Here is a 72,089-nt window from a genome sequence, read left to right as displayed (position 1 = left end):
ACTCTTAGCAAAGCTGGCATCATTACATCTTTCTAATTCTGTGCCTGGCTTCTGGCCCTGGTTTGAGCAACCAAGGGACCATCCACCAGCTGAACATAGGCCAAGCTCTATTACCATAACTCCATGCCTTCTGCAAGGGTGGTGTAAGATCTGATTATGCCCAGCTGGAAGGATGTAGCCAGTGGGCTCTGCCTGAGTGATGCAAAATGAGTAGAGATCCACCCCAATGTGGATTCTCCAATCCCATGCTGACATCACTCCCAGTGACATTACACACACTGTATATTATATGGTATATGTTTCCCTGCATAAAATGTAATTAATACATCATGCTATATATTTAACCTCCAAGACAAGAATAGAAATGACAACATGTGCGCGATATGTTAGAGTTAATTTTCCTGTGGAAGAGTGAAGTTAGCAGTTCTTGCATTTTTAAAATTGTAACTGTGCCACTTTAATGGTTTGGATATTTAATAGAACACACTTGGATAATACTAGCAATCAGTGGTATACTGTAAGAGAATCCATGCTAGACAATGTCATCCTCCTTGTTTCAGCATATCATGTGACATCACTGTTCTTTAACATGCTAAAAACATATATGCCACAATGAACATTTGTCTATGTACTATGTTAACCAGTGTTTAATCTTAACTCTGGAAGGAGCTCAAATACCATGGTGATGATAATATGAAGAGAATGATATTTTTAGTCAGCTGGTGTTTGTGAGTGTGTGTGTACGCATACACACAAACACACACTAGAAGTGTTGGCAGCTCCGTAGTTAAGGCCACGTCTCTGCTTGAAGCAGGATTAAAATCCCTCTACTGCACAGTTCATTGATTGAATTTAGCCTCCAGATTTACCACAATTACTGTCCAGGGGACAACTAAATTTTCTAGGAGACTTTTGGGATAAAACAGTAACTAACTTTTCAAGGGAAAACAATTAACAATCAGTCACTCCTGAAATTTGGCCATTCTCCCTTTGGCTTTCCTCCTTGTAGCTAAACTTTGCCACACACTCCACACACACACACAGACATAGCACTACCTGTCAGACACAAGACACTTCAGAAATGTTCTAATTAAATACATTTCTCCTTTTTAATCTTTTTATTTGTCCTAAGCGAAGTTGGTGAACATCAGTATCCATTGCACATTTCTATTTACTGCTGCCTAGCCTGCCTCTCCGACTGTCCTGAGATCCCAGCCAGTTCCTGACCAGAGAGCAAAACAGGCAGAGTCAGAAACCGGAAGTACATGGCACAAACCTGGTCCCCAGTTCTGCTCACTCTCCTGCCACTGCTCCATGGCTGACAGTCACTGAGATGCTTTGGCTGCCCAGGCAGTCAGCTTCCACACTGCTCAACTAGGAATCCATTCACTCTCAGTTTCCTCTATCCTCCCATGTACCACCAGTCTCCAGTGAACCCAATCAGGTGCATCAGGAGGATGCAGAGTCTGACCTGCAGAATACAGGAAGTTTGCCACAGGGAGGAAAAAAAACCTGACTCCTTTAGGAAGCTCCTAGCTCTGCATCTCAGGCAACTTGGCCTGCAAGATATGCCCCTATTCTCTCTGTCCCCTCCTACTATATTCCAACCCTAACAGTAATATGGGCATGGAGAAGGCAAGGGTTGCTGCTCAAGATGCCTCAGGAGCAAGGTTTGCAGTCCCATATGGATGCAGCTTCTCCCTCAAGTGAGCCTCCTATAGTTCTCAACATCAGAAGTTCCATTTGTGTAAATGAGACACTGTATAGATCATATGTGGGAACTGAATTCTCAGGACCTCACAATTTAAAACCATGAGCCTCTAAGCTCTTCATTAGCCTGAGTCCAAGAGCAAACCCATAGACCTCCAATCACTAGGGGAGCCATAAATCCACACTGGATGAATGTGGGTTACACTAGGAAAACATATTATGTCTATAGGAGCGAGGAGATAAAGAAACTTGGAGTGAAAGGTCTCTAATAAGTAGCATGAAGAGATGGGTGTAGAAGAATGAAAAGACAAGATGACAGGGAGCTATAGAGCAAGGCTCCCTAAACTGCTCTACACGCCTTCATGTCATGTCCCTCCAGCAGAGCCCCGATCCTCCCCACACAAAAAGCTCTGAGCTTCACCCCTTGATTCATTCCCTCTACTGCCTCAGTTTCCCGGCACTCAGCTCTAAATCCCTCCACTCCACATTGCAGATCAGATTCTACACAACCTCAGCACGATTACTATGTTACCAAAACAAATACTTCCACAAGAAAAGACCTAATTTCTACCTTTAAACACCTGGACAGTCTTAGATACTGTTCTTGTCAAAGCCACTGTGAGGGACTGCCTTTGTGCACTGTAGATGATGTTTGAGGGGTAAGAAGTATGAATTGTGGTTAGTCTGGGTGTGATGGTCACCTTAACTAGTGATTTCCCCAGGTTTTAGTAGTTGAGTTGAAAGGAAATACACCCATGCCACCTTGTCTATAGGTTAGGAGAATGCTGGTGGGGGATATGTAACATACACATAGCCAAATTCATATTGTAGTAGGGGCTCCAAACTCCCACCCCAGGCCTTGGGAGAGACAACCATCCTAGCAACCTTTGGGGAAGAAGGAATTCACCAAGATTGACACCAACGCCTTTATCTGTAAACGATCAGCTCATCAGCACGTCACCTGTATCAGCAAACCGTCTACATACCCTCCAGGTCAGTCCCTAGGTCACCAATCAGGGCACTTCCTTCCCTTTGGGCTGTGGCTGATGGCCATCTGCAGTAAAAATACAGGCTCATGGTGGCCACACAGGCTGGCTGTTCCCTTCACCCATCCCCTAGCTCAGACTCTGGTTCTGCAGCCTCCTTGCAGCAGCCCATCTCAGACAGCATTCCCCTCCTCCCAATTGGAGGGAAGTTGGCAGCATGAAGAATGGGCGGGATTTCCTGCCATCTTTTTAGCCAACCAGGCTCCTGGGGACAGGGTAGAAGGCTTGCCTTTTCATGCCATCCAAATGTGGAGATGTCTCTACTATATATATTTCTACTGTATGTTTAACATACAGTAATGAGCCCTATTGCCAAATATGACATAATTTACATATTAGGTCCTGTTTCCTAATACTTTCTAAATCAAAAAGCATATACTTATTGCCTAGGCAGCTATTAAAATCATTTACTATTTCAATTAAATGTATAACTTCCAAATCCAGGCTTCTAAAGAGAAACTTCCCACTCAGATTATGAGTTTGATGTTGAATGATAAGATTTTGAATGCTGAAGGAATGACTCCCTGAAAACTATTTCTGTTGCACTGCCCCAGGCAGTGTCTGAAGGTTGATTACTGTGTGTACCTAAACCTATCTATAAGTAGTATATCCGTCGGTCAGAATGTTAAACATATGACATTGTGTTGAGCTCTGCCCCTAGTACTGTAATGCCTGATCAAGGGAAATAAAACAATTTCTCCTCATCTGAATTCAAAATGAGGATCCTGTAAGACTGTGAGCAACTAACATGGAAAAACAGCATCTTAAGCGATACTCTACTGTTGATACAGTTACAGATTAACTCACCTCCTCAATGTACTAGGAAGCAAAAATGAAACAAAGTTTATAAAATCTGCAGTTATAAGAAGACTCAAACACTAGTACATGAACATTAGCAATGTGTGGGTCCACTGGGATTTCATGGAGTGGTTTCTGAAGCAATCTGTGCATTGGTAAATACCACATTTTTCAATGAGCACAGGAAGTCTGCAAAGCTTTTTGTGCAAAAAAAGCAGGTTAAAACTCATTAGCGCTCACATCAGGCATTTGATGGGCTTTTCAAGATGCCTTACTGTCATAAAGTGAAAAATCACAGGTAGAAATTGGTTTATATTTTTAAACATCCTGGATTTTCTTTCTAGCCAGAGAGCAAAACTGCCCCCATGCCAGACATATTCCCCTGATTATTCTCCTATTGTTTCGAAAATATGAGATTTGACAAGGGTTGTAAACATTGCCATTAAACTCTTCTCCTAAGGGCTGGAACAGAGTGTGTGTGTGTGTGTGTGCGGGGGGAAAGCAAAAATACAGATGACTTGAGTGTTAGTTACCTCCATCTTGAGGGTTAATAAGTATAACCATGCCTTTGCCACCTCAAGACTGGAGTGCTGCAAAACCCAATGCATGAGGTTTTATCTTAGGGCCATTCAGAACTTCACATGCCAAACTATGAAGTGACAAAGAGTCCTGTGGCATCTTATAGACTAACAGATGTTTTGGAGCATAAGCTTTCGTGGGTGAATATTCATTTCATCAGACATGTACATGCATCTGACGAAGTGAGTATTCACCCACGAAAGCTTATGCTCCAAAACGTCTGTTAGTCTATAAGGTACCACAGGACTCTTTGTCATTTTTTACAGATCCAGACTAACATGGCTACCCCTCTGATACTTGAAACTATGAAGTGGTATTTCTCACAGGGACATGTTGGTTCTGTTCCACCCAACCCTAAATAATTGAGTTATTTTCAGGCTGCCTTTCTCCTTGTGCAATTCCATGGCATTAGTAGTAGCTGAGGTGTTCAAGTTTACTCTTTCTGGTTTAAAATGGGGGAGGGTGGCGGTCAGCTGTTTTCTGTAAAGGCCCCTCATCTCTCAACCTCTCACCTCATCTTGGTATGACAAAGCACAGATCTGTTGACCTTCAAGATGTGCTGCAAAGGTTACATGACTTCTCAAGCTTTCCACGAGCATCAGTTGGGGTCCAAATGAGGTGAGAGGAAAGATTTTATGTGCAGTAGGTGAGCATTTTCTTTTTCCAGATTGATCTTTTGAGTTTTTATTATAACAAAGGTACCTAATGAAGCAGATAGGCACCTTCTGATAAACAAACAAAAATAATATTGTATGTAGATGTGACCAGCAGCAATTTATAAATAATAAACTATCAGGTATAAGAGTTTTCTTACAGAGATGAACAAATTAAAATGGAATGTGATTTTTTTTTAATCTTGGATTACTACTATTACTATTTCCCATTAACTAAGGCTGATTTTATAGCTCAGATTGCAAACTGTAACTAGCAGAGACTAAAGGAGCATTGTAATTGGCCGTATTGTGTTTTAAAGTCTGGAACTCACATCCAAAACATTCCAATACCAGTGACAGTTTGTAGAGATCAAAGTAGCTGACTGGAGGCATCCTGGCCTTCTACAGGTTATGCACCACAAAAATAAAATAAAGTGAAAAAACATGAGGGGAATTCAACTTTTGCAGGTACAGTAGTATGGCTTGCCTTGAGGGCAAAGGCGCGCTGTTGGAATTGTAAGCAAAGATTAGCATGCTGGAAAGAAAAGAGGTGTTTTTTTTTTATTTTTATTCTGACCTCCTTGGTGCGGTAGGCTACTCTGCATCATGGGTCTGGATCAAATGATATCTGCAAATTTAAAATAACTAAATCAGACAAAGGCTAGACACCTCAGTGTTCTTGCAGTGCTCAAAAGTTAGGGGAATAGAAGTTTGCTATCTTATTTCTGTAAATGATTTACCATAAACAAAACAAAAAACAAAAAAGCCAGACATCTCCAAGGTGTGTTTTAGGGCAGCATGATTTTATTTTCTTATTTTTTATTTAAATTCAAGGAACTCCTCTATATGATGAATAATGTAGCACCACAGGGTCTCATTACCACATGATAACCCTATTCCTTATGGTATATAATTGAATAAATAAGGAAGGCCAATGAATCCCTGTTTATTTATGTAATTAATGCAAAGCTCACCGTGTTCGCAACAGATTTTAGGTGGATTTTATTACCCAAGGGAAAAGTAAAAATAACAACCCCTATGAACTGTTAGTGATTAGTGGAGGTTTGCAGAAAACACATACCTGTAGAATCCTTTTGGCAATAAACCTCCTGTTTGTTGTCTAACATGCAAGGTGGCACCAGCACAAAAAAGTATAGACCCTGAGTAATTAATCAAATGATCCTAAATGCTCCCCTCCTCTGTTGAACTGGAGAAGAGTAAAAGAGTGCAAACACTGGACAAATGTGGATGCTGTACACAGAAGGTGGAACAAACCCACGGCATCTTCACCCTCCCACTGAGCCTATGGAAGTTTCTCAAAGCCCGCTGTAAGGGAAATATGTGTTTGGAATGGTCACATGGAGGGAAAAGAGGGTTTTGAGCAAGGGCCAGCCACTCCATGTGCTCCCCATTGAACTTGGTTTTTGGACATAAATTTAATGCTGCACTGTACAGCATAAACTTCCAAACTATGGGCCTGACTTTGCTCCCAAGATTCACACACAGGAGAGGTTAGGTGCCTTTGCAAAAGTGTCCCCGTGCCCGACAGAGGACTCTCCTTCCATCTGGAGATCGATGTGGAGACGGGGAGGGAAGGCTGGAGATCCAGAGCCAGTGTGGAGGAAAAGGGCCATCTCGAGGTCTCTAGTCTCCTTCAGACTCTCCACAATCATCCATGTGAATCCCCCCCAGATCTGGGAGCAGGCCCCACAATCTGTTCCATGGGATCACTGAGTCAAACACACTCTCGTAACGGAATGATTGGGGAGACAGCTCCATCAGGAGAACCTCATTGATTTCCTCCCCTTAGATTCCTCCCAGGAGGTTCATGGTGAGGATGGCCCCACTTGAGGCAGTCACAGAGTGCAGGAGTGGAAAAGAAGCAATATGGGCCAATACACTGAGCCAGAACAGAAACAGGCACCTCAGGGAATCAAGATGAGGGGCTTCCATCAGATCTGATATTCTTCAATTATTACTGGTGTCTATGAGAGATTGAGGCCTTGCTGTCCATCACCTTCAAGTAGTCCCAAACAACTCCTGCGTCAATGAAAAAATGAATCCAAAATATGCCCATTTCATTATCTAGATAGTTTACTTAACTGTTCTCGTTCCACGTCTTTGTGTGGGAGAGATTGACTTGGCTCCCGTTGATTACATAATTATGAATGGTTTACTGTAGGCTCTGTTACATAAAACATACTGGGAATAAAATCTGTGACCAAAGATTCTATTCCCCCTACAAATCAATGGAACCAGATTATATTTTGTGTCTTAATTACGTCTGCAGCTGACAAAACAGCATCAAAAGACAATAATGTTTGATGAAATTAAAAATAAAGTAAAGCTAAGCCATATAATTAATAAAACATTTCAGGTTTCTCTTTGTAGATTCCAGTATCTTTGTCTATTTCAGCAGATGAAAACAAAAACACCCCTTGAGTTTTAATTTTGAAGTCTGGTTGTAATTTTTGTTACGTTCACCAATGTCAGAATACAAACATATTTGTAATATTTAGTTCATATTGTACTCTGTATAATATCCATGTAAAACTAAAAATATTTTGAGGGAACTCTGGATGTTATATAAATAATTGAGCAAGAGAATCTTGTTAAATATTTAGAAAATACATCTTGATATTTTGATACTTTGCTATTACTTTGATACTACCCTATTAAAATTTATCATATGCAAGTTTCTATCAAGAATTGAAGAATTTCATTATAACTGGGATTTTGTATTGGTTTTCAAGTGAACACCACCACAATATGTGCATGAACTCAAAAGGTTTGATACTGTTTGGTGCAGATAAGAATCCAAAAGTTCAGATCACTATCCAGATCTTATCCAAACTACGCAGACCTCTTGGGTCTGTGAGACTGAGTTGCATATCTCATAGAAATAAGCAACTCTTTGAAAATGTACAGTACTCAGCATTATTATTGCCATCACTTTTGTTTCCAGTCTCACCTGGGACTATAGCCTGCTGTTCTTCTTCAGAATATTTTACATACTTTGTCCTTCTTGTTCAAGGGCCTGAAGTCAGTGGATTAATTTTAATGGCTTTTAGTGCTGCTGAGAAGTCAGAAGAGTGAAAAGACATTTATCTGAACATTTCAGAACCCCAACAAAATTCAGTTTGAGTTTGATTTTTAAAATATGGACAAAGATTATGGCCATTTGTATCTGATTCAAAATTGTTTGCCTTGCCTTACTTACATAGCATCGTCCTTCTCTATAATATTACAGAGCACTCCATAAGTACATCAATTAAAGCATCGTATAAACACAACACAGAAATTACATTCTATGTTGACTTACACTAGTGTAAATCCCTAGTGAGTCAATGAAGTTAATGGATATGACACCATTATGGTGGAGTTTTACACTGGGGTAACTGGTAACAGAATATGGCTCTCTTGCTATCAATTATTCACAATAAAGCAGCATGTAGTCTAGCAAAATAACAATGTTTGTACCATTTTCATCTGTGGAATGACCTTGTTCCAAAATGTTGCATATTCATAGATGTTTACCACGACTAGTGGATATGGTCAAATAATGGGGGAAGAAAGGGGAACCTCTGGAATAGTGAATAGCTGTAGTGAACAGTTTGCAAACATTTTTTTTAACCACAGACAGTCTGACAATTATTTGTCCAAATGTTTTGGTGGAGATAACAAATATATTCCCTGAAATCTAGAATGGTTTGAAAACTAAAAAAGAGTTTAAATTTGTCCTATTTTTGTTTGCTGTCCAGCTGTTTGACCAGCAATAGTGATTAGTACTCCTGTTAACTGTTCCAGTACTGTATTTGCCAACATTTACTTATTAGCTATGATTAATTTTGAAAGAAAGATAAGTCAGTTCCCACAACAACCTGCATCAATGGGTTGGGGAAATTGATGGGGCTGGTGGTGAAAAGGGGACAGTCCCAGCAGCAAGGGAGAGACACTTGCCAAAGAACAATAGGTAGGTTCTCAACTAGGAGTATCTGGCATCCATTGGCCAGCTGGGGAGAAGGGTGCTGGTTGGTCAGCATTCCCCAGCTCCCAGGATTTAGCCCAGGGCCAGGGTCATGTGGAGCCTCTTTTGGCTCCATTACAGCAGCCCACCCGAACTAGGAATGGGAACCTGGCCTGGCAGATGCTGTGGGCCTAGATGATCACCTGTTTTGGGGTTCAGGAAGGACTTCCCCCCCTCATGGGCCAACTGGTGGAGGACTGAAGAGTTTTTTGTCTTCCTCGCAGCACCTGCAAGCCCCAGTGGTTAAGTAGGAACGTGCATGGTACCTAACTGAGGTACTGGGGCGGTGTTGTTTACTCGTCACAGCTTGCGGCCGGTTTCTAGTGAGGCTAAGAGAATAAAATGAATGGTTCCCAGAGGTTTTGGTTTCAGGTCTTGGGTTCATGTGATAAGGTGAGAGCTTGTGGTCTTCATGGGCTGAGGTCAGACCTGGTGGCTCTCACTGGCCAAGGTCCCCACTCTGCTGCACCCTCTTGTCCCTCTCCTTGGAGGGAAGATGCCAGGACTCAGAGAGAGACGAGTCCTGGGGGGTAGTCTGAGGAGAACCTACCCCGTGTTATATGTTACATGACAAGGAGCCCTGTATCCCCCGCAATGGAACCAATTAAACGCCTGGTATCGGAGAGTATGAGTGATGGACAGGTAGTGCTCCTCTCTTGTATTAAAGTTTAATAAAAGTTGCAGCTTGCTGCTTAATTCCATACATGTGTCTGTCCTCATTTTGCTGCTCTGTCCACATCAATGTATTTTGCAACTTTGACAAGTGAGAACAAAAAAATCACTTGTGTCAAATAAAGCATTAAATCAGATTGGGAGTCACTCTTTGCCTGTTCAGTTTCTGACATATCGTCTAAAATTCCTCATTTTCTTCCTTGTTTGCACTCTGCTGTCAACTGAATATTATGCAGTGCTCCTTTCTCTATAGGGCCTCCCCTTCATCAGCATGCTTCCATAGTAGCTCCTTGAACTTGTTTGAAAATTGATAAATTTTGTTTCTGATTTTTGAAACTTTATGAAGAGATCACAGGTGTTAACTATTTGATCTGAACTACTTCTAATATCTTTTGTAGGTCACAGTAATGTTTACGTTCCCTAACTGGATGAATGCACAATCACTACCAGTATAATTTTATTATTTATATTACAGTTATGCCCACCGGTCCCATCAGAATCAGTGCCCCATTGTTCTAGGTGCTACAGAGTAGTCAATATTCCCTTCACAAAGAGCTTACAATCTAATTTAAGACAAGGCACAAATATAAGAACAAACAATAAGAGAATTCAGGAATAAGGATGAGGGTCACATACACCAGCCACATGTAGGGTGAGCAGGATTCAAGACTATCATTCTGTGTGTGCCATGCATGAACGCATGCACCTACCCACACACCCACCTAGCAGGAAAAAACATTCTCACATATGTTTCCACAAATGCTCACTCATGTGACTTTGAAATTACTTTTCTGGGAATATTAGTGTCAATAAAACTGTCACATGACTGTTGGTGGAAAGTGAACACAAAAGGGGAACAAGGCTGGCTGAAGAAATCCATGTAGGATTTCAGAATGAACTTGCAGCGTTTTCCCAGTGGTAGTTATAAGCAAACATCTAGAAGGTTTGAAAGCTCAGTCCGGTTACTGTAATGTATAGGAATACAGGAGTATCCCGATAAACAGCGTGTGAGCTTTCTAATGGAACTCACCATGTTATATGATTTAGAAGCTGCCCAAAACTAATCAGAGTAGCAGAACAGATGTAGCTAAGTTTGTGTATATTTAGTAAACATGGTTATGGGACCCAACCCTGTGTGGTTTCTTACATTATTATTGTTGGGTAAAGAGCAATAGACACAACAGTTACACCCCCCCAAAAATGCAGTTTCTTAATGTTGATTCAGACCACTTAAATTAAAAATTAAAAAGCAGAAATTTTGCAAGGTTCCTATGACTGGTCAAGACAGCCTGGAAATATTACAAGAACAGCTTGTCTTATGGTTTTTTTGGCTCATTTTCTGGACCTGACTAGAACCTGGGAGTAAAGAGATCATTAAAAAATTATGGGGAAAATGTTAACCAGCACTTGACAATTCACAGCAGGGTTGGTTTAGGTTCAGACTGAGTTTTGGGTGAAGATTCATGGGGAGGCAGAGTCTTCTTATTTTTTAAAAAAACTGGTTAGTTCATCACCAGATCAACAACCTTTACAATTTTTGAGATAATTTTTACTTTAGAGGACATAATTTTTCCTTCTAAGTCAGAAAGATGGCAGAGGAAAGCAACTATACTCCTCTAGGCAATCATCATTTCCTTGAGAATTACCTTTTTATTGAATTTTGTTTTCAATATTTTCTTTAAAAGCCTTATGCTAGGGATTTACCAACTGAAAATATAGATTGTGATATTTGTAGCTGGTCATCACTTCAGTCTTAAACCCTGGTTGTTAGATTTAAACATTAGCAATGAGCCACTTTAATATAATTTTGGTACCCCTAACTTAATATTGCATGTAAAACATTATAATTCACTACAAGTGCTTAGTGGGTGGCAGCAAATTTATATTGATTAATGTTTTCTCTGCTGCACTCATAATGTTCTTCTCCTTAGAAACAGGAAAAGGACACAAATAGCAATATAAAATATAATATGACACACATATAAAAGAGGGGGAGTGAAGAAATGCCATTTGAACAGAACTATGAGAAGTACTTGTTATTCCATTGAGGTATTGATTCTTTTTAAAAAATACCAGAAAACTAAGCATATTCCATAATGTAATCACTAGCACTCCCCAGATTAAATATATGACTCATTTATCTAAAATTAAATATAGTCATTCTTTTAAATTGAAATTAAAAAAAAATCCAGTGTATTGGACCAGTCGTGTTATGTTTGTCATGGAGTGAAAAATAGGATGTTTTAACCTTTTTCATAAAAATCATTCAACTTGAAGGTTTCCTCTAGTCCTAGCTCAAAATAAGTTGGGTACCCCCAACTTGTTCATCCAACCTGAGTTTTCCATATGTCCCGGGAGCAAGCTGTTTCTTCTAGCTAAACTATGAAAGTCACCCTCATGTGTTCACTTGAATATTTCTTCAAACTTAAAAGCTCAATTAAGGAGAAGGAATCAACTACCCAGCTTCTTAAATCACATTTAGATAGCACATTTTAAAAGATACACTGCCTAGTGATTTGTTCAGTCACTTATGTCTCAATGCTCACATAAATGTTTCAGAATATTTGAGCTGAAGAAACGACGCATACACCACAATGGCCATAATCACTACCTTAGATGTCATACCGAAAATGTATTTAGTAGTTAATGAATAGGCTAAGTCCTTATCCTGTTCTCAACATAGTAGACAGGGCCTGGGTTAGTGTCCAAACTCAACCCTTTCCTGGGTTTGGCTTTCTTAGGAACTGCACGAAGAACAGCATAGATCTCAGGCTAACCTGCCTCCCTAGTACTCTTCTGGACACTAATGTTCCCAATAGACACAGTCAATCTGAGGCCCAATTTCCCACATGAAACACACTAGAACGGGCTCCTCACTATATTCTGGGGAAGGATCTTTTTGGCTCCCCCTTGGCTCCTTTCATTTTTCCATATGATAGTTTCTGTGTCTAACTGTCCCTCAGGTGAAAGTCAAGCCATTTTTCAGTTCAGTCTTAACCTATAGACTTACTAACTTTTCGGGCACCTAGAGTTGAAAAATGTAGAGCAGCATCACCCAATTCACTGCACAGTTAGAAAAAAATTAATCTGAAGAAATTAAGCTAATAAAAGATGCAGTGGGATGAAACATAGTTTTCATCTGAGCCAGGAGGCATCAAAATTGCATCCATGGACGTTTGTACTAGGGATATCTCCACATAGTTGCTTCATTAATACATGCTATCATACTTACAAGATTTACCATTTACCCAGCACATATGGGACAAAGTGGTGGATGCACTAAGTACAATAGGCTTCTCGTGGGCTTGTGATAATTCCCGTGCAATTTCTAAACATCACCACTCATATGTCTGAATTAGAAAGAATGTAGCTATCTACTCCATTAATGAGACTCCAGCTTTGCCTCTGATAAAAGTTTCAAAAAAGCTAGTCATTCGTGCAGGTTTATTCAATGCCAGCTAATTAAGTAACTCAGTGTAATTAATCTTAAAATTAGAAACTAGTTGAGTTTTCATTTTTGTTTAATCAGATTATTAATAATGCAAATAGTCTTTTAATTATTCTTCCAGTGTACGCCTCCCTCAGTACAAACACACATTTTGACTTTCAAAACACATTCATTAGTGTTCAAGTTCTTTTCTCAAAAACTAGAAATTGGATGCCCTTGTCAGGAAATCATCTTGGATTTCAGCTGGCAGAGAATTCCTCACAGATTCCTGAGGTATTAAGCCCTCTTTCCCATCACACTTTTCTCCCTTTTATAAATACTACTACATGATCGCTTCATTGTATTTTGTCAAAGCCTAGAGCCTGCGTCCTTCAGAATTCCCCAAGGAAAACCCAGGCAATTCTTTGTTGGGAAAGGGTACATTGAGGATGTGGTATTTATGCCTTACTAGCTTTTCACTTACACTCTTAGCATTCCTTTTCATCAGCCCAAAGCTGAGGGACCCCTCCCTACATGAACCTTTACTGATATAAATTAGCACTGCAGCTATGTGCATTCTGTCCCGGAAAGGACTGGATATATACTTGTTACCAAAACCCCTCAAAGTCAATCCAATTGTGGGGTTGTAAATTGCTCGATATTTTATATAGACATAGGAAATTCAAAGCAAACCCAAAAACTCTGATTAGGAAGGTGGAACTCTTCCTCCTGAGTCACTAGTAGCTAAATTTCCCTGATAATGTGATGGGGTGATGTGCAGATGCGGGCCACTTGCAGTAAGTATAGGGGTATACACCCCACATCCTGGCCAAATCCCACTTCTAATTACCTTCTGCCTATCTAAAATGATCCTGTGGTTTCAATTGGATGTTATAGTTCTACACTTCCTGCCCTAAGCTGGTGTTGTATGACCTCATGATGTTGAATTCATCCCAAAGTGGATGTTTTCAGTGGCGGATAAAGTGATTGCTGTGTTAGGTTTGTAAAGCACTTTAGAATACAAACTGCCATATAAATTTAAGATAAAAATATTGGGCAGGATTGATCCCAGGCAAAAGCAGTGTACTCCTTTGTGTTTCCTGGGATCTATGGATTTTGGAGGAGGCTGTGATGCTGGAAGACAAGGTGCCAGCTCATGGCAAGTCCACTGGGCCTCATTAAACACTGACAAATACATAGTTGGAAACCAGTCTGGCTTGCCTATGTTTTAGTATGGTTAAAATAGATATTAGTGTTCTAAGAATGTATTTAGTGTTTAGACGTTATGGAATGCTTGTAAGATACTGCATGTATTAATCCTGTTTATAATATCTGTATCCCACGTTATAAGATAATGTTTAAATGTTTTCTCTGTAACTATAAAAATGTTTGCTAAGACTATAAAGCCCCCATAGTCAGGGGAGAAACATTACTAAGTGTGAAATACTAGTTTACCACAAGAGGTGTTCTCTCCTCCCCCAACAAAAGAAGGTCTACAGAAATCAGACAAGCCATTTGGACAAAAGACTTTGTTGGTTTTTCCCCTGGACACCCATGAAGAGGAGACATGCACAACCACGCATTTAATCAGTTTGAACACTGGGGAAAGGGTATAAAAATCCCCGTTAAAGAGAAATTGTGTCTCTATGATGTTTGAACTCGGAGGGACGACTATTTCTAAGCATAAACAAGGGGTCCCCAGCAGTTTTGCTTGGGTTAGCCCTTAAGGGCATAGAAAGCTTGCATATTATAGCAATTGCTATATTGTTTTGGAACTTAAGACCCTCTCATTTGTGTGTGTATGTTTACCGGCTTTAACCTTGTAAATATCTCTCGTTTCTTTTGCCTAGATAATAAATCTTTAGATAGTTTATTATAGGATCGGTTACAAGCATTGTCTTTGGTTTGAGATCTGAAGTTGACCAGGGCACAGTTAACCAGCGGATAAGGGAGTAACCTGAATATTGATGTGATTTTTGGTGTAAGGGACCATCTATCACAAAGACAAGCTTACCTGGGTGGCAAGATAGACTGGAGTGCCCCAGGAGACTGTCCTTGACTCCATATCAAGGCTGTTACAGTGTTTGAGGAGTTCACGCTTGGTACTTGGTTGGTGAAATCTTATTACAGAACAAACAACAAATTTGGGGGTTGTGCCCTGGTTTGTGGCAGTCTGCCCAGAGGTTGGCACCCACATCGTGAGTTACTCCAGACAATTTGACAGAGGCATATCCTCATATCCTGGGAGGGAACAAACTCACCCCCCATCCTAAAAAAAAATTGGTAAAACTCAGAGAAGGTGAATCTTACAGATTATTCCATACTCTGATGTAAAGCTTTTACACTGGAAAGAATAAATAGGGCCCCAAATGATCAAATAAAGGCAGAATTTGGCTGCCCATGGATTATGTAGATTACAAGTGACAGAAACATTAAACTTATCAGCAAAAATAAACTTCACTGAATAAAAAACAAACTTAAGTGAAAAGAATCCTGTATACATCCCCAGAGGAGTAAGAGTAATACACTCTACCCCGATATAACGCAACCCGATATAACACGAATTCGGATATAACGTGGTAAAGCAGTGCTCCGGGGGGCAGGGCTGCACGCTCGAGCGGATCAAAGCAAGTTCGATATAACGTGATTTCATCTATAATGCAGTAAGATTTTTTGGCTCAAGAGGACATCGTTAAATCGAGGTAGAGGTGTATTTTGCACTTGTGTCTTCACACGAAGTACTTTTCATTAAGCCCCATTACAATCTCATGAGGTAGGTGAGTACTATTACATTAATTTTGCAGATGGGTGTACTGGCTTGGAGAGTGAGGGACATGCCCAAAGTCACAGTGAATCAAAGGCAGAAATACACACAACTTGAATCCAGTTCCCTGCTTTACCCCAAGATCACCCTTCCTCCCTGTTCTTGTATCATCCGATACAGGGTATCTTGAGACAGGCAGCATGAATATTATAGTTACCTTGACTACTGTGGACATAAACACGCTGGCAATTTAACAACTGTATAGGGTGACCAGACAGCAAGTGTGAAAAATCGGGACGGGGGTGGGGGGTAATAGGCGCCTATATAAGAAAAAGCCCCAAATATCGGGACTGTCCCTATAAAATCAGGACATCTGGTCACTAACTGTAAATCCAAGTATAACTGAATAAACTGGTGGTGTGTTGAACTATGGAGATAATACACAGGCTCCATTTTGAGTGTTAAACAAAATAAAGCAACTGAAGTTGTGATATGGCCATAAGAGACAACGCTTAAAATCTGCAACTTGACTCCAATGCTCTCAGTAGATTCTCTTTTCAATACTGTTTAAATATAGATGAGTGGCTTATAAAAATGGTGGAATTATTCAGTTCTTTGTTATTGATAAAATACTCACAAAGGTCGCAGATGCAGTGCTTTACAGATGATAAAAATTCCCAACAGGAGTATCTACTGACAAAAAAACACCCTGACCTTTTATCCATTGAAAAATGATTTCCTGGGCAGTAACAGCCTCATTTGGTTGTTTTGGTCTTCCATGTACTTCAAGGATGGCTTTTATTAATCACTGCGGAAAAAATCCAGCAGCATTACTAGGAAAATGTAACAGGAAGAGGTGTAGGATAGTTCTGTTAAGAAAGAAAGCAAAATAATTTCACTGATGCAAGCATTGAAACTGTGACGGCTTTCTTGTTATTATTTTCTTTATTAGCTCCATACAGTATGTGTTCTAATAGTCATTGCTATAAAGTGAAGATGACCTCCTATTTAAACTATTTTCTTTTAGTGGAATGTCTGTGGACCTTAAATACACACACACACACACACACACACACACACACACACACACACACACTTATTTATATATATGCTTATACACACCCAGAAACACACACACACACATATATATATATATATTCATAACTTGTTTTAGTGCATCATTTCAACACTATAAAACATCTTAACATTTGATTTGTTATCAATAGCACAACAGGAGAGATTCGAAGCTCAAAAATCAGAGCATGGAGAGACTCTTAAGACATCTTAAAAGCAATAAAGAATTAACCATTTATTAAAACACCTATTGAAAATGTCTTGATCCTTTAAACACAAATTATAAATGGCAACTTAATATAAAGTGTGACCTATAAAATAAAGCAAGACAAAATATAGACCAACTGTATCTTCTTACAAACATTCTCAGACAATTTAAAAAAATCAGAACAAGCAGAGAATGTTCATTTCAGGGTTTTATGCATCTTCCTTCCTTTCCTATTTTATCAATACATATATCTAAACTCACGATGAAGAGCTATGAGGTTTATCAACAAGTGATTGGGATAGCCACAGTGTTCACATCTTGTGACGGCAGAGCGTGAGATATGTAAGTCAGAGTATTGCCAACTTTTGTGATTTTTATCACAAGTCTCATGATATTTATTTTTCTTAAAGCTCCCAGCTCCGAGAGTCAACTCTTTATGTGAGACTCTCAGCTCTCACTTACAAAAGAAAAAATTTCTAGCCTTCATGATTATGGAGCAAAACTTGAAAACATGAACTAAATCTGCACTAAACTCTCTAAAACCAGGAGGCAAAAGAAAAAATATTAATGTTAAGAAATCTCATTTTGAGCCAATCACATGCTTTTGGGGGTGGGGGGGGAGGGGGTTTGTCCTGAAATACAAGTTTGAATGCTTGGGTTTGACAATAGTGCAGCCATCCCAAATAAAAGCTAATACAACGTGTTTATTATACCCTGTCATCATCTGTCCTACATATGCTAGATTTTTTTTCTTCAAAATATGTTAGAAATGCTCAGGAGTATTTAAAAATTAATACTACTTTTTATATCGGACCCAGGTGCCTTTAGTAATCCTAAATCCAGGCCTTGGAAGGAGGGGAAAAATATAGCTAATGCTATTTAAAACCTCTAAAATTATTTATATGTGTTTGTCTATATAGAGTAATATCATAGTATTACGGTCCAATATTTCAGGACCTACCTGGAAAACTGAAAATTTCATTAATAAGGACCTAATCCAAATCTCATTGAAGTCAGTGGGCATCTTTCTGTTGATTTCAATGGGTTTTGAATCAGGCCTGAAAATGGTAAAAAGTTCATTCCAAAATGTCCCCATGCTTGGGTAGGGAATACAGTTATCTCTTGAGCCAGTGTAATTTTAAGGGTGAGGAATATTCTGGGAGAGTAAGATGAAAAAATTTTGTGGCAGGATAATCATTTAAAGAGTTAGCTGTTTGAAGTTAGGATGGCAGGATTTTGGAATATTAGAATAAATCCCAAGGACATGGGCTAGCTGGCAGAATGCAGGTAAGGCAGTGACAGATACAGGAAAAAAAGCAAAGCTTATGTATTATTTTGATGTCAAAAGTATTGGTGGCTCAGCATCCCAAGGTGTTTGCTTTTGGTATTTGCTTGAGTTTAATCATTAGAATTTTCCACTAGAGAAATAAAATATAACTCATTGGACTGAAGGACTCATAGCAATACAGAACCTCACATGTTCACCTGAATGAATTTATAAGACACCACTGTGAGAGGAGTGAGATAGATTATAATACATAAATTCATGTTAATACCGATGCCTGACTCATGTACTGTCACTGAACTTTATTCATCAGAATTTTTTTCTTAGCACACTGTAGTCTGAAAACTTATTTCTGAAGACTTACATCAACAAAAACGGTCAGACGACTATTTCTTACGCTTCCACTTTAAAAACCCTGGGTCCGATCCCCAGCGGATGTACATTGATGTAGTACCATTGAACTGCTTGGAGCTATACTCACTTACTCCAGTTGAGGAGCTGGTGCACCAAGCATACCACCTATTTCTCTTCCTTGCACACTGCTCTTATCTACATGGTAGACCTATTACTTATTGAATTTAGGGGGATTCCACAAACATGCTTAGATGATTCCCTTGCCACATTACAAAAGGCCGGGCTGATAGATTGCAAGGATTGTAGACAGATCTGAAGGACCTTCTTGAGAAGGTTAGTGGCATGGAAGATCCAGCAGAGTCTTCAGCTTTCTCTGGCAGTGAACTAGAATTAGGTTCTGCCTTTGTTGCTTGCATCCTGCAAAGCTGATTATTCATTAATTAATTGCTGATTTCAGCCCTGGAAGAATATAGCATCACAACTTATAAACACCAAGGTGAAAAGGATTTCCCCAGAGCATAAGATTCTGCTCCTACTGGAGTGATTTTTGCTTACTCCATTAGAGTGGAAACATCTTTTAACACGTCATCTCAGTGTCCTCTATTCCTGTAATAGGTTTATCATTTTAAGAGATTTCAGCCTGCCATCTTACACTTTTGTAAGGCCAAATAATCATTACTTTTAAATGACTGGCAGGAGGTTATTTGAATAAGATATGGGCTACACAGGCCTTCATTATAAATGCTGGATCAACAGGGTTCATTGTGAAATAAATAGGTCTTTAACCAGGCTGAAAAGCTCATCCCAAAACCTTTACTCAGAAGTCACTCACCTGCCGTTTTTACTTGACTTCAACAGGACAGCTTGCTTGAATAAAGGCTGCACATATGATTAGGGATTAGAGGGTCAGGCCCATTTTCTTGTATTAGCATTTCATTTATGTGGAGTTGTGACTCTTTGATGTTAAATTCATTGTTGGATTGGAGAATTACTTTATAGCTATTCGATTTATAAACTATTCTTTTGTCTGAAGGAATGGGCAAAAACTCCCGCTATAACATAACTCCAGTAACAGACTGCCCAGTTTTGCAGCTGCCATCATTCACTCAATCTAATGCATTATTTGAGTACACTATGCATGAAATACCTTGCTGTGAATTTGTAGGTTCACTTGGAAGACAGTTTTGGGTTTTTCAAGGTTTCCTTTTATCTCCTTTGCAAAGATTCCTAATGGTCTGTTTGAAGAACAGCAGCACAAAACATCCACAGAAAACCTAGAAAGAAATTTATAAATTGCACCTCAGGGAAATCTCATTCCCCAGGGAGCAGTACATATCTGTTGGATTGAAGAATAGAAACAAGCAAAGCAGATGGGTAAGGCATCTCTATTTATCGCTAATCTCTCCTCAGCATTCATCCCTGATGGTTATAATAAGATTTGCTACAAAGACTGTGGGCCAAAGTCATCCTTGTGTAACCCCAAGGAAGCCAAAGGAGTCCCATCAGGGATGAAACTTGGCCCTGTGTATCAGTAGGTAGGAATAACTCAAATAATAACAGACACAGGGCAAGATTATCCTTGGAAAATCCAGTGAAAACAGAGATGGGGGAGTGCCCCAAAGTGCCTTGTCCTGGTTCAAGTTACAGCTGCAAGGGGGCAGATCTAACTTGCACAACTAGTGAAAGATTACTTAGAAACCTCACCAGTGGAAGACTGGGAATACTGTAGCTCCATTCTGTCATGCCCTACCCTGCCCCTTTCCTTGACCTACAATAAGAGTAGAAGCTCAGGAGGTGGCTATGCTGACAGAGAGTTCCCCTACACCAGGGCAATTCTCCTCTGGCCTTCTCCAGCTGCTTTAATACCACTCTGCATTACCTTGTACCAGTAGTCTTAATATACCAGAAACTCTGGTCTATGGAATTTACTTTAGGTTATGTTCCCATCTAGCTGTTTGTCATACAGTGATGTGATAAAATAATCAAACAGCAGCAAGTTTGGAATTATTCAGACCCCCAACCCATTGAGGAATGGTGTATTACATATAGATTCATAGATTCTAGGACTGGAAGGGACCTCGAGAGGTCATCGAGTCCAGTCCCCTGCCCACGTGGCAGGACCAAATACTGTCTAGACCATCCCTGATAGACATTTATCTAACCTACTGTTAAATATCTCCAGAGACGGAGATTCCACAACCTCCCTAGGCAATTTATTCCAGTGTTTAACCACCCTGACAGTTAGGAACTTTTTCCTAATGTCCAACCTAGACCTCCCTTGCTGCAGTTTAAACCCATTGCTTCTTGTTCTATCCTTAGAGGCTATGGGTTTAAACTGCAGCAAGGGAGGTCTAGGTTGGACATTAGGAAAAAGTTCCTAACTGTCAGGGTGGTTAAACACATACACATAAACACAGGGTGCTTATATACACACAGCAACTTGCCGACTTATTCTACCAGTTACTGGGTAGAAACCTGATAAAGAAAATCCTGAAAGGTCACAGAGAAGAGGCAGCATATACATAATTAATTCATTTTTATAATGAAAAGACTACAATGGGTTTATTTTAAACTCAGCTAGAAATTTGAAAAATAACAGCTGCTGAGCTAGATTCCCCCTTGACTTATAATGCTGGTTACCCAGGAAGCGGGGCCCCAAGAAGCATAAAATCAGCCTGGGTGTGGCTTGCACAAACCCATTGACTATCTAGCCTTGGCAAGGGGCCACATAGGTGGCCAAATGTATGGGTTACTGGCAGGTGAGAGTGCATCCAGGAGACCCAAGGGCTGTGCTAATTCAATTAGTTCGCAGGAGGGTTTTTGCTGACAAACCTATGGAACAGAGGCTCAATATTTAAAGTTGAGCTCCCCTGCCGACTCCCTTAGGTACCCAACTGCCTTCCTCTCCCAAGCAGGGACTGCTATGTACAATGTGTATGAGGGAAGGACAGTGCAGGGTAGAGGGAGAATCAAACTAACTGAAAGAAGGTTGATGGTTTCAGTGTTAGAGTAGGGCTGCAACTAAAGGAAGGGATAATGGGAAAAATGACTTAGGAAATAAATCTGAAGCTGTTTGCACATCTACACTCAGGCAAACTCCATGTTTACTTCTCTGCACACAATGGAATCCTGTACCCCACCCCACAAGCCCAGAGATCAACCCTCTCCAGAATGCTAGAAAGTGAAGTTTTTTGCTCAGAAGTCAGGAATTTTGGATACAACTTCCCCATTGTTCTAACTCAAAACAAAGATGGGGTAGAAGGGGGCATCTTCATTCTGCTGGATTTGGTGAAAAAAATCAGAGTCCTGCAGCAGGACTGATCCCACAGGAACCACTGCCATAATAGCAGGAGCGGGTAAAATGTACTTTGTTGCAGGTGGGATTGGACCAAAAAAAAAAAAAAAAAAAGACAGACCGTGGTAATTTATGGGAAAACACTTTAAAAATATTAACACCTAAATTTAAGTGAGGGATAGAAAGAGATTTGAAGTCTATTATAACAGGAGTTAAAATATTTTTACGTGGTTTAAGCAAGACTATTTTTATTCGTTTAGTGGTAAAACTTGTGTCTGAATTCCATTTGTATATATCATACATTAACTGACTTTTTTTTTTTTGAAGTAGCGTGGGGAATCTGTCTCTCTTGCGGGATTTGTGGGATCTAAGGTTTTCGCGGGAATGAGTGGGATAAAAATGCAAGAAATAAGGTGTGAGCAGGTGGGAGTAGGAGTGGGTATTGTGGGGCACAACAAAATTCAAAAAAATAGTCCCGCGCAAGGCTCTGGTGTAAATTATGCCTAGGCTCATTATTAGTGTTATCTGTAAGAGAATCTTATTGCCAAGAGCTACCACCCTGTATTCAAACACACTCCACCCTCATACAGCAACTCCATCCTTGGAAACCAGACATTAGGCACATTTATCAAGGGAGGCTATCATAACAGGCATGATTTTAATAAGTTGAAATATAATTAAGAGCTAAGGCACACTAACCTTAGATGGGAGATCAGTGCTTTCTAAAATGGCCAGGGAAAGGAACTGCGTCTATCTCCATACACTTTATTGAAGTCAGATTCAAAGAGAAATGTTGGTGATTTAACATAAATGAAACACATTTTTATAATCCTTATCAAATGTTCAGTCACTAGATCAGCATAAAGCACAGTTTATTAAAATGGATAAGAAGGGGGATTATGTGATTCGCATTGTCAAGAAAAGAAATGTATTTAAAATACAGAGATTCTTTAATCTGTCACTCAGAAAGTGCCAATGGAACAATGTATGTGCATCTAACTTTTAATCAGACAGGTTGAAACAAAGAGAACAGAGTAAGGATTCTTTCTAGCACATAAAATAAGCTTTTAATAACATAATCCTGACTGCATGTCAAACTTTGATGATTTTGGTTTTTGATGACAGTGACATAACTATTTAACTGCTCTTTGCAAGTTATAATATCAGGCCTAAGATTTCAAAGAACCCAAATGCAAGTTCTAAAATTTCCCCCACAATTTTGCATATTTGCATTTTTGCACATATATAACTTTTATACCCAAGACTTGAACGTGCAGATTCAGGATTTGTGCATGAAAGTTGATTAGATGTCATGTTTGGGTACACACAAGTAAAGATATTTTTTTAACATTTTAGCCAATCCACATCCTGAATAAAAGATCTCAAAGACAAGAAAGAAAACTTCAATATCTAAATTAAGATCATGATGAAAGGTCCTATATAGATTAAAGATGTTTTCCATTAATGGTTTAATAATGCTCATCAGGTTTTATTAAAAACAAACATTGGAGACACTCTATTAAAATAACACAATATTATAGTACAGTATTAAAAATCTTACTCAAGGATTTGATTTATTCCCCTGTGGAATCTGTAGGAATTGAAGCAAGCCAAGTTGCTTCGCTATAGAATATCCTCCTACTTAGCAGCATGAAAATTATAGTCCTGTGCCAGACACTCATGTGGCTTTAACATCTAACATCACTGCCATATGTTCAGTGTGGGCAGCAAACATACTGTGATTACCACACATGCACATTAGTGGAATTCAGCACAGTACCTGCCTTTTCATTGGAAATATTTCAAAGCATTAAAAAAAGGTTTGTTCCTGGGGCAAGATCATTATAACATATATCACCAGAGTTTTCATCTGATGAGCTAGTGATGAATTTTAATGACAGTTGCATGTAGATGCATGATTAAAACCTGCACTTCAAAGAGGCTCAGATAAACTACATGTGGTCAAGCGTCTCACATTAGGCTTTCAAAGGCTTTGTTCAAAATAATAGTCTCTTTTTAACTTTGTCCCCGATCAACTTGTAATCTGTGACATGCATGTCAATCATGAAATGTCAAGAACAGTGTCCTTTAAAGAGGCCTTTACAATTATTTCTTTATAACTGTAAAGCATACATCATAGAGAACAGATTTAACCTTTTAAAACTCTTTACCATTTGTAACTTGTGTGACAGGCATGGGACCAATATGTAATAATATTATGAATACAAATACATCACAATTTTATGTAAATTGTGTGTGACCCGGTCAATGAGGTTACTGGATGACCAGGTTGATCTATTTATATTTGGGTTAATGGAATGTTTATTATACATCTATAATGCTTGAATTCAATGGGGACTGTATCATACAATATCAGGGTTGAAAGGGACCTCAGGAGGTCATCTAGTCCAACCCCCAGCTCAAAGCAGGACCAATCCCCGACTAAATCATCCCTGCCAGGGCTTTGTCAAGCCTGACCTTAAAAACCTCCAAGGAAAGAGATTCCGCCACCTCCCTCGGTAACCCATTCCAGTGCTTCACCATCCTCCTAGTGAAAACGTTTTTCCTAATATCCAACCTAAAACTCCCCCACTGCAACTTGAGACCATTACTCCTTGTCATCTGCTACCACTGAGAACAGTCTAGATCCATCCTCTTTGGAACCCCCTTTCAGGTAGTTGAAAGCAGCTATCAAATCCCCCCTCATTCTTCTCTTCTGCAGATTAAACAATCCCAGTTCCCTCAGCCTCTCCTCATAAGTCATGTGCTCCAGCCCCCTAATCATTTTTGTTACCCTCCACTGGACTCTTTTCCACATCCTTCTTGTAGTGTGGGGCCCAAAACTGGACACAGTACCGAATAGATGGGAATGATCACGTCCCTCGATCCGCTGGCAATGCTCCTACTTATACAGCCCAAAATGATGTTAGCTTTCTTGGCAACAAGGGCACACTGTTGACTCATATCCAGCTTCTTGTCCACTGTAACCCCTAGGCCTTTTTCTGCAGAACTTCTGCCTAGCCACTCAGTTCCTAGTCTGTAGCAGTGAATGGGATTCTTCTGTCCTAAGTGCAGGACTCTGCACCTGTCCTTGTTGAACCTCATCAGATTTCTTTTGGCCCATCCTCTAATTTGTCTAGGTCCCTCTGTATCCTATCCCTACCCTCCAGCATATCTACCACTCCTCCCAGTTTAGTGTCATCTGCAAACTTGCTGAGATGCAATCCACGCGATCCTCCAGATCATTAATGAAGATATTGAACAAAACCAGCCCCAGGACCGACCCTTGGGGCACTCTGCTTGATGCCGGCTTCCAACTAAACATGGAGCCATTGATCACTACCCGTTGAGCCCAATGATCTAGACAGCTTTCATTCCACCTTATAGTCCATTCATCCAGCTCATGCTTCTTCTTTCTGGATACTGTGGGAGACCATATCAAAAGCTTTGCTAAAGTCAAGAAATAACACGTCCACTGCTTTCCCCTCATCCACATCATCATAGAAGGCAATTAGGTTAGTCAGGCATGACTTGCCCTTGGTGAATCCATGTTGACTGTTCCTGATCACTTTCCTCTCCTCAAATATCAGAGGGGTAGCCGTGTTAGTCTGAATCTGTAAAAAAGCAACAGAGGGTCCTGTGGCACCTTTAAGACTAACAGAAGTATTGGAGCATAAGCTTTCGTGGGTGAATGCCCACTTGCGTCTGATGAAGTGGGCATTCACCCACGAAAGCTTATGCTCCAATACTTCTGTTAGTCTTAAAGGTGCCACAGGACCCTCTGTTGCTCTTCTCAAAGCGCTTCAAAATTGATTCCTTGAGGATCTGCTCCATGATTTTTCCAGGGACTGAGGTGAGGCTGACTGGCCTGTAGTTCCCCGGATCCTCCTCCTTTCCTTTTTTAAAGATGGGCACTACATTAGCCCTTTTCCAGTCATCGTGGACCTCCCCCGATCGCCATGAGTTTTCAAAGATAGGAAGGCAACACAAAGGTTCCAGAGAAAAGAACATCCAGAAACCACTGCCGGGCAATTACTACACAGTGGTACACTAATACTTCCAGGCTGTGGGCCAAAGTGACATAGTTGTTTTGCCAGACTGGGAGACAGTAGACCAAAAGGGCACTAAGGAGTTAAAAGTTAACCTTATTTCAGTGGGAGGGGGGAGCGGCTTTATTGAAAAGGGGGAGGAAAAAAAACGCTACCAAAAACAAAACCTATGACACTGCAAACATTTATTCATGTAAGTAGTGTTACTACTTGTGTTATTGATGTCTGTAAGTGTTTGTCTGCTGGGGCCTAAAATGCGATTGTATCTTCATAGGTTACTATTAAATATAAATATTCCTTAATCCCCTCGGGCTTGTGCATGTGAATTTTATTGTCAGTGGGGAACACATTTAAAAGACAAGGTTTGCAATTTCCAGCATTTAGGCTGGAACTAGAAATTAAATAAAGTAACAATGAAGCCAAATAATATTACACCTATTCTAAAATTATATTATGCCAATGACATTATGTGATTTTGACTTTTTATTAAATCCTGAAAAACTGTACAAATAATGAACTTACCAACAAGAGATGATTAAGTCAGTAGAATTGCATGGGGTGTTAACTATGTGAATAGAATACTGGATTTTCATGAACGATCAAGGCAGAGTTTGGAGGAAACATGGTCTCTGTTCACAGATAGGGTTGTGGAGCAACGATGCACCCAACATGCAGCTACTACTGCTGCCCCTTAGCTACAACCAGCTCACAATAAGGCTATATGTACATAAAGAGGCCTTTCCATGGTGTGGGCCACCACAGAGTTTGGCTTATGGCATAGAAGGAGTTACAGAGTCTTAGGGCAGGTCTATACTACGGGGCTAAGTCAACCTAAGTTATGCAACTCCAGCTACGTGAATAACATAGCTGGAGTCGATGTACCTTAGGTCAACTTATTGCAGTGTCTACACCGCGCTAGGTCGATGGGAGAAACTTTCCTATCCATTTACCTTATGCATCTCATTCCGGTGGATTACCGGAGTCAACGGGAGAGCGATTGGCGGTCAATTTAGCGAGACTTCACTAGACCTGCTAAATTGACCCCCGGTGGATCGATCGCCGCACGTCAATCCCCCAGTAAGTGGAGACAAGCCCTTAGTATGTGGTCTTTCTGCTTCTTGAAGAAAGGAGCAGAACTACAATGGCTCCAATGTATTTTGGCCCTTTCACAACTAGAGGCCTGGGGGAAACAGATGGTCATTCTACAAGTTCAATCCTAACTCTCTTCTATTTCTTACTTGGTGCTCCCCTCATATTGACATTAGTGGGAATTTTTTCTATTTTCTTTGTTGGTTAATGCCAAATTTTGTTGTTGTTCAATGCATTTCTGTAAGAACAGGATATAGTTCTATGGCTAAGAACACTTTGTGGGTAGGAGAACCAAATGAAACAATTAATACCTATGCTACTTACTGTAACTCACCATACTATAACTTTTTAGAAAGTATAGAAAACTATGTAACTTGGGTACATTAGTCACCTGAAGTTAATTGCCTTGCCATCTTATTATTTCTTGGGGGAAGAAGTCTCACCCAAATGTAAAGAATACTGAGCCAGCATAGCCTACTGTTAACTTATGATGGTTTTAAAAATTATATAACATGCTAATTCCTCAGCTGAATTTTTAGCCAGCATTTTTACTAACATTGACAAAATTGCTCTAGTGTTACTTTATTCTAAAGTATTGATTTTAAAAATGGAATTTAAGTGTTCCTAGATAAACAGACTAGAGCATCAATCACGCAATTTATTCTGACATTGAGTGGAATAAGAATTCTGGCATGATGAAAGAAGTGTAGATATTTTTGAAGGCGATGACTTATTTTTTGAAGCGCTATCATGAAATATCACAGTGCAAGTACGGTACACTGTGCAACACACTTAGGGTGACCAGATGTCCCAATATTATAGGTACAGTCCCAATGTTGGGGTCTTTTTCTATACAGGCTTCTATTATCCCCCACACCCTGTTCCGATTTTTCACACTTGCTGTCTAGTCATCCTAAACACACTTAAAACCACTATTGTTTCCCATATCAGCTATAAGTTAGGCTCAATGGTGTCAACAAAATATGCTATACAAGATCTTGAACTGGATTCTGTTAGTGAATCACGGTTGTGGAGTATTGTCAAGGAAACAAAGATTGACCTTTAAAACCAGTGCTTCATTGGGGGGGAAATCATTTAAAGAAATGACAAAAGCTGAAGAATGTAGTGCCAGATTCTGCTGTGACTTATCTTCCACCTTTCATACATTTGCAGTAAATATTTGTGTTTAGACCACAGTGTAGCCTTTCCATAATTGGAACAAAAATAGTATCTAGCCATCTGATCAGTTTTGTACATTTCCAGTTTCACCCAAGTTTTACCATAGCTCATATCCTGGTAATAATTTAATCTCTAGTGAAAAATGAAGGTTATGAAAGATTCTATTCACCATAGAAACATGCTGGTTCCTTCAGAGGCATTCCACAATCAAAGATAAATAAATGTTCTACAGGCAGTGTAAAGCAGCACAATTCCACTGTTGGCAATGGAGTTATGCTAATTTCCACCTTCTGAGGATCTGTCCTGCAGTAATTAAAAGGGAAAATGAAAAAGGGTTGATATTTAGTTCAGAGACCATAATGGTTCTAGTCAAGCTGTTTAAGTATCTGTTGCCAATAAATATGTATTTAGGTTAAAAAGAAGAATATGCATCATTTATTTGAGAGATCAGAAAGTCTCCTGGGTAAATACAGCATTTAATTAGATAGCAATATTTCCATATAACAAAAGTTTAACAACAAACTCCAACATGTTGGCATTTTATGGTCTGTTACATATTATTATATCAGATTCAAAGCTGATTTAAATTCTAAAAATTCAAACATGTATCCCAGATCAGGAAGTATCTCGTTTAATTTTTTTTAAATGACCACTTATTGTAAAATTTATTGAGAAAACATTTTAATTCATGATCTTTATTGATAAATTCAAGGTTCTGAAAACAATTGATTTTTTTTCGTAAATAACATACTTGTTGCTAGGAGGAGTAAATAATCTCTAGCCATGCTATAATTTTGGTTTTGCCTTCTTTTTTTCAGTTCAAGGACTGTATTATCCATATAAATATTGTTGTAATTCATTCCTTACGCAGCTACAATTTAAATGGTAACTTGTCTGTAGTAATTATGCAATAGGCTGCAACTAACTGAAATATGAATATTGCCAGTTTCTCCCACTGTATCTCAGATCTGCTACAATTGTTAATGTTCATAACAGTGCAGTAATTAAATTACAGAACATTAGCCACATTATTATGATAACCATAAACTGCTATCAAACGAGAGTCTGTGAAATAAACCCCCAAACTCCAAGGTTATAAAAAAGCACTCTTTGCAGTCACTTGTTTATTGCATCTTCAGTCACCAAAATTCTCATTTGTCTGCAAAATTTCAGCACCAGGAAGTAGTAACCTCCAGTGGAAATACACATTTAATAATACGTTATTATTTATTTACATTCTCATAGTGCCGAGAAGCCCTCACCATGTACCAGGACCTCATTGTGGTAGATGCTGTACATACATCAGAACAAAGAGATAGCCCCTGCCCCAAAGAGATTACAATCCATGTATAAAACAAGAGACAACAGATGGATACAGACAGATGAGGGAGTACAAGGCAACAATGAGCCGATATTGGTGATAGATAACGGTCACAACAGCAGCATAACTGTTGTCAAGTTGTTTGCAGGCATCACAGCAAAGGAGAATTTTAAGAAGGGATTTGAAGGTGGATACTGTGGGCTTTCAAAATGTTTTTATGAAGAATAATTTGTATAAAATAAACATGGATCCAGTCCTGCAGAAACATAGACTGTTGACTTCAGTGGAGCTACCCGCATGCATAAAGTTGAGCATGTGCCTAACTGATCTTAGGAGTGGGGCATTCATGAATGTACCAAAATAAATTAGTTCTGATAGTCTGGTAGCAAAAATACTAAGTGCATAATTCTCCTTTCAGATCTGCCTGGTAGACTTGGTGTGAAATCCCAATACCACTGAAGTCAATGGCAAAACTCCCATTGCCTTCCATGAGGCTAGGATTTCATCCTTGGGGTCTGATATTTGGATCTCCCTACACAGAGTATACAGAAATCCAAAACATAAACATTATCATTCACCATTAATTTTGCAGTATCAGTATGCTCTGTAGTGAACAAGAAAAACAATAAATCAGGGAAACCTATTGCACCTGCACAGTCACTGTAATTCAGAGGTGAAATTCTAGCCCCTCTGAAGACAATAGGAATTTTTCCTTTGACTTCAAAGGTGCCAAGATTCCATCATAGATATTTATTTTTTAAGATCACTGCTTCTAGTTAGGGAAAACCCATCACACTGGTAAATGTTCAAACTATTAAATGTCTGGATAACTCACTGGTTGATCATTCTTCTGTATGATATTTGTTGTCTGTGGCATTACAGCCTCTGCACCTCACACAATGGTGAAGTCAAAGCCGGAGAACAAAACTGACCTGAAATAATCTGTTTCTGAAATATTATCACAATGGTTTACCCAGAATTCTCACACTAGTTATTCCAGATCATTAAACAGATTAACTTTAAAAACATCAAGAACAGAAAATCTAACCCTGTACATGCAAAGGCCATATGGGAGTATGTTGAATCAGGACAGAAATGATCATTAAAATGAACTCTTCACCTATTGTGGCTTTGTAGCAGGAACCCACTGAATATAAGCTGCTCCTTCACTGCTTTTCAGCTTTCATGGGCTCTTTTAATATGAAAGGCTGCAGATCATTTGTGGTGAATAAAGCCTTAACGGATTACTCATTGTTAATTAAATAACCCAATTCTGTCCACTAAAGCTAATGCATTACAGTATTTAATGTTTGTTTGGTAAACTGCTTTACTAAATGCTCCTTTGACTTTTATTGGTAATAAACATTAAGCATTTATGGCCTGTGAAAGCAGATTCACATCTAGCTTATGCTGTTACTATTTACAGTTTGTTAATGAAATACCATTAACTTGCTCCAAACTGCAAGTTGGTTTTGTTCTACTCTAACTTTTAGTATATAGAATTAAAAGTTACATGATATACATGCACAATGATCCTTGTTAGAAAGCTATTGTACACCAAAAGAAAAACTTTTCAAAAATCAAAAAGGCTCTGAGTAAAACTGGCCGCCTCCCCATTTCTATTTTTTGTCACCATGTACATCATGTAAGGTTCCCACTGCCCAGTTCAGCTTTCCTCTGGCTCTATATCCTTGTTCATACTGTACGCAAACTAAAGCCACCAGCTATTTCTCCTTTTCCCTCCACTCTTAGGGAAAATTAAATGTGAGGTCTAGGAAAGTGGATAGTCTGGCTCAATCTGATTTTTCACCATACATCTCCTCACTCCTTTTGCAGAGGTTTCATATAACCCCAGCTCTCTTTTTTTGTCATTTGTAACTGAATTGTACATATTTAAAACAAAACAATGGATTTTCTGATGAAGCATGTACACCCGTTTGTATACAGTAAAACCGTAACACAATGAAATTCTCTTAACTTATTTTGCTTGCATTTGTCCTTCTAGTCTTGTACATGATAATTTAACAGAGGTATTTTTAGCCAAACGTTCCCAGTGACTGTTAGAGACACTTACAGCCATTGCAAAAAAAATGGATAAGAGTATGAGTGATCTGGATTGATACAGAGAATGAGAGATTTGTTTTATTTGCCTAAGGAATAAGATGTAGGTGTCTGGGAATTTTGTAAAGTTTCCTGTCCATCACGTGCAGTATCAGGTAGTTAAAGTGAGTTAAAACACTCAGATGCTGAAAGAGGAAGCCATACATATTAATTTTGGGGAAAAAAATCTGCTTTGTGAGAAATTTGCTCAGGTTTTGCATCTGAGTTAAGTTGATCTAACTTATGTCACTCAGGGAGTGTGAAAAAATCCCCCGCCCCCAACAACAAAGTCTTGCATTGTCCACACCAACACTATGTCAGCAGGAGATGCTCTCCAGCCGACATAGCTTATGATTCGCTCCAATGTGGAATAAGTATGTCCATGGGAGTGCGCTCTACCATTGTCATGGCGTGTTTTCACCAGACGCACTACAGCAGCGCCGATGTAGCGCTGCTGTGTAGCCTTGTCCCAAGTGTACTTTTTTTTAAACATAGGAGAAGAGCTAAGAAATCCTGTAATGCATTTTGTCCAATTAGCCACATTGTCAGTGTTCATGATGATGAATATATTGGTTGGAAATTTGTTTTATAGTAATTTTACGAGTATGGTTTAAGAATTAAAAAGAGAGGTGGAGTGGCATACTAAGATACAGTTCTGATAGGTTGCATTAATGGAAGAAAAATATTCTCTTTACCATTCAGTTTCAATTTGACAAGAATCACAACATATTTTTTGAGAGATTCCTAATCTGTGATAAGGAATTGGCAAACATGATTATTCAACCTTTTTTTGAGAAGAGGCCGAGCTTTCTGTAATAAATAGGGCTAACAAGAATACTGCCTGCTTTGTGCCTAAGGATGACAACATGTCGAAATTCCATTGACAAGTATCATAAGGGGAAGCTGTAAAACATCTTGGTGAACATTATCCTGAATGATAAGCAGTTATCTCAAGAGATTGTAAAATTTCCCATAGAGAAGTTACAGGTGTGAAATTTTTAATAGCTGTTCCTATCTAGTTTCCCTACAGGCTAATTTATGCCGATAATCCCGAATCCCTTAAGCATCCAAAGGCACACAACCTTTTGGAGAAAACCAAACTTAGACATTTTTATGCTCTTTTTAAAAGTTCTGTCTCCAGTGGTGGTACATATGTTACAATGTCAGCTAACAACATATATGGTAAAGGTTATATGGAGTTGTACCAATTTTGTGGGACACTGATGGGAAAGATGACAACCAAAGAAGGCACTTCCCACCACTTCTGGTGCGTACAGGCAGAGTAGTCAGCTACCTCAAAAATATTTCATGCATGGGTAATGGCTCTGAGTGGGAAGTGTTCAGTCCATCTCCAGCTGATCCCACCTATTCAGAAAGGGTGAAATGCACCCATGATGGGGGGGAGACAGGACAAGACATGCTCACCACTTAAGCTCTTCACTAGGGTAACACAAGAGATTGGGGTGTCAAGCAGCCCGAGAAGGATACCTCTGTATCCCATATGTGCTGCAAAAGGGAACTCCACACTAGCACCCTGGACCAGCTGTCAGGAACAGGTCCAGGAAGGAGCCATGGCCTCCATGGTTATAAAAATTCAGTGGCTCAAACATACTGCACAAATATCAAAACAGAGGTATGCCTGAGTAGTGGCAACCATGCAGGGGCTGGGCTACAAGCCCTGCCTCAGAGGTCAAGTGGATTTCACATCTTCTGTGGAGTTCTCTTTCTGCTCATCCTTATTGTCTAGGTATTTTACCTGGTGTAAACTTAGTGATAGTGGTCAATCATCATTCTATTAGCAAAACTCAAGGACAAAGCGGTATGGGGAAGGCATGGTATTCTCCCACCAGCCAGTGCACAGTGGGCCTGTACACCACAGAAACCAGGCCTTAGATACTATTACTGGCCATGTGGAGGCACACCATGCTGCTCCTTCCTATGAGTGCTTTTAAACTAGTGGCTTCATGCTGTGCATAGATTCATTGGTCATTCTCCTTCTGTTCCTCTGGTCTGCTCAAACTTCTTCTCTCCAGGGGAGTGGTGAAGAACCACCGTTGACTGTAGCCCATAAAGGAGGTACCGTCCCTTAGTGTACTGGGTGCCTTACCTGACATATTAAAATACAGAATTTCCATTGCATTATTGGCTTTGAACCCCAAAAGGGATGGGGTCTACCAGTTACCCCAAGACAGATTTACGGGGCTGTGACTTTTCACTGTATGTCCTTTGATTTTATGTTATTTACTATAAAGCACTCCTAGCTTATGTCATGAAAGTGTGATTGACTGTCTGGCAAGATTTTTTTTTAAATCTTTCTATTAGAAGGTTTTCATCATTAGCTATTGCTTTATGATGAATAAGTGTTAAATATAGTGTTGAGGACCTTTGATTTTAAAACCAAATCAAGGCAAAAAACTAGGAAGCAGTAAGCTAAGAGGTGGCTAAAAGAAGCTAATCTATTCTTAACCTTGCTTCATAAGTGACAGCAAAATTAAATGGAGGCAATCATGAATCACAGGAGGATCGGAGCTGGGTAACTAATTGGCCTATTTTCTGTACTGTCAGAATCCTCTCAAGCAATTTTCCTCAATTATAACTGCAAATCAGAATGTTATTTCCTCCTCACAAACTATCCATAGCCTGAGGACTAACTAGGTGTCCCCAGATATTTCCTGATGAATTGCTTGAGATCAATTCCTACTGTTAAATAATTACAGGAAGTTCACAGTGAGGTGTCAGAGCAAAAATCTATTTCACCTATTAACACAAGGAAAATGAATACCTTAATTAAAAAGAATACTCTCTTTTAAAATGATAGGTTTCTCTAGCTACCAGGGGTCTTGTTTGATCAAAGTTACCAGCCAACCTTAACAAAAATATACCCATCATTTTCTGTTAGATGTCCCTTACCCGTCAGTGTGAATGATGGGATAATATAACTTAGCAAATACAGTGTTGCATTAAAAAGTCAACAGTTACCACTCAGCGGTATCCAGTAATAATGTACTGTTGCATTGCAGACACAACTGTCTAGTAACCATGCATAAATGCTGCTAATTTTTTCATGGTAGCTAGTACAGTAGGTTTAGGTTATTAACTATTTTCTACAGTTTATTTAAGCTGTTCTTGCCATTCTCCAAGATGTATTACTGTGACTATTTATTATTTTTTTAGCATCAAAAATGTGTCCCATAATGTACAATCCACAATATAAATACAGACAGTCCCTGCTCCTGTCTAAAAGACAAATACATATAAGACAAAACACTAGAAATTTGTGCTGTAAAGTCCCCTCATTACATGCAGGCCATAGAAATAGATAAATAAATACAACTGATACATAATAAAGGAGAGGAAAGCTGATAGAGTCATGCGTAAGCCTTCCTTCCCATTATGCACATTTATTTTAGGGTAACAATAACTTGTGGCTTGACAAGCTGTTATAGGTTTTTTGGGTGAGAGGCAGAGCGGATTCTCCATAATGCTGTTGGATATATGAAGGAGCAAACATAGGAACACACGCAGATGACTGGAGGGCTGCACAGAAGTGCCTTCAAAACCAGTGAGCTCCCAGCAAAGACAGACCAAGGTGTTCCTTCTATATACTCCGAAAGAGCAGATTCATTTTCACCAGACTAGTTTCAACCTGCGACGTAACAGGTGCAAGCACAATATGGATCTTTGTCCCCCTCCAGTGGCTGGTCCACATACGTGATTAATGACTCTGCTACAGGTTTGTTCTGTAACTCAAGCAATAGTCTCATTGTGTTTTCGGCCACTGTGGTCCAAATAGGATGGATCAGTTATATATCATACATAGGGAATATCTAGAGTTGGTCAAAAAACTGAGAAAATTGTATGTGAAAAAACTAACAAAACTGTTTCTCTTTTTCATCAGGTTTAAACTTTTCAAAACATTGTGAGCAGTTCGGAAAATTTTTAGATGGGCTATTATGGACTGATGACAAATACCTATTTCAAAGAAAAGTACAAAGCAATTCCTAGCGATGATTTTCAGTCTGGGGTCAAATTCACCACTGATTTAAATGGAGATATACTGGTTTATGCCATCAGTCAGTTTGGCCCCTTGTCCTTAAAATAGTTAAGGAGATTCACACAATAAGCTGTTGGCATGTTGCTTATATATTGCCTTGCAGGATTTGAGGTATCTTCAGTTCTTTTAAACAGGGCTGATGGTCTATTGACTTTTCCTAAGAAATAAACCAATGCAGCTCCTCTTAAAGACTGTTTGAGGACTTGATAAATAGTTCTTTAAAAATAATCTTCCTGTCCAATGACCTACTAATGTTCTCATTTACAGCGTTTTTATTTTTTATGTAAAGAGGAGGAAGAGAAGCACAAGTCTATGGCTTTAGTGAGGTTGCATGGGGTATAATAGAACAGAATTTAGCTTAAATCATCCAACACCATGAGAAATACATCAGACTTTCAGGGAGAGAAGATGAGGATTTACACATGCTCAAACAAAAAATTGACATAAGATTAAATGATGTCATTTCTTCCTAAGCATTATCTAAAGAGGGAACAGAGCTGCAGCAGCCCTGAGAAAGTGCACTATAGTCCAGTCAGAATGCTTCAAAGGACTTTGGGGATTTCAAACTCAGAATTCGTTAGAGTTGGTCCAACCCTCCTCCTCAAATTCCAGAACTTTCTCAGCACAGCTTCTCACCAGAATACACTCATGTTGATACACTCTGCCTCAGGAATTCCACCTGAGAAGCAGGGCCATCCTTAGGATTTATGGGGCCCTACGCAGTATTATTAAACTGGTGCCCCTACGCTGGTGCATTTGGCTCTGTGAATACTGGTGCCCCTATACTGCCCCTATACTGGTGCCCTATGCTGGCGCAACTGGTGCCCCTACTCTGGCTCATTCGGCTCTGTGATTATGGCCCCTGCCTTCTGCCTAGTAAGGAGACTGCGTTGCGCGCTCGGTGTGCAGGAGTCATAGGCACAAACTCTGTGGGTGGGTGCTCCAGGGCTGGAGCACCCACAGGGAAAATTTAGTGGGTGTGGAGCACCCACCAGCACCAAGCTCCCCCCTCCCCAGCCTGCTCCTCCTCTCCCCCCTGATTCTCACAAGCTGGTGGCCCCATGCTTACCAACTCTTCCCCCTAGTGCTTCCAGAGCACCGCGAACAGCTGATCCACGGCGTTCAAGCTCCGAGACGGAGGGGGAGGAGACGGAGAAGAGGAGGGGATGGAGCAGGGGCGGGGCCAGGGACTTAGGGGCAGGGGTGAAGTGGGGGTAGCACCCAAGTCAAATATCGGGACATGTTGTGGGGCCAGGGGGGGCAGGGAGGTGTGGCGGGAGGGGGCGGGGCAAAAAAAACCCCACCCTTCCTCCACAAGCACTGGAGGGAGGCCCGGGAGACGCAGGGGAAGCGTGGGGCCAGGGTGAGTGAGAGTCCAGCCTGGCCCCGAGCAGGCAGGACTCAGTCGGCCGGTAGGGAGAATAGGGGGGTGGCCCGCAGGGCCAGGTGGCGGCTGTTCTCCCCCCCCGGGCAGCGGGACTCGGGAGCAGCCGCTGCTGCAGCTACCACTGCCGCGGGGGAAGGAAGCGGCCGATGGCCAAGCTCGGCGGCTGCGGCTGAGGCTCTGGCGTTCGGGCCGGAACCCCCCGAGCCCGGGCCTGCTGCGGGAACCCAGCAGCGCGCACGCTGCCCCCAGCCCCTGGCCAGTCGTGTCTGGGCTGCTGCCCAGCTGGTGCAATCCCGCGGCGGCCCCAGAGTGGGGGCAGCAGGCCCCAGCCCCCCCGTCCTGCTCGAGTCCCGCAGGGGAACGAACGGGCCTAGGCTGCCGATGCCTTCGCCCCGGGCCCGCCGCGGGATTGCACCAGCTGGGCAGCAGCCCAGATGCGACTGGCCAGAGGCTGGGCGCAGTGTGCGTGCTGCTGGGTTCCCGCAGCAGGCCCGGGCTCAGGGGGTTCAGGCCCGCCGAGCTTGGCCATCAGCCGCTTCCTCCCCCTGCGGCAGTGGGAGCTCCCGAGTCCTGCTGCCCGGGGGGGAGAACAGCCACCGCCTGGCCCCGCGGGCCGCCCCCCCTACTCTCCCTACCGCCCGACTGAGTCCTGCCTGCACTGGGGCCAAGATGGACTCTCACTCACCCCAGCCCCACGCTTCCCCTGCATCTCCCGGGCCTCCCTCCAGCGCTTGTGGAGGGAGGAGGAATGGTGAGCCCGGGAAGAGGCGGGGATTCGGGGAGGGAGCCAATGGGGGGAGGAGGGGGCGGAGTCAGGGCGGGGGGGGGGGGCGCGAGCACTTCCAGGCTCTGGAGCATTTCGTTGTTTGTCCAGCGTCCCGACCGCACATCGGTCGGGATGCGGAACAAACAAGGAAATATCGGGAAAGTCCCGATAAAATCCGGATGTCTGGTCACCCTAAGTGGGGGCGGGGCCTGGAATGGAGTGGGGGGTTGAGCACCCCCTGACAAGATGGGAAGTCGGCGCCTATGATCCCAGTGGTGCCCCAAATTTTCGGATGCCCTACACAGCCCCGTATGCTGCGTATGCCTAAGGACGGCCCTGCTGACAAGCCATTATCAACAAGCAACTGTGTGACTCCCAGGAAGGGATCACATACATAAGGGACAGCAGCTATATTCCCCCAGGAACCTCAAAAGTCGTGGTCTTGCAATTATACCATAACTTTCCTTTCACAGGACATTTGGGATGCTTTAAGACCCTGTGATTAATATCCCGCTCTTTTTGTTGACCCCTGCACATGCCTCGCGATACAATCATTCATAACCTTCTGTGATGTTCATGCCCATGCCAAGACTCCACACCACAAGCCCAGCCTTTCTCCTCCAGCCCTTGGACACCCCATCTCAATCTTGGGCACCTATTGACTTGGATTTTATTGTAGAATTACTGGAGTCCAACAAATTTACAACAATTTTGATGGTAGGGGACCACTTTACCAAACTGGCCTACCTCATCCCCTGCTGAGGCCTCCCCTCTACTGAAGAGAAAACCCAGCTAAGGATTAGCCATGTAGTCTGCCTTGACAGTCTTCCAGAGTGCATCATCTCCAATTAGGGGTGTTAGTTCATAGGCTGGTACTGGTGTGAGGCCCTGTGCCTGCTGGGGGTCCATAGACGTCTTTCGTCCTCTTATCATTCCCAGTTGAATGGGCAAAATCCTTGAGCAATATCTGTGATGTTACATCAACATCACCAGGATGATTGGTCTTCACTTCTCCCTTACGTGGAGTTTGCATACAACGATGCATACCATGCGTCTATGGATCAAAGCCCACCCCCACCTTTAAAAACTAATTAAATCCTGATTCCATCCATAATTATTCACATTGTCTCCCAACCCAGCTGCCTCTGACCTAGTGCAGTGGATCATAAGGCCCAAGAAGAAGTGAAGGAACACCTGGAAAAGGCAAGGGAGGACCGTAAAAGGTCGAAGGACCAGCATCGACAGCAAGGGCCCATCTACTCAGTGGGACAAAAGGTATGGCTCTCCACTGAGCATCTCTGCACAGACAGACCTGGTTGCAAGCTGGACTTTTGGTTCCTTGGCCCTTTGATGACCCTGCAGCAGGTTAACCCAGTCACTCTTGAACCTCACCTATCCCACTCTCTGAAGATTCACCCAATGTTTCATGTACCACTTTTGAAACCATATAATAAAACCATCCCTCCCACAGGACCCAGCTACTTTCTCCACCAGTACATGTACAGGGCCATGAGGAATACGTGGCTCATGAGATCCTGGACTCAGAACATAAATGTGGCAGGCTCTGGTACTTTATTGACTGAGAGGGGTATGGTCCAGAGAATTGCACCTGGTGGAAAGGTACCCGCCCCTACACAATCGTTCCATAGGAATCGACCTAAGAAGCCTGGTCCAACATTGGGCACCTCTGGGGAAGCAGGTGTTATCAAGGAGACAGTATGTTCAAATCTGCCACCCAGGGACCTGCTCATAATTGCCAGAACTAGAAATTCACCTCTGATAGAGGACTCCAATCCTGGGATCTGATTGGTGGAACTCTGGGCATCCTGCTTCTATTTAAACCAAGCACAGGAACAGGAAGCTGTCCATGCAACTGGGTTTCCCCTGCGTAAGACTGCTTCCCTTGCACTACCTGTTCCTACTTCCTGACTCCGATCTCCTGGTAACCTGACCCTGCCTGCCTCCTAACCCTTGGTCTTCCCTCTGGCATATCTCAGACTCTGACCTCCTGCTATCGAATCTGCTCTGGCTCCTGACTCCAACCATTAGGTCAGATGTCTCACGTCCCAGTCATGACAAAGACCTACCACTGGAGTATGTTCCATGCTCCCCAAAGAGCACATATTGGTGTGCTATGTCACCATTCTGCCTGGCTCATCACAAATTCATGGAGAACAGATGGAAAACACTCCCCTCCCCAAAGGAACAGCCATGCAAGATGAGGCAGATTGTAGCTCCTATTCTGGGTTAGAAGCAAGTGCACACTGCATTGATATTGCACACCTTGACCAAATACAATTCTGGACACTCTCCACTAGGATGTTGATCCCCCGCCCCCCAAGGCTTTATTCCTACCTCTCAGCAAAAGGTAATAGCAGAAGGGAGTTGGCCTATTAATATCTATGATCTTTTACTATATCCATCACTATAGTATCTGCAGTACAGTGTCTAATCGAGTGGTATTACTAAGACTTCCATTACTTTCACAAAATACTCTCAAGTATTTGTAAGAACATTTTGGAGTACTGTCCTAAATCATTCAAACAGCGTTAAATAAAAATTAAATTAAATAAAACATAAAATAGAAAAATATATTTGGTGTTGGATTATCCTGGCTTTCTTATTCTTTGCTCATACAGGACAGATTTCACCTCTCTGCGGAAGGCAACTTAAGGTCTGTGCACCACATAGGTTCCACTTCAGCACTCAAAATAGGGTTTCAATGGGACTTAAGTGATGCCTAGGCCCTTTGTACAGGGAAGAATTTCATCCCAATGTGCATGGGGCCCATGTAATTCCCTTGCACTTCTTAATTCCCACTAAACACCAGCAGCGTGGCCCAATCCTGTGAGATATGAAGCACCTCCTTAGAGATGCTGAGTGTCCTCAAATGTATTAACCTCAACTGATTAAATGAGAGTCCATTGATTTAAATGGAAGTTTAGGGCACTGGGCACTTCTCAGGAAGCACTCGGTATCTAGCAAAATCTAGCCCTATAAAACAGGTCTTTAAATGGTGGGCTTTTCTGCCCTTTCTCACTAATAACCCCATTTCAACAAAGCATTTAAACTTAATTCCATCCCTATTCAGCAAAGCACTTAAGTTCATGCTTAATGCACATGGTAATGTCTTATTGAAGCTGAATCTTAAGTGCTTTGCGCTAATAATGAATGGCTGACTTAAGGCCCTGATGTTGCAATCTATTATGCTTAACTTTAAGCACAGGTAGTCCCAGTGAATTCAGTGGGACTATTCCTGTGCTTAACATTAAGCCTGTGTGTGTGTGTGTGTGAAGAACAGAGCCCTGGTGGGTGAGGTAATACCTTTTATTGGACCAACTTCTGCTGGTGAGAGAGCTCTAAAATTCAGTCACTGACAATGGCTTTCCTGTCAGCATGAATTAGTAGAGTTCTACTAGATTGTTATTTTTAAAGAAACGTTGATTTTACCTTCATTAAAAGAAAATGTGATTGCACAGGTGCTTGATGCCTAAAGGGTCCCCTTCCCCTAGTGCCATTGCCAGCTAATTAGATTTACAGAAAGTTCTACCGTTTCTAGGCAAATTTCTGTCAGAGAAACAAGAATTTCTGCCAATGCACTTTGAAAATCTCACTTGTTAATTTCCCCCCTCAGACTTTTCTTAAAAGTATAAAATATTCCTCTCAAACAATGAAATGTACATTCTATACCTGGTGTCAAGTCAAGGATACACTATCCATGTGCATAATGATAGCTATATACAGTAGTGATTCAATTAAAAAAAATCTATAAATGGCATCACCTTACATTACACTTTTGACTTGAGGTGAACACGAAGTAGAATTGACATTCATATCTATTCAGGTCAGACAGTTTTAACTCTACATGGTCCAATCCCATCTCTCCCTCAGGAAAGGCTGTTCAGTCTTAATGAATGCATAAGCTTGCTTTATGTTTTCCCAAAGCTTAGAGAGGTTCAGTTTGAGCTTGGCTAATATCCAGGTTCAGGCTGTACAGAAACACAAGATGACTGTGAATACATTAATAAAAACGTAGAGCATTCCAATTTAAGAAAAGGGACAGGGGATCATCACTTAAAGGGGAAGAGTTTGATTCTCCTCTTATTTACACCAGCATTCAGTGGCTTTACTCCTAATTGTCTCTGTTGTGAAAAGAGGCAATCAGATGCTAAATATATAGACTTGAGCCTTAAACTTTTTGAATAGCCTCAAGTCAGAGGGCCAGATGGTAGAACCCTTCCTCAGGTAAGCACTTTGACTTGGTGAATAAGGGGTTTACTTTCTGGCTAAAAGCTCATCCCTGAAACTAGAAAACCATTGAAAGCAAAATACGAAGCAACTTAACTGCTCATGCCAAGCTAAATCTGAATGTTTTGTGAGGTTCAGGAGAATCTGGTTCTCTTTGCTTTTTTAAAAGTTGTGTCACCTGTTTTCTGCTAATGCCAAAAGCAAAAACAAAACTGCTCTGAAAATGGTTGTTTTGATGGCAATTTCCAAATTGGCCCAAACCCAGTTGTACTGAGCATTTCCCCAGATATCCTTCTTATTTAAATATCAGTTTGATCTGAAGAAACTTTGGAGATGTGTCCAGATTTTTCAGGGCATCTCCTAACCTCTGAATTGTTGGATGTTATTCCATACTAGCCTTAACCAACACCAATCTGATGAAAACAAAAAAGATACACAAAGTGAGTAGAATTTTGTTCTAGATTACACTGAATTAAATCTGTCTCCTTCCAGAAGCCAACAGAAGTGATCAATATCACCCTCACCTCAACAAAACTAACATGCTATTTGGCTGCTAGCTGAAGAACAATTTCCCCCAAAACTTCTCATTGCAAGGTGAGAAGGAACATACTACATATTACCATCAGAGGTGGTTGCATGTTCTGGTTGCATATCTCAGCTGCCACCCTGCTCCATCCTTGTGCAGGTGGCAATCCTGAATGCTGTGCAGCTGGTTTGGTTCTGCTGGGAAGGAGAGGAACCCAAAAGCACCGCACACTGTTAGACTATGCTCCATAGGGGCTTACTCTGTGTCCCTGTGGAGAGCAGTTTGGAAAGCAGGGCCAGTTGACCCACATCTAAGTCCCAGCCTTTCCACCTGGAGGGGACGTGCAGCCTATGTGTGGCTTACTGAAGTGACTCTGCTCCTAAACTAGGGACTCTTCATTCTTGAGTCCCACAGGGCACTAATGAGCACAGACCATTTACCTCGGGACAGAATCTGTCTAGTCCTTGCAAGTGCATATGGATGTTCTACTTCCCAGATGAAGCCAAGAGGGAACTCAAATGTCTATTTGAACAGCAGCAATACTGAGAGGTATAAGAGGGGAAATGTATAGAAATAGCTTAAGAAAAAAAAAAAAACCTTGGAAGAATATTATTCCAACAGAATGGGCCAGGCTGATCTGTTGTTAGCAGAAACACAGAGCAATACTAGCATCGAGCTCACTTCTGCCCAGGAGTCTTTTAGGGAATGAGGTTACTTGCATCAATGTTGGAGCAGTCTGGGGCATATTATCAGTGGAAGAACCACAGCCTGACATTCCCCTCAGTCATCACTTTACAGAAGAACACCCTGCCTATCTGATACTGTCTGGTGTTTGGGTGAATAGTAATACACTCTTGGAACAGGGAGAGATGATTTATTATTTTGATTTGACAGACATACAGTCAGACTTTATGTTATGAACATGTCCTACCATTTACATCTTTGCCACCTTGCTCAGTCCTCCTTCAGTCTAAAAAAAACCCACTGAGATATCGCCTCCTAACGGGGCCAATCTGGGGAAAAAATAAAGTTATGCTGACAGAAGACTTTGTTAGTCAGATGCTTCAGTAAACAGTCTGACTATGGAAGCAGAGATGCAGACAGAACCAGCCTGAAATGGCAATTTTCCTCCTCTGGCTACTGCTGTCTGCATTAAGACCAGCAGCTAGTCCTCCTCTAAATTGTGACCCCAGGGGATAATTAAGCTATTGCTGCCCTCACATTCCTAGCAGAAAAGATTGTTATATAACATTGCCAGCTTCTTCTGCTATAATACAACACTAACCTCACGGGAAATTGTTTAATACTACAATACTAGCCCCTGGGAAGGACCTCTTACATAGATTCTGAAATTAGTAGTATGGCCTGCCTTGGTCTATTACTGTTTTCAAATATCAAAGCTGTCCTCATTTCAGCATTTGTTCAGAAAGCATTTATATTTCAGTGTAACTGGGATGTTTTTTAACTAAGTAATGGGGAAGTTTGATTACGAGAGATGAATGATTAACATTCCACAAGCAAAGGATAGGCACTTTCATTTCAGAGAACAGTGCCTACATGTATTGATACAGCTCCTGCTGAGTGATCTGTAATGTCAGGTCATGACGAGAGGCTAAAACATAGTGAAGAGGATTTCTCTGAAAACCATTCTCATGGAACTTTAACACACTGGGTTTCTAGACTAAGAGATAACTAAATTAAAGGTCAGATAGACAGAGCATCAGCTCAATTAAAACCAGACAAATAAAGGTTTTATGTATTTTAATGAAAGAAAGATTTATTGGTTTATTTTGTTCTGTTTTCTTATGAGAAATTATGTCAGCTGTTAATCCTGATTTATTTTCTCTGTTCTTCTAAAATGATTTGACTCAACTCAACTTTTCCCATTTTTTTTGTTTTGTTTTGTTTTGGGGTTGTTGGGTTTTTTTGGTTATAAAGTGAATTTTCAATGCATCTGAAAATTGCAAGACTGAGTGTTCAAGATGCAGTTCTGCTATTTAATAACCTGAAAAAGAAAACGGAGCATGTTCAGCGATAGTGACCCAGCACCTTAGCCTTGAAGTAGGAGGCCAATCTCTGAAACTGAGAAGATAGTTTGGTCTCCAGAACAATCCTGTTCTTGGGCTCTTTACTGAGATTACCAACTGTGATGTAATACTAACGACTGCATTGAGAGCAATGGTGCATGCACACGGCACAATCAAGCAACAAGTGGTAACAAAGTTTGGTTACTATCGCATTGGCCAGCACTGGATTCAAATTAATGAGAGAAGTTCAGCACCCCATTTACCAGTTCCTTGAGCTATTCACTCCTCATGTTGTCAAATTCCTTAGTTCGTTAAAACCGATTAAAAAGGAGAGACTGAAAGTTTTCCTATTTACCAAAAGCTTCTCTGCAAGGGCCTTATAATAATAAGTGGAGATATCCTATCTCCTAGAACTGGAAGGGACCCTGAAAAGTCATCAAGTCCAGCCCCCTGCTTTCACTAGCAGGACCAAGTACTGATTTTGCCCCAGATCCCTAAGTGGTCCCCTCAATGACTGAACTCACAACCCTGCATTTAGCAGACCAATGCTCAAACCACTGAGCTATCCCTCCCTCATCATGCTTGAGTGCTCTTTTAGCATCTAGTGGACCCATTGATTGTTTAACAGGCTTCCTGCTACTTAGCAGGCTTCCTGCTTTTGATGTATGTACAACATTTTTTGCTGTTAAGTTTGAGTTTTTTGCTAGTTGCTCTTCAAATTCTTTTTTGGTCTGCCTAATTATATTTTTATACTTCCCTTGCCAGACTTGCCTTTCTTTTTCCTCAATAGGATTTGACTTCCAATTTTTAAAGAATGCCTTTTTTTGCATCTAACTGCCTCTTTTACCCTGTTGTTTAACCATAGTGGCATTTTTTGGTCCTCTTACTGTTTTTTTTTTATTATTTGCAGTATACATTTAGTTTGAACCTCTATTATGATGTTTTAAGTACTTTTCATGCAGCTTGCAGGCATTTCACTCTTGTGCCGGTTCCTTTTAATTTTCATTTAACTAGCGCTATCATTTTGGTGTAGTTCCCTTTTCGGAAATTAAATGCTACTGTGGTGGGTTTCTTTAGTATTTCACCCCCTACAAGGATATTAAATTTAATTACATTATGGTTGCTATTACCAGGGCTGTCCATAGGGGGGGAGTGGGCCCTGGGTCACTCACTGCTGCTAGCGCCAGGCCCCCACTAACTTCCCAGGTTGCTCTGAACCCCGCATCCCAAAGTGCAGGGTCCCCCATAGGTCCCGGGGCAGTTGCCTCATCTGTCCTATGGACAGGATGGTTGTGGCTATTACTGAGCAGTTCAGCTATGTTCACCTCTTGGACCAGATTCTGTGCTCCACTTAGAACTAAATCAAGAATTGTCTCTCCCCAATATTACTGTAGAACAACCACAGGACAGGCACACTAAACAAAACACAAACAATTCCCTCCACTCCCCAGAATAATGAAACTTGCCTGGGAACAAGCCATACTGAGGAAACAATCAGTACCACACATAACATGAAAGATTGTGTAGATTGTAACATTTTTATGCCTAAAATGTTCTGTTGGTGACATTAATACATTGGAAGAAGAAATCTACTGTACCTCTCCCTATATCCCTACCTGAAAGTTTACCCAAAGTAATAACTTAATTCTAAAGTTTAGTTTTAATAGTGCTCTGCATAATCTTCAAAACTGGAAATTAGTCTGTTTATATTAGTCAAAAGATCAAAATTCATTCATGATTAACAGAGTAACTGCAATTATTATCTGACTGAATAAGAGAGTTCATGCTGCTGCTTAAGTGTTGCAATGACTGATTTTCAGAGGTCTTCAGTATCTGTCAATCCCACTAACCTCAGCTTCTCAAAACATAGGTCTGAGTAGTTTTAAATGAGAAAAGTTTCTATCTGACCCCAGAGAATTCTGGTGCACTGGAATTTATAGGTATCCAACCACTCATGGTGTAGTATGTTAACCACCGTCTCTATAATACACTTGGAACTTCTTGTCAACCCTATTGTTGCCTGTTTTCTTGTATTTCACTACAGGGCATCAAAAAGAAACACAGGGCTAAAGGGCCTTAGAAATAATCCAAGGGATTGGAGGAGTGGCAGATCTACAGTGATTTCTCCCCTCCCAATCCCATAGAAGCCCTCTCATGTAAAAAAAAAAAATCATCAGATGATAGGCTTCTTCTGTGGGTTGAGGTGGTGTGGGGGATACGTCTGCCTACAGGAAGGATGCTGACAGGGAACAACATCTCTCCACAGCTTGCTCCTCCGGCAATGCAGTGGAAATAACTTTAGAAAAGCTGCTGGAAGTTAATGCTGCGTATAATAGCATCAAATGAATTCTTTCTGCCTTCTACTCCCATAAGATGGGTATAAGGAGCAAGAACAATGGAGAATTCAAAGGCAACACAGCTCCTCTGGAAGCCATATTGCCAGGAGGCAGGGGACTTAGGGAGCATGGCAAAGAGGACAAGCACTACCAAAAACCAAGCCAGTCAAAACCCAAAAACCCAAAGTATTTTGATTCTGCAGTTTTGCCTTGGTGCCTCAGGCTTCAAGCTCCCAGGCTGGACTTAATTTCCTCGTGATGCACCAGTCTTTCCTCTTGATGAGGGAAGGCTGGTGCATCACTGCAGTTTCATGGCAACAGGAGATGTCTGTCTGGTGATCTCAGCCCATAGAGGAGAATGGGACTCTCAGACACAGAAACGACAACTACCATGAGACACCGCAGCAGTGCATCAATGTATTTTAGTTTTTGGCTATAAACCAAACATTTCTGGATGTTCTTTTTGTTTTTGGGAGAAACATTTAAGTTTTCCACAGAAAACAGACACTTTGTGGAAAACAAAACAACTTTCATTTAGTAGAAAAGCCAATTTTCTGTTAGAAAGCAGTTTTGAGAGGAATTTTTGACTAGCCTTAGTGACATGCTATCACCAATCTATCATCAATCCAAAGTGATAGACCTATTTTATCACGAGGATCCTCAGGTTCCATAGAGTTCAAAGGCTGATTCTCTATCATCTCTATACAATTGCAAATAGTTTCTCCATGCATGCGACACAAATCGGAAACATGAAAAAATGAGCCTAGCTGTGTTTTCTGGCTAATTTCCCCTTCTCTTATTGGTTATTTACTAGGATGAGTGGATGGTAATATAACCTAATAACAGACTAGTTTTATCATTCAGAGGTTCCCTCATCAAAACCAGCTATATCTCTATTACATCTAAAAAAAAACCTATGTTAAAAAATATTAAGGTTACAAATTTAGGCATTCAAAAGTTAGAAGATGCCAGAAGGTTGCCTGTGCAACCTTAACTCAGCCCCCATGTCTGTGTACATTACACCGCAGTCTTCAAGCATGCTCTGTGAATCTGTGGGAATGGCACATATGCAGTCTAGTTTCCACACTGGAACGCTAAAAGGATAGAGCATGACCAGTGCAGACAGACTCTTCAAAGACTCTAGCTGCCAAATTCGCACATTTCAGTTCACAAATGCTGCAAAGATATTTTTCCAGAGGCTTATAACTTGACCAAATTTAGGTAGATTTTTATGGAGACAGTAAAAGCACATCCTTTACACCACAGTGACCCCTTTCTGCCAAATTTGGGCCTCACTGCAAAGCATGAAGGGCACTAAAGTTTCTCAGGAAAAAAATGGTTGTATGTTTTGTTTTGTTTAACAGAGATAAATTTGTTGTTTTTAACCTAACTTAATTCTCAGAAATGGCTGAACCATTTTAGATGAAATTCTCCCCTGGCATCTCAGTTGATCAGGAGACCCACTGATCTTGACCAGAGGCTAAGCTCAGCAATCAGAGGCCAAGGACTATAAGCACTTAACACCTTCACATCAGCAGTAATGCTGTTTAATATGCAAGATGCCATTGAACAAAAGTAATACATGCACCAAAGAGCCTTATTAACCGTATGTACTGTGGAAATATATAGCAGCAATAATAATTTTTACTGGATTAAACATAGCTAACAAATACTCAGACTACAACACAACAATAAACCTAGCAGAAGTAAAATTTAAAATATCTAAATATATGAATGCCAAATAGAGGTTGATAATGCTGCCGCACCAGCCTGATATTTAGGTACAAACAGTCAAATAATAATATGGCTGGGAGAAACATGCGGTTAAAGGCAACTATATGGTGAAAGGACTATACTAGTGTAATATTTACATTTCATACAGATGAGTTCCTCAAAGATCTTTTAGTTGTGACCATATCTAGTATGTCAGCAAATCAGGAAATTAACTGTTCTCCAAACATCACACGTGCCCCTGGTAATTTTAATATTAATCTTCCTATTTATATCAACTGAAGGTCCATTTTAGGCATCATAAACAAATAGTTTTCAAAACAGCTGTTTATAAAAATGTCAGACTTCCAAAAAGAATTTAGTTTTGATTATGATCATGACCCTTTTATTTGGTTTCCATGCAAGTAGAATTTTGTTTGTGGACATTTTTGTGGAAAGCGTATTTTTGGCTTGTAGCTGAGATTTCTTTAATCACAAAGTGAAATTGTGAAATTAAATTATTTTACAGTAAAACAAAATTCATTTTATTTGTGTGAAATTATAAATTGCTTGTAAAGATTAATTCAGTCAGGCAACAGAAATGTACTAAGGTGACCAGTTATAGTGTTTTTATATCAAATACTTTCAGGAATAGCGGTTGCAAAAATCTGGCAAGCAATTCATAGGCCAAAAAACTATTTTTAAAATTGCAAATGGAAACAAAATTTGTAAAAGTCATTGTGTGTTCATGGTCACTATGCAAATCTGAAAAGATCCCTGAAATTGTTGATTGTGAATTATTAACCTAGGTGGCCGAATCAACAAATCAACTGTTCTCATACATGGCTTTAAAATTATTTTGTGAAACTCCTTGCTACTCCTGTTTAATTTTACATCAGTATCTGATAATTGAAAAGAGAATGAGAAGCCTTATAGTAATTTTTTCTTGGTATCTCTATTTGAGACTTCTGATTTTGGTTTGGGAGCTTCACTTATTTTGTTGTTGTTGTTATTAACTTCACTAGGAGCAGAACTCGATCTTTTGATTGTAATAAATAAGAATAATTATTAAGCACTTCTCTACAAAATGCTTTACAGTATTCATGAATTAATTTTTGCAACGCCTCCATGAAGTGTTTTGCCTGTTTCAAGACTAGGGGGAAACATTGGGGGAAACATAGGACTCCATCAGCTCTGCCGAATTACATCAGCTGACTAGCCCTATGTCATTTGTCCAAGGCCACAGAGGAAGTCAATGGGATTAGAAATTATTCTGGCACCTAGTCCTTAACTCAGATCATACCTCTTCTTAAGCAATGGGAGTGAAACCCTAGCCCAATAGAAGTCAATGAGAGTTTTGCCATTGACTTCAAAGGGGCCAGGATTTCACCAATGAGATTTAAGGCAAAACAGGTTAGGAAGGATCAACAGTCTGAAAATGGACATAAGCCAAAGTTTTGTTTCTCAAAAGGAACTCCTCTTTCTCATAAATCAGTCTTTTCTTTGGAATGAAAAATGTTTGTTTTTCTGAATTATAAATGTATTTACAGGAAAACTTTCACACAAAAACCTTAATGAAGTTCTGTCACAATATGAACAAGGATGACATTTGATAAAAATGATAAATCAACCCTACTTTTGTAATGATAATTTGGTAACTTGGAATACAACTTTTTTCCTATTATCCTAAGAAGTTTTTTGATGCATTATTTACTATGTGAACAATCTGAGACATATTGAATAATGAACCAATGTCAATTAGGCACAAACCTTTGTAGATTTTAAGATATACAATATGAAGAACTCTACACTGTATATTCAAGACAGCTTTAGAGTACAATAATAGAAAACATGTCTATAGTTGTCAAAACTATTAAGGACTTGATACTTTTCACGAAAGGAGGGTAGAAAAAAATTCAACAAAAATAAATTGCATATTAATTCATCTGTGGGAAAACAAAGTGGAAACTTCAAACACTTAGTGTGTGTAAGATAATCATTTTTATTTATTCAGAAATAAACAGCTGCAAAGCAAAACAAAAGAGAGAGAGACTTCCTGGCTGTTGTCATTATAACTATGTCATACCTTAGCCATACCAACATTTATACTATCCTCAAATCAAAGATTGCTTTAAGAATATGCATTTCCTTGATCATGAAACAGAGATATATGCTTGATAAGTAAAACAAGCCAATTAATTAAAATATAGGGCCAGATCCTGCCTTGTGCCTGTCACCATTCAATATGAAACTAATCAAGTAACTGTAATATCCAATGCTTCTGTGGTATCCAGGAATCACTAGCTATCACAATATAACATACAAACTTCTCCCATCTCATATAAATTCAGACTGGATTGTTTCATAATAAGTCAATTGTATAGAGATTTTTTGGTAAGGAATTAAAATGATAGACTACAGGGACATATGTACCCAATGAATACATTGTTTAAAAATATTGTTTTAAAGAAACACTATACAAGAAAATAGATTAATGTATTTTGATGTCCTATGGAACTGACAATATAAAAATCTATGCCTATTCCATGGCTATTTCCCATCAAAAATCACTCTTCTTAGTTATTGATAATGGAAACCACGAGTGAAAAGTATGCTTTACCCAATACAGCCTTGCTAGATGCACAAAAAGCCACAATCAAGGATTTTTTTTAAGGCTGATTAAAAATGACCTGGTTAAAGAGGAAGTTAAGACGGCTATAGAAAATAAATTTATAAAAGAATATATAACCATTGGAATAAAGGGGAAGTTGATAGCAATGAATATAAATCAGAAGTTAGGAATTGTAGAAAATTGATAAGAGTAACAAAGGGACACAAGGAGAAATCTATGCCCAGCAGAGTTAAGAACAATAAGGAGTTACTTAAATATGCTAGGAACAATAAGAATCCTGACAATGTCATTGATCCATTACTAGATGGAAATGGTAGAATTAACAATAATAATGCAAAAAAGCCAGAAATATAAATATTTGTGTAATGTATTTGGAGGAAAATAGATATATTCATCATACGGTGATGATAATTCCACTAGTATCTCTGGAAGATGTTAAACCAAAGTTAGTAAAGTTAAACATTTTAAAATCAGCAGGTCCAGATAACTTGCATCCAAGAGTTTTAAAACAAATGGCTGAGGAACTTGCTGGACCATTAATGTTGATTTTCAATAAGTTCCAGAAGACAGGAAAATAGCTGATGTACCAGTTTTTAAAAAAAGGTTTAATGGGATGGCCCAGGCTGTTATAGGCCTGTCGGTCTGACATTGATCCCAAGTAAGATATGTAAGATAATGGAGCGGCTGATACAGGACTCAATCAAATGAGGGTAATGTAATTAATGGAAATAACATGTGTTTATGGAAAATAGATCCTGTCAGACTAACTTTTTTTTTATGAGATTATAAATTTGATTGATAAAGGTAATAGTGTTTATATAATAGACTTCTTTAAGGCATTTAACTTGATACCACATGACATTTTGATTAAAAAACTAGAATGATATAAAATTAACATGGCTGACATTTAATGGATTAAAAGTTGGCTAACTGATAGGTCTCAAAATGTAATTATAAATGGGGAATCATCATCAAGCAGATGTGTTTCCAGTAGGCTTCCACAGGGATCTGTTCTTGGCCCTACACTGTTTAACATTTTAATAAATGACTTGCAAGAAAACATAAAACCATCACTGATAAAGTTTGCAGATGACAAAAAAATGTGGGGAAGTGGTAAATAATTAAGTAGACAGGTCACTGATTCAGAGTGATTTGGATTGCTTGGTAAGCTGGGTGCAAACAATTTGCGATTTAATATGGCTCAATGTAAACGTATACATCTAGGAACAACAGATGTAGGTCATATTTACAGGATGGGGGACTCTATCCTGGGAAGCAGAGACTCTGAAAAAGATTTGCAGGTCATGGTGGATAATCAGCTGAACATAAGCTTCCAATGTGATGCTATGGCCAACAGAGCTAATCTGATCGTGGGATGCATAAACAGGAGAATCTCAAGTGGAAGTAGAGTGGTTATTTTACCTCTTTATTTGGCACCAGTGCAACCACTGCTGGGATACTGTGTCTAGTTCTGGTGCCCACAATTCAAGAAGGATGTTGATAAATTGGAGAGCATTCAGAGAAGAGCCACAAGAATGATTAAAGGATTATAGTGTTAGACTCAAAGAGCTATATCTATTTAGCTCAACAAAAAGAAGGCTACGAGGTGACTTGATTACAGTCTATAAGTAGTTACATGGGGAATAAATATTTAATTGGCTCTTCAGTCCATCAGAGAAAGTTTTAACGTGAGCCAATGGCTGGAAGCTGAAGTTAGACAAATTCAGACTGGAAATAAGTTGTAAATACTTGACAGTGAGCAAAATTAACCATTGGAACCATTTGTGAAGGTTTATGGTGGATTCTCCATCACTGACCATTTTAAAATCATGACTGGATGTCTTTTCTAAAAGATCTGCTCTAGGAATTATTTTAGGGACGTTCTATGCCCTGTTTTATATAGGAGGTCACATTAGAGGATCACAGTGGTCTCTTCTGGCCTTCGAATCTATGAAACCTGAGAAAGTACCTGCAATGAACATGGACAGAGAGTTGGACAGAAATGCTTTAAAACTAATGAGTGAACTCCAGCAGAAACGGTTCTAACCTGCAGGGATCAGAGTCCTATGAAAATGCTTAACGTAAAGGGGGATTCCCATTGGAACCTGGAAGAGAACATGCACATTTAAAGCTTGCTATTAGCTCTTCCTTGGATATGTTTGTTACATAAACCTAGTTTATGGAGGAAAAACAAGTTAGATTTGGAACTGGATCCAGATTCCCTTGAGGTCAATGGAGGTCTATCCATTCAATCCAAATGGACTTTGGGTGAGGCTTTTAGAAATTAAGCGTCTACATGCTCTTGAATGAACCCTCATGTGAATGATCTTCCACCATGTACTCTGAGGTATCGCTATTAATTCGACTTTAATAATGAGCTGGAAATAAAGGTGCTGATACTAATTGCCTAGCACTTCTGTGCTGAAATCAGTTCTTAACACTGACCATAATAAACGCATTAGGCTTTTATATAAAATTTGTACTTAAAATAGCCATGAATCTTCCTAATGTGTCATTTGACATTTGTTATTACTTGGCTGTAGACTGGATTTGAATATTTTATGAAATATTTATGGCAGAAGGGGATGTGGGATTCATAAGACTAAGACACATACAACATGATGAAAATTAGTGGCAATTACCACTAGGGTAAAATTAGTATAATCAACCATTGCTTTCTTATAAAAAATACAGACTTAATTAGTGGCAGGTGGATATTTCTTCCATTTTCAAATGGACTTTGTTAGGGATTTATTTGCATATTCTTAGTTTTCTCGGGATTAAGTAAAATTCTGTTTAAATCTGAACTTTGGCTAATTAACTCCTGGAAAACAGGGAAATGTTAGGTTCTCTGTAAAGAAACAATTTATAATTTTTCCTTTCATCTCCAAATACTTTGTCAAAACAGGAGTAATAGTTATGTGAATAGCATCCAGTCAGTGAGGAACAGATTGTGAGCAGGTGAAAGTGGGATTCTGAATTTATAAGGAATGCAGTTTGTTTTGTATCTGTAATATAAGGTGAACTACATTGGAAGTTTTACTCTAAAAGTAATCGCAGCAGTGGAATGGTTGGAAATGTTATATTTACAATGGTGCCCCCTGCAGTCTATTCAATGGCTCCATGAAATCCATTTTGAAATGATAGGCATGGAAGTCAGTGGATACTGACTCCTGTCATATGATAGATCCTAAATGTTTCTAACCATGTGTCACAGGGTGCTTCACTCACTGCTGGAGCACCTCCTTCTGGCTGAGTCTGGGGATTAGATCTGCAAGGCCCCTTCCTGCGGTTACTCACTCTGTCACTCTCTGCCCCTTCGTGGTGTGGCCCACCGTGGTTTTCCCTTTCCAGGGAAATTGCATGATCTAAATTTCTCTGGACTCACTGTTCGAGACAGTTCTCTTTCACTACCTCCTTAACAGTGCCACTTCTCCAGTGGCTGGTAGGGGAACCTAGGCCCACCCACAAAAGTGGGTTCCCTAGAACAAGCAACCAAGGTTTTCAGGGTCCAAAACCTTACTGCTGTATCCGTGGGGTAATTCCTACCTTGCCTTTTCTCACCCTGAGAGTGACTGCAGACCCCTTCTACTCTCAGCTACTGACTTTTATACAGGCCCCTCCTGTTCCTGTCTAACTGAGCTTCATTTCTAATTAGTCCTTGTTCCCAGACTCCTCTTCCAGGTGCAGCCAAGGTGGTTAATTGGCCCATGTAGCCACCTTAACCACTTCAGGCTTGGTGTGGGGTAGACACCTCATCACATCATGTTATAGGATTTGAAGGGAGAAAAGCTGAATTTCTTACCAATACTCCTGTATCACTCATTTATTATGTAAGAAATTGTTATTAAGCCATCAATTGATGAATAAACTATTCAGACAAAACAGAAATTTACTAACAATTTGATTGTGTATGTAAGAATGAGTGACTTAGCAAGTCTAAAGGATATTTAGAGACTTTAAAGAGATCTGACTTCTGGGTTTAAACCTGTATGACTAACAGAGCAGTAGGCAAAGAAAATAAGTTAAATTCTGCCCTCATATATATTGGTGCAGTGTCCATTGAGAATGGGAGTTGTGCACACATCTAAGACCTGACTCTGGCTGACAGTAATTTCTGGAAGGTGTCACATTCTGGAGTGCAATGCAGACCAGTGAAGGGTCATGTCACCACCCATCCTGCAACCTTGGGTGCCTCACAATTGCTTTGCTGATGTAGCTCCCATCCTGGGCTGCTCACAAACAGCCTGCAGGTCACACCCTGAGTGTCTGTGTATTGCTACAGCCCTGGTCCAGCAACTCTGACCCCAGCACCCTCTCAGCAACACACCAACTACTTGCAGGGTGACCCAAACACATTCCCAGTCCTGAATTTTCCTCAAAATGTGTGTTCTGTGCTGTCCAGCTCTCTCCTGGAGAGTACAGATATTATAGATCCGTGCCCCTGCAAGGGATCAGTATCCAGCAACCTGCTACTTTAAATGGAGTTACCAAATAGCTCAATTTAAACACAGCACTGGATTAATTTTGAATTCAAAATAAAACAAATGCATTTAATTACAACGAGATAGGTTTTAAGTGAGTGTAAGTACTAAAGTCAGAAATGTTTACAGGAGAAATAAAGATAAAACACTTTCTAGTAGCTAAAACTTAAACTAGACTTGGTTCAAGGTAAAATTCCAGCAACATTGTTAGCCAAATTTTCATGTCAGGAACCCTCACAAAGTCAAAAGGTTGGTTTCCTTTGTCTTCTTAGGTGAAAGAGAGAGCCAGTCAACCAACCAGGGATGTTTTTGCCCCTCCCTTTTGTAGTCCTGACACCCTTTGAAATTCATTTTCCTGAGGGTTACCACTAGATAAAGTTCCTTCCCTCTATGAGGAGCCATGGAGTCTCATGGTGGAAGAGGTTCCATGTTGCTTGTTAAAATGTGGATCAATCTGTTCCTGTCCCCCTCCATTGCCAAACAGTGACCACTTGACTGGTGACTGCCAATCAACTTTGATGACCTGGCTAAAGGCGTCAGCTTGCCCTTTGTTTTCGAGAAATTGATTTACCTCCTCTTGCTGTCCCAAAGACTTTGTTTACTACTTATATGAAAATTGAGATAAGCACACATTTCTTTGTTTAGGATAGACCCGTTTACAACATCTGCCTAGTCAGGGCTATGTGGGTTTGAACATGTGCTATCATCATCATACCGGTGAAGTCATAACTTTGCATATAATGTTTCTACATACATTTACCATGATATTATTGATCAGCGAGTTATTAGTTTTCAAATGATACCTCACAAGGCACAGTTTTTACAAAGATGATTACAATAGTGTATAAATACAGGGTTGCAATTGGTCACAGAATGGAATTCTCAACTGGTGTAAAACCAGCAAAGCTAACTCCTTTACTAACTGCTTTTCTGCTTCCCATCACCTTAGTGTAGGGTGTACGTCAGGGATAGGGAATGGCAGAGAGGAAGCCTAGCAGAGCTATGCTACACTGATCCTCCACGAATATAGGGTTACTTCAGTTGCCATGTAAATTAGAGCAGCCTACAGGCTTCCTAACCTCCTCAACCTGATTTCCTTCCCCCACTGTGACAATGACAACTCAGAGAGACTGTCCCCTCCAGCACTCCCAATATCAGAAAGAAGCCATCCCTGTCCTCTAGCAACATTGGAAAACAAGAGTCTGGTCTATTCAAGCCACCTTTCACCTTTAGCAGCACAAGAGAGACACTACTTGTTCCGTGAATTTGGTAAGGCTGAAGTGCTGGAGAATTAAACATAGTGCAGCATGGGAAGCAGGGAGCCTATTTCTATCATCTGTCTCCTTCTCCAAGGGTGTTCCACATTTCTCATCTATGGAAAATTCTCTTTAGGTTTGCAGAATGTATCCATTGCAAAGCTCTGTCCCTTCCTCTGGATAGGTCCATCTGCAGCACAGCTGATGTCTACTACCCTCTAGAGTCTAGACATACTTACAGCAGGATTGGGCCTATGCATTTTTACAACACTTTAATATGCTCATTACTGAGTGGCTACGTGGCTCAGGAGATTAATCTAGGGAGCCTTTCATTTCTAGATAACTGATTTTTATAGCACCTACGTTGGTAGTGACCAAAAGTCATTACTTTATGAAGGGTTTGTGGTGGCTAATGTAAAATGAATCGATACTCTCAATCCTATTGTAAGTGGACAAGTGAACATAGCATTACAAGCACTAACAAAACTGGTATTTACTGACATCCTTTTCCACAGTCTTAAATGGAGATGTGAACTGCATTACCTTCTCATTCTTAGCAGTCCTCCTCCCAGTCGTCCTCGAACTGCTATTGCCCATGCTGTACCTCTTTCTGTAATAGAGGACTTGGATCTATGGAACCGTCTAGCCAGCAACTTTCCTGAGCACTACATTCTAAACATAAAAGTGCATATTATACATTAATACTTATTTTAGAACATTTATTATTCACCTAAAAATTAACATAGTATCTATCTCTTAAGTAAAAAGTATTTATGCACATCATAAGATTCCTTAGGAGAGTCAGAGTTCTGTGTGGTATATTTTCCTCCTAATGGATACACATAATTTCCATTAGTGTTAAGAGGAATTATACATATGAACTGAGGAGGAAAGATCTCTCAGCCTGATGTGAAGACTATATTGACTACAGAAACCCTAATCCTGTTATAGATCATCTACATCTGTTTCAAAGCCAGATAAAGTTAGGTGTACTATTTATGTGAACATGTCTGAATTAGTATATGTTTTGCCTGTTACTTAGGCAGTATCCATTTTTCCTCACATTGCATCACCAGGAAGCATATCTGGACTTGCCTTCATTGAACAGAGGGAGCTCTTTGCTCAATTTTAGATTTATATTATTTTTTTTCCCAGGTGCCATTGTTTGGTGTAGTAGACTGTTGAATGACACTCTACACATTCAAATCTTTGAAAATGGCATTTATAATGCAAGTGTTGGCATAACCTTAACTACATCATCATGAATGGTGATGCTGTGCCATATGGATTGAGCCACATTGACCCAGGCAGCACTGAAGATCCAAATCGCTTGAAAGATAATTCTATCCACATTGTTATTTAGTGATACACTGTTTGGATTATAAAATAAATTCTATGAAATTCAGATGAGACATTGGAATGGATAACTGCAGCAGAGATGCTGGAAACATCTCATAAATCAATCATTCCTGGTGTGAACAGAATTTCCAAGTTGGTTTTGTACATATTTCATTTTTGCTGGTTTGTTTGATCTTGAAATGTTTCTTTATTTGGAATATCCTTGTTCTCACTCTTTCCTTTTTTTAAAATAGTCACTCATTCCCCATAATCCCTTTATTCCATTCTGTTTTTTCAGTCATGGCTCTTTCAATATCCTTTTAAAAAACCCACCAATATTTTATTAGGGCCCTTCCAGATATACATTACTGCATTTAGCTGTTGTCTTTGTAATTAACAGCCTTTTGTTACCACTTTTGCTCAAGTCAGAAGTTACAATTTTTTTGGACCTTGCATAATTAGGAAGACCCAGTTCTTGAAAGCCTTGTGGTCACTGTAGTATTCTAATTTTCACTGGCATAATGATGTTCTGTTTACATTCAAGGACTAGAATAAAATAAGATGCAGTTCTCACTAGGGTATAAAACCAACATTTTATAGCTTCACATTTTCTGTAACTTTCCTGGATCTGACAACCACCATCCATAAGGCCTCAGAGGCATTTTACTTTCACCTACACACATTAAGTAGAGTACATAAATGAGGGTTGCTGGATTATATGTGATTGAAATAAGTCATATAAATTACTGGTTTCCTGTTAAATGATTAAATAGGGCTCCAAAGTGCATGAATGACCAATGTTAATTTCATTAGCTATCTGAAAGGCAAACAAGATAATATAGTGAATGGGTCAAAATGCAACTACTAGATACACTCCTGCTTTAAGAATACAGCACCCAAGAGGAAGCTCTGGGTAGGCGTCCTCGCTGAGCTCCCGAGCCACCTCTTAGAAAGTGGAAGCATGCGCTGGCCTCCAAGACTGGCCAATGCTCCCTGCCCCTCTCTAAATCTGATCTATCAAGCAAGAATATTGTTGACAAATTATTTGCCCTTTTCCATTCAAAAGGCCACATTGCTGAAAAAGGTGCAACTTGATACTAATTGTGATGGTACCTTTTGGGCTCTGATCATCTATCCACTAGGTCAGGATACGGACTGAGATCCACCAGTTGATATAGGACACCAAATGTTAACTGTAGTGACTTTGGGTCACTTTGGACCCAGGCTGACTAGAAAAGCTGTGTAGCCCATTCCTAGCCTGTTGAACTGTCCATTGGTCCACCCTGTTTCTGCTATAGAAATTACAGGGTTAAAAAGAAACAGCTTATTTGTGGCTACATTTCAATTTTGAAAGGCTAGATTTTTGAGATGCTTATTAAAAGATGAATTTAGCCAGTGTCCTTGAGACAGTTAATGAGATATGCTAATAGAGAATAAATAGGTCTGGTATGAATTCTTGCTTGATAAGAAAACATCTGCTTGGCTCAGTTGCTTTCAAGGGAGGTAACTAGGTTTGAAGACGGTAAGATATGATAAGGAATATGCAGACGTCTTGAAGGAAACAATTTAAAAGAACTAATTGCTTTTCAGGTTAGCCCTACAACAAAGTTCCTCCGTCTGACTTCAACGTGACTTAGATGCTGAGGAAGGTAACAGGCATGGGGGGAGCAAGCCACTAAAAGCAGTCAAACAGGATGCACAGAAACCAGCAGAGCAATAAAAGAGAGGCAACATCAGGGCTCCACATCTTGCCAAAACAGGATTAACAGGTCTTCCCAAGAGAGCGCATTTCGACCGAAAGCGACCACTACCATGAACCAAACAATTCACATTGGCCATATTCATCCCAGTGCAGAGTGCCTGCACCAGACCCTATTCTCTATTTAAAGAGCACTTAAGATTTTAATATGAGGCTTAAGTGGTGCATTTTGCGTAAGTCCTCTGCCTGTGAATTTCACCCATACTGAACTTGGCTGGCTACCAAGATTAAATCTTTCAATACTAAGGCTGGGTGCATGAGTTTGGAGAGGAAATTCAAACTACCTTGAACCATCTTCATTTGTATCTACTTAACTGAACCTGCAATGTGAGCGTTTGTTTTGACAGGCACAGTTTACCCCCATTTAGATACAGGTGTCATTACTGTTGCATCACGATACAACTCATCTTGTATTGTGTCTCATGGGTAGAGCATTGGCTACTACCCTGTAAAATCATGCATTGTGGGAATTCATTCCCTACCACATGTGGGGGAGGGGGAGCAGAAGGTTGGCTGCTTTCTTGCATCTGTTCTGGAAAAGGCTTATGCTCCAGCAGCATAGGTGTCCTGGTTTTAATCTTTTTCTAATCATGAGATCATGCCATCTCCAAAACACTGTGGAACAGCTGTGGCCTAGTGGATCAAGCACAAGGCTGGGAGTCAGAAAACCTGAGTTAGTTCACAACTCCAACACCGACTTACTTAGCCAAAAAGGTGAATGGAGCCTATGAGATTATCCTCAGAGATTATAATGCTTACCTGCCATTGCAAAGTACTTTACAATCAAATCATAATATAGTGGAATCACTAAAAAGTTTCGACCATCTTGAGAGGTATTACCCATTCCAAGACTAGGGAATCTCACATAAGTAGGATTTTTTTATTTTAGTTTTTAAATATGGTCTGTATATGCTATTTTTACTATTCCGTTTTTACAGAATGTGAGTGCATTGTCAAAGTCTGTTCAGTCATTTAAAACATTGTCTGTATAATCAATGAATGGTATTAAATTAGGGGCCAAATTCTACTCCAAACTCTGACTTAAATGAGAGTTACACCAGTGTAATGAAGAGCAGAATTGGGCCCAGATCCTTGGCTATGGCTGAAGAGCACACAATGCAGTTCAAAAGATTGTGCAGACATATCTTTTACGCTCCCTGATCCTGGACTGGTTGAATGCTGGTGAAGTTGTCCAGGGTAACTTGGGATCCACCACTCTGTCGGAGTAATACTTAGGTGGTCCTCGCAGGGGTGACTGATTTCAAGGTTGGAGCTACAGGTGGTGTGGTACAAAGCAGCCACACTGCACTCCAGGGTCTGGGACTACATGTTCTAGGTAGTATGATTTTGCGATATTGGCTTTCCATGACTATAACATTTCAGAATAATTGACAGGCAGGTCATTTAGAGAATGGCTGATTGAAGTTACTATACCTGCCTAATAATTTTAGTTTCAATGAAGTACAGATTCATTATAGAATCAAAGCATACCTGCACCGATTCATTTCCCTCAATTTAAAATGTGAGGTAAAGAAATTCAGTAAGTTCTGAATTCCCTTGTAAGTCTCAGTGTTTACTTCTGGTGGAATCAACCCAGTCAAGACCCTAACATCTTGTTAATATGCAGAAAAGTTTTTGCATAGATTTTTTTCTTTATAATAGACTAATTTCCACCTGCCTTTCCCAAGTACCATCATATTCCTTTCTAATATTTTTCACCAGCTTCACCCAGATTTCTTTGTCTGATTTTTACACAGAATCAATCAGTAACATGTTTATTACTTTTAGGTCACCTAACAAGTGAATACTCTCTAACCTAGGGTTGAATATTTTTAGCCTGGAAGGCTTCAATCCCACATTGTGCTGTACCTTAAATCCACACTCTTCAAGCCTTTAATATAGGGGCAGACCATTTGTGTTTACTTATGCTTGTAAACTAAGGGCCATGGAAAGAATTTTCCCCATTGCACTATGCACCGCTGTACAATTTGGCTAGGTATATGATGAAGGATATTGCCTTCCGTTGAAGCATCAGTTATTGTTCTGAATCATTTGGCTTTTATCCCATCTGCAGACAGATACTGAACTGTTAGAGGCTTTACCTTCCCCTCGCTCCCCTGGTTTTTGTCATGCAGACAGAAAGCAGAAGACCAGATGTCCAAAGTGCAGGCAATGTGATGTTTATTGGGGTTAGTTTCAAGCAGATCAGATCCATAGCTCTACCTGCCAGCAGAGTCTGTTTCCCAGTGTTCCATTCCCAGCTCTGACGCCGCACAGCGTTTACCCCGTGTCCCCTTTTCCAGCTGTGATGCCGCTGAGCCTTGCCTGTGTCCCCGTTTCCCATTCCCACCCCCTCCTTCTTAGCAGACCCATATATACCTGCAATGCACACCCACACATCCCCTGGGAGGGGTAAGGAGTGAGGTTGGGCTAGGCTAGGCTTTTCTTGGGCTTTTAGTGTCTCTTTTTTTGTCTAATGTACTCAATGATTTTTTTGCCTCTGTCTTCACGCACAAGGTCAGCTCCCAGATTGCTGCACTGGGCAGTACAGCATGGGGAGAAGGTGACCAACCCTCTGTGGAGAAAGAAGTGTTTTGGGACTATTTAGAAAAACTGGACGTGCACAAGTCCATGGGGCCGGATGCGCTGCATCCGAGGGTGCTAAAGGAGTTGGCGGGTGAGATTGCAGAGCCATTAGCCATTATTTTTGAAAACTCATGGCGATCGGGGGAGGTCCCAGATGACTGGAAAAAGGCTAATGTAGTGCCCATCTTTAAAAAAGGGAAGGAGGAGGATCCGGGGAACTACAGGCCAGTCAGCCTCACCTCAGTCCCTGGAAAAATCATGGAGCAGGTCCTCAAGGAATCAATTATGAAACATTTAGAGGAGAGGAAAGTGATCAGGAACAGTCAGCATGGATTCACGAAGGGGAAGTCGTGCCTGACTAACCTAATTGCCTTCTATGATGAGATAACTGGCTCTGTGGATGAGGGGAAAGCAGTGGATGTGTTATTCCTTGACTTTAGCAAAGCTTTTGATATGGTCTCCCACAGTATTCTTGCCGCCAAGTTAAAGAAGTATGGGCTGGATGAATGGGCTGTAAGGTGGATAGAAAGCTGGCTAGATCGTCGGGCTCAACGGGTAGTGATCAATGGCTCCATGTCTAGTTGGCAGCCGGTTTCAAGTGGAGTGCTCCAAGGGTCGGTCCTGGGGCCGGTTTTGTTTAATATCTTTATTAATGATCTGGAGGATGGTGTGGACTGCACTCTCAGCAAGTTTGCAGATGACACTAAACTAGGAGGCGTGGTAGATACACTAGAGGGTAGGGATAGGATACAGAGGGACCTAGACAAATTAGAGGATTGGGCCGAAAAAAACCTGATGAGGTTCAACAAGGACAAGTGCAGAGTCCTGCACTTAGGACGGAAGAATCCCATGCACTGCTACAGACTAGGGACCGAATAGCTAGGTAGCAGTTCTGCAGACAAGGGCCTAGGGGACACAGTGGACGAGAAGCTAGATATGAGTCAACAGTGTGCTCTTGTTGCCAAGAAGGCTAACGGCATTTTGGGCTGTATAAGTAGGGGCATTGCCAGCAGATCGAGGGACGTGATCGTTCCCCTTTATTCGACATTGGTGAGGCCTCATCTGGAATACTGTGTCCAGTTTTGGGCCCCACACTACAAGAAGGATGTGGAAAAATTGGAAAGAGTCCAGCGGAGGGCAACAAAAATGATTAGGGGTCTGGAGCACATGACTTATGAGGAGAGGCTGAGGGAACTGGGATTGTTTAGTCTCCAGAAGAGAAGAATGAGGGGGGATTTGATAGCAGCCTTCAACTACCTGAAGGGGGGTTCCAAAGAGGATGGAGCTCGGCTGTTCTCAGTGGTGGCAGATGACAGAACAAGGAGCAATGGTCTCAAGTTGCAGTGGGGGAGGTCCAGGTTGGATATCAGGAAAAACTATTTCACTAGGAGGGTGGTGAAACACTGGAATGCATTACCTAGGGAGGTGGTGGAGTCTCCTTCCTTGGAGGTTTTTAAGGCCCGGCTTGACAAAGCCCTGGCTGGGGTGATTTAGCTGGGAATTGGTCCTGCTTTGAGCAAGGGGTTGGACTAGATGACCTCTTGAGGTCCCTTCCAACTCTGATATTCTATGATTCTATGATTCTTACGCCTGCCCCCTCCCCATCTTCCCTTCCCCTCCTGACTGGTTGCTTGACCTTGCCTTGAGATACGAGTTGAGGCAGTTTTAAAATGTGTACTCCCTATATTATACTCCCACCATGCCCAGTAACACTTTAACTTGTTTTATCTGTAACAAACCCATCTGGCTAGGCAGAAGCAACATATACAATGTCTTTGTCCTTTGTCCACATATATTAGTATAAGATAAAGGAGTAGCAAAAAGTCAAACCCAAAATTCTATCTCAGGCTGGCAAACAAGTCTATATACTAACATGAACTTCATGAACGAATGATCTGTTCCAGTATGACAAGTTCTATTATCCTGTATACTTTGTTCAAAAGATGGAAATCCAAATATCAATTTAAATTCTACCTATGCATGAATGGAGGACAAGAAGAAATGCTCCAAAACACTCAGTACAATAAATTAATCATTATCTCAGACTGGAACCCTGGATCCATATTATCCCAACCTTGGGCATTTAAAATCAGAATGTTACAGAATATCAGAATATTTGTATTTGGTTCATTAGAGGGTAGTGCCTGACCTCGGAACCAAGCTGAACTTATTATTAATACTTATTAGCTCTAGCTCTCCAGTGCATTAAGCCTCTTTTATGCCATGTGGCTTTTATTTAGAAACCCTAAAATTACTGTGTAACTCTACGGAAAGAAGATCCAGACAGAATTATACTTTTTTACACTGCTTATATTGCTTTTTATGTCTTTAATAAGGTAGCCTAATAGTCTATCATTAATATGTTTATATACTTACCAGTTGGTCTATTTTATAACCTTAAGATTCACTTTGAGCAATGTCTCTGTCATAATACCTCTTAACTACCATATATTTGATTTGAAGGTTCCCCTTGCTCTTTCAATATGCTGTGAGAGTACTAATGAAGTACACTACAAAACTCTTACTACTGTTTGATAGCTGTATCTTACTTTAATAGCTTGTGTGAACATGCCACCCACTCTTGTAAAATAGCTTAATAGATTGTGTCCAACCCTGCTGTGAGTCTCTCCATAAAATGCAGTCTGGGCTAAGGTAAAGACTAGCTGACTGCCAGCAGTCAGCTGGAATTGAAACTTCTGCTGTCTAGGCAATGTGATTTCTTAAGTCATTATTAACATTATTATTTGTCGTGTTTAGTGGCCCCTTCAGAGATCAGAGCCCCATAGTGCAACACACTGTGCAGCGTAAAACACAGTGCCCTCTTTGAAGGAATTACAGCCCAAATAGACAAGACACACAAAGGATGGGAGGAAGGTATACAACATAGGCCTGGTCTACACTAGGCGTTTATGTCGAAGTTAGTGCCGTTACATCGAATTAACCCTGCACCCGTCCACACCGCGAAGCTATTTAGTTCGACATAGAGGTCTCTTAAATTCGACTTCTGTACTCCTCCCCGACGAGGGGAGTAGCGCTAAATTCGACATGGCCATGTCGAATTAGGCTAGGTGTGGATGGAAATCGACGCTAATAGCTCCGGGAGCTATCCCACAGTGCACCACTCTGTTGACGCTCTGGACAGCAGTCCGAGCTCAGATGCTCTGACCAGCCCCACAGGAAAAGCCCCGGGAAAATTTTAATTCCTTTTCCTGTCTAGCCAGTTTGAATCTCATTTCCTGTTTGGACATCGTGGCGAGCTCAGCAGCACTGGCAACAATGCAGAGCTCTCCAGCAGTGATGGCCGTGCAATCTCAGAATAGAAAGGTTTCAGAGTAGCAGCCGTGTTAGTCTGTATCCGCAAAAAGAAGAACAGGAGTACTTGTGGCACCTTAGAGACTAACAAATATTTGTTAGTCTCTAAGGTGCCACTCCTGTTCTTCTTTTTTCAGAATAGAAAGAGGGCCCCAGCATGGACTGATCGGGAAGTCTTGGATCTGATCGCTGTGTGGGGTGATGAGTCCGTGCTTTCCGAGCTGCGATCCAAAAGACGGAATGCAAAGATCTACGAGAAGATCTCTAAAGCCATGTCAGAGAGAGGATACAGCTGGGATGCAACGCAGTGCCGCGTGAAAATCAAGGAGCTGAGACAAGGCTACCAGAAGACCAAAGAGGCAAACGGACGCTCCGGATCCCATCCCCAGACATCCCGTTTCTACGAGGCACTGCATTCCATCCTAGGTGCGGCCGCCACCACTACCCCACCACTGACCGTGGACTCTGAGGATGGGATATTGTCCACGGCCGGTTCCTCGTACATGTTAGCGGACGGGGAAGATGAGGAAGGAGATGAGGAGGACGAGGCAGTCGACAGCGCTTACAATGCTGATTTCCCCGACAGCCAGGATCTCTTCATCACCCTTACAGAGATCCCCTACCAACCGTCCCCAGACGTTAACCCGGACACAGAATCTGGGGAAGGATCAGCCAGTAAGTGTTTTAAACATCTAAACATTTATTTTTAACAGAACAGGAATATTAAGAATAACAACAATGGGTTTCTCATGATTAGTTTGCCCTAGGCGCTTAACGTTTCAGTCCTGGGCAGTGCAACTATTGAAAAAAAATCTAACAATGTCCGGTTTAGCATGATTGTTCTGCCCAAGCCGCTCTACTGTTTAGTCCCCGCCAGTGCAGCTACAGTAAAATACGGTCTATATGTCCGGGGATAGAGCAGAAATCCTCCTGGGACATCTCGAGGAAGCTCTCCTGGAGGTAATTGGAAAGCCTTTGCATCAGGTTCCTGGGGAGAGCGGCCTTATTGGGTCCTCTGTGGTATGAAACGTTTCCGCGCCACGAGACAATCAAGTACTCCGGGATCATTGCCCTGCAGAGCATGGCGGCATACGGCCCTGGTCTTTGGAGGCTTTCCTGAAGCATTCTTTCTTTCTCAGTGTCTGAGATCCTCATCAGGGTGATGTCGCTCATGGTGACCTTCTTTGAATTAGGTAGGGGAATGTTAGTGTTGGGACTGCTTGCCCGTTCCTTTACAGAACTGTAACCGCTGGTTTGCAGCCACGCAGTGGAGGCGGGAGAGGGGCAGCATACAGGGATCTTTCCCGGGGACAGCCGCGAGGGGGTGGGACAGGGGCAGAGTTCCTGCTTGCCGGATTGCTGGCAGCAGGGACTGGCATTGCTTTCAATGTGAAAGGAGGCCAGTGCTACTATTAAAGTTTTAAGCTGCCACAAGTCTACCATGTCTGCCTGCTACACAAATTCTGGTGTCCTGCCCCGCTTCTCAGATCTGCAGTGCAAGACCCCAGGCACTGAATGCGAAGGCCGAGAATTCGACCTTGTCCTGAGTGCGCATGTGATAGGTGCTGTGCATGGTCTTGTTCACAGAGAAAGACTATGTTCTTTGTTCACAACTACATTTATCTTTCTGAGGAATTCACTCCCTTTTTCCCATTCCCACAGCCACATCTGCCACTGTCTCACAACCTAGCCTGGCATCACACTCCCAGAGGGTAGCGCAGATTAGGCGTAGGAAGAAAAGGACACGGGAGGACATGTTCTCGGAACTTATGGGCTGCTCCCGAGCCCAGGCAGCACAGCAGACCCAGTGGCGGGAGAACTTGTCTCAAATGCACCAATCACACATGGAACGGGAGGAGAGGTGGCGGCAGGAAGACCAGCAGGCGACTCAAACGCTGCTTGGACTAATGAGGGAGCAAACGGACACGCTCCGGCGCCTTGTGGATGTTCTGCAGGAACGGAGGCAGGAGGACAGAGCCCCGCTGCAGTCTATCTGTAACCGCCCTCCCCCCGCCACCAAGTCCCATACCCCCCTCACCCAAAGTCCAAAGAAGGAGGGGCGGCAGAGTCCGTGCAAACTCTCACTCCACCCCTGCAGACAGCTCTAGTAGTAGAAGGCTCTCATTCCCCAAAATTTGACAAGTCCTTTCCTTAGTGCCTCACACAACCTCCCAGTTTCATGTGTAGTTGCTAATAAAAAATACGTTTGTGTTAATTACTGTTTCCATCATGTTCTTTTGGAGGAGGGGGGAAAGGGGGGGGAAGGGGGTTGGTAATTGGACAGGACAGTCACCTTTAGCAGGGTACATAGGCGGGGGCAGGTCCAGCAGCAGGGCACATACACAGTGCAGTCACTAGTTACCCTGGTCAGTCTGGGAGGTGGTTTTCATGTTCTGTGGTGGGGGGGTGGGTTGCTCTGTGACTTTGTGGCGGGGGAGGGCAGTTACAGATCTTATGCGGCGGTCCTTATCCTGGATCACAGAGCCACGCAGCAGGGGATCTGTAACCGTCCTCCCCCTGCCACAAAGTCACATAGCCCCCCCATACACACAGTCCCGATCAGGTTTCGCTGAGATCACAGCGAGTCAGTAAGCTTCTCCATCTCCCCTTGAGACGGCCAAAAGCACACTCCACCACCATTCTGCACTTGCTCAGCCGGTAGTTGAAGAGTTCTTTTTCAGTGTCCAGGGCGCCAGTATTGGGCTTCATGAGCCAGGGCATTAGCAGGTAGGCTGGGTCCCCGAGGATGACTACAGGCATCTCCACATCCCCAAGAGTTATTTTGTGGTCCGGGAAGTAAGTACCTTCCTGCAGCCGTCTAAACAGACCAGAGTTCCTGAAAACACGAGCGTCATGAACCTCGCCCGGCCATCCGACGTAGATGTTCATAAAACGTCCCCTGTGGTCCACCAGTGCTTGCAGCACCATGGAAAAGTAGCCCTTTCTGTTAATGTACTGGCTGGCCTGGTGCTCCGGTGCCAGGATAGGGATGTGAGTTCCATCTATGGCCCCACCGCAGTTTGGGAATCCCATCGCTGCAAAGCCATCTATGATCACCTCCACGTTTCCCAGGGTCACTACCTTTGACAGCAGTACATCAACGATTGCCTTGGCTACTTGCATCACAACAACCCCCACGGTAGATTTGCCCACGCCAAAGTGGTTCGCAACTGACCGGTAGCTGTCTGGCGTTGCAAGCTTCCAGAGGGCTATGGCCACTCGCTTCTGGACAGTCAGGGCTGCTCGCATCCGGGTGTCATTGCGCTTCAGGGCAGGGGACAGCAACTCACAAAGTTCAAGGAAAGTTCCCTTACGCATGCGAAAGTTTCGCAGCCACTGGGATTCATCCCAGACCTGCAGCACTATGCGGTCCCACCAGTCCGTGCTTGTTTCCCGGGCCCAGAATCGCCGTTCCACAACATCCATATGACCCATTGCCACCGTGATGTCCTCGGCGCTGGGTCCCGTGCTTTCTGACAGGTCTGTGCTACTCTCAGACTTCAGGCCCTCACCGCGGTGCCGTAGCCTCCTCGCCTGACTTATCTGCATCTGCCTCTGGGAATGGTGGATGACAAGCTGCGAGGCATTGAGAACGGCCACAACTGCAGCGATGGTCGCAGCGGGCTCCATGCTCGCAGTGCTGTGGCGTCCGCGCTGTCACTGACTAGAAAAGTGCGCAAACTGATTTCCCGCCGGCGCTTTCAGGGAGGGAGGGTGGGAGTGATGGACGGATGACGACAGTTACCCAAAAGCACCCTCGACACATTTTTTTACCCAGAAGGCATTGGCGGCTCCAACCAGAATTCCAATGGGCAGCGGGGACTGCGGGAACTGTGGGATAGCTGCCCACAGTGCACCGCTTCCAATGTCGACGCTTTCCCCGTTAGTGTGGACTCACAAAGTCGAATTACTGTCCTTAGTGTGGACACACACGTTCGACTTTGCAATATCGATTCCAAAAATTCGATTTAAGTAAAATCGAACTACTCTCGTAGTGTAGACATACCCATAGAAACAAGAGATTGGGATCTAAGGCATGTGGAGATTATGCAGGAATATAATCCACATGTTCTGTTAACCACAAGACCATCCTTGCTCCCTTTTATTGCCCCTTTGAACAATCAAGGATTTACAAATCAATCCAGGCTACTTTGTACAATGAACATACCAAACTCAGAAGAAAAGTCAAATCTTTCAGCATTATTTTTAAATGGCTGATTACTTACCAAATGTTTATAAATGTTAAAACAAGTTTTTTAAAAAAATCCATATAATATTCTCAGTTAAGAAACTGTTCCTCTCTGATATTTCAGTTGGCAGTTTTAACCACAACCCAGACAGAAATCAGTTTGCAGTAACTGTGAATTGCTATTTAATTTGGGGGCATGAACACCTTAATTGGGGTGGCGTGTGAAGTAGACAAGCCAGAGTCACATTGAGTATCTTAAATTTCCCATGGCAAACCTGTTTAAATCCAAGGATCAAACAGCATCAGAACTGCTTCTTTATTAATTAAATATGTTAACACCGTCTAATTATATTCATGTTGTGAAATATTGCAGTAGGAAATTGCAAAAGATTTCACTGTATGGTTTGTGGGTGATTTTTTTTTCTGTAAAGTCCAAGGAAAGATTTTGCAGATTTGCATTGCTATCTTGATTTCTTATCTCTGAAAAGAAAGTGCATATTTCAGTACATAGATGTTATGCTCATTTAATTGTCTGGATCATTTATAGTCCCATAATCTCCATAGCACATCATGTATAGGATACATAATCATGTCTATTCTGAGTCTCCTTAAATAGCTAGACACAGCAGAGTGGATTTAGTGAAGAGTGACACCTATGTTCAGAATTGTGGTGGCTTTCAACATGTCCACTATCACTTTAAAACTATTTGTTTTGCTTACAAACATATATATTTGAATAGAGATAAGATAGCAAATACAATCTGTTTATTGTATTTTGGTTGGCTATATGTAAATACATTTTCTTTTTACAAGTGGCCATTTTAACATCAGCTATTTTTTAAACTCTGCCAGCCGGCTCACCTGAAGGAGTTGTCACTGTTAACCTGGAAAATGCTGTATAGTCAAGTCTTGCAATTCCTATGTTGTTGGGACCTGGATCTTAAAATGACAGTACTTTTAGCCCTTTCACTTTGCCTTCATTTCTGTATGAAGTCTTTGAATTGTACCCACTTTGCACTACTAAGTGTATGAACACATAAAATTCATGTTTGTTCTGCAAACAGAGCAAATCTTGCAAATGTTAAGAGTCTAGGTAGGCAACCATTTTTTCCAGTTCTGTTTCTTTCATGTTTGAGTCAATCCTAAATCTTAAAATGACCCTCAGCTGAAACCACTGAGCAACTGGAAGTCTGGCAAAATCCACTGAAGTTCCGGGCATAGGCAGGAAACCATAATTTGGCCCGGGATAATGCATAGTTTAGCCCAAGTAATCCTAATTGGTTTCAAACATCAGCAATCTGGCCTAAACTTTGGGCAGATACCGTGATATAGTGAAGGAGACTTTCTCGGGGTCCTGGGTAACCCCTGTTAAAATCCTCCCACCATATGAAGGGAAGATTGGGATGATAGCCTGCTAAATTATCCATGCCAGAGAAGAGAGGGCTCATAAAAAACACATCTGAAGAACAAATGTTTGCTTTAGGAACGAACCAGATGACACCAAATGGCAGGTATTTTTAAAATACTCCTTGGAAGGCTCTACCCCGATATCTCCTCTGAAAGGTCTTCACCTTCACCATCCCCACTTCACCTTACTCAAAGTAGATCACTTTGCTCTACCATATAGTTGGTACATTTTCAAAAAGTTTCCAGCAAATGCACTTCCAACCAATTGCTTACCAAGTAGGGCTGCCTTCTGTGTGTCTATGGTTATAGGAAAACTGTTTTGTTTAATTAAGTAGTAAAACTAATCAATAGATTCCTCAGTCTCTCACAGGAGTACGTCCATGGACAGCCATTTCTGGCACATAGGTTTCATCACAGGCTAAGACTGAAAAATTTGGGGGAT

General features: G+C 41.1%; 1 long non-coding RNA gene across 1 annotated transcript; it reads right to left on the bottom strand.

Annotated features, from left to right (window-relative positions):
- Window positions 1–16,003: 16,003 nt before the first annotated feature.
- On the bottom strand, window positions 16,004–58,184 carry LOC135973597 (uncharacterized). The gene is made up of 3 exons (XR_010590505.1): window positions 57,600–58,184; window positions 19,745–19,871; window positions 16,004–16,545 (listed from the first exon to the last, which is right to left on the bottom strand). It is a non-coding gene; the product is annotated as an uncharacterized LOC135973597 (long non-coding RNA).
- Window positions 58,185–72,089: the final 13,905 nt, after the last annotated feature.

The sequence above is a fragment of the Chrysemys picta genome, chromosome 9, assembly GCF_011386835.1.
Source record: "Chrysemys picta bellii isolate R12L10 chromosome 9, ASM1138683v2, whole genome shotgun sequence".
In the NCBI taxonomy this organism is placed as follows: Eukaryota; Metazoa; Chordata; order Testudines; family Emydidae; genus Chrysemys; species Chrysemys picta.
Note: the sequence above shows the minus strand (reverse complement) of the source record. Positions and strands in the feature narration are given on the sequence as shown.